The sequence below is a fragment of the Phaseolus vulgaris genome, chromosome 8 (genome assembly GCF_000499845.2).
Source record: "Phaseolus vulgaris cultivar G19833 chromosome 8, P. vulgaris v2.0, whole genome shotgun sequence".
Taxonomy (NCBI): Eukaryota; Viridiplantae; Streptophyta; class Magnoliopsida; order Fabales; family Fabaceae; genus Phaseolus; species Phaseolus vulgaris.
Genome location: NC_023752.2, coordinates 552,364 through 613,311, shown reverse-complemented (window position 1 = coordinate 613,311; position 60,948 = coordinate 552,364). Strand labels below are relative to the sequence as shown.

Genomic DNA, 60,948 nt, shown 5'->3' with positions numbered 1-60,948 from the left:
GATTAATTTTTTTGGGTGTGTACCGTTTATTTGAAATAAAATTAAAATAACTGAAATGATATTAATTAATATTTATTATCATTATTTTAAAAATTTATTAAATATTATTGTTATTTTAATATTTATATTATTAATATAGTTAATTTTTTTATTAATATATAAACTTTTTTACAATTTTAGTTATTTTTTTTATGATTTATTATATGTGCATGGAATAGTTAAAAAAATAGATACAAAATTAGATGTGATTAATTCATAGCAGATTTTATAAAACTATGGGACACATACGTAATTGCAGACATCCTTGGTTTTCTCTCTTCTCTCACTTATTTCTCTGCACTTGAGAGAAGAAGCTTGAACCTTCCATCCACCCACTCCTCCGCTATCTCATCCTTCTTCCTCCTTCATCCCCAGATCCAAACAGGTGCACCTTCATTTCCGTCCACAGGAACAGTACACCCCTGATCGAAACAGATTGACACCTTAAGTACAGTGAGTTCAACACTTAAGTGGCTCAATATTTGAGCTTATTCATTATCAAAATTAATGTGAGTATTTAGCAACAAACTACAAATTATCATTGCAATGAACACAGAAAAATCAAGTGCTTGGTCATACCTGCTGAGAAATTCTACTGATAAAATCAAGCTTTTATTAATCATTTTGATAGTTAAATTACAATTTTTTACCATTACATGCATTATTCTTAGGAGAAAAAAATAGTTATGATTATTTAAGATGGTAGCATACATTAGATCAGTATTTTATTTTGTTTTATAAAATAGGTTAAATATATATTCTTTTATTAAATTTTATTTTACTAAAGGTCATATTTAAATCATTCAAAAAAATTATTTCAAGTCTAAAAATCCAATCTATTTAAGTAAACATGAATAATGTTTTTTTAATATCATGAATATATTACATTTATTATAATATATTAAAATCATATACTGATTTATTCTTCTTAATTATTATGCACATCTTATTGAGACAAAAGATGATTTATAATTTTAATAGTCTTGATAAAAAAATATGATAGGATAAATAATATTTGTATGAGTTATTGGATTATAGTAAATACTTATACAAAGTTGGTTTCTAAATCCTTGTGATATATCATTTTAATCTTAATAAAAATTTATTTATTCATTTCCTATGATAAAAATATTATAATACTTACAGAGATTATTGTTAAGTCTTATTAACATAAATATAAATAAGTAACTGATATTATTATTTCTAATGTAGAGTAATAAGGGAGCAAAACTGTCAAAAACATCATATCCTCGCGTCCAGAGGTGTAACCATCAGTAGAGAAAAAAAACTCAGGTATATAAGAAACACTTAACATATTTTTGAGGTTCAGAACGCATTTCCTACACTGAGATTCACTACGCACAGTTCCTTGAGTTGATATATTTTCTCTGAGTTTTTTGGTGATTTTCTCTGAGTTTTTTGGGCGTCAGAGCGCGATCGGCCGCAGTGGCGCCACTTTGTTTTCTTCAGTTCTTGTGAGGAATTAAGACGTGAAGAGCAAAGGCTAACGTGGTGCGAAGCTGATCCAGAGAAAAGATCTTTGACGTGACAAGACTTTTGCACTCAAGTCAAGCGGCAGGATCATCAAGTCAACAGAAAAAATAAAGACTTTGAGCAACTTTTTAATCTTTATTACAATTATTATTATTTTTTTTTAAAATACTGTCATATTATGTAATAGTAAAAGGCTCCATTCCTAAATCATGTCTCGTCAGTTCTAGAGTTTACATTGTATTTTTAAAAAAAAAAATTATATATGAAACATGAAAATTGTCATAAATTTAATAAATATATTTTGAATTGAACATCTATACCTATACTGTGTTATCTTTTAATATTTTGTTAATAGTTTTTTTTATATATCTGAGTATTATTGTGAAAATATAACGTAAATAAGTCAAATTAACATTTATTTTTTTCACAAACCAAACTCTTATGCGTTTAAAATGCTCTTCATATATTGTAGAAGAATATATGTGCAAATTTTATAAATACAGTATTAGAATGATAAAAAGTTAAAAATTAAGTATAAATAATAAATTTTGTATATTATTGAAAATCATTGTATATTTTTCAAAAAACATGTTTTTTAAAATGTATAGAACCAATAGAAAACAAAATAGAGTTTTCTTTAACAACTGAAGAGTATTTTTTTGTCACCTACAATTTAAACACATTTTAAACATAAAAACAACATTTTCAACTACTTTTTTTTCTCATGCATTTCACCATTTTCAACTTACTTTTTTTGTCATGCATTTCACCATTTTATTTTCACAACAATGTTATATTTGATTCTAGAATTTCTTTTATATATTTGATTTCTTTTTATTCTTTTGATACTATTTGTTTCTATTTATTACAATATATTAACTCATATTGATAGAAAAAAACTATATATTAACTCATCCGATTTAGAAATGCAAACACCTATTGCATGGTGATCCTTTCTTTAGTCTCTAATCAATTGTCTGACTTCAATATAGTGAAAGAATTAAGGATTATAAATCATGAATTACTAATTAAAGCTAATAAACTATTTATAATTGAGTTTGAAAATTCCCTAGTTATGCAAACAACTCAGACATCTATCTTTTATAATATATATATATATATATATATATATAAATTTTTAAGTCTTGGACTATCTTTGAGATCTTATAAGAGTATATTATAAAATTAAAACATATACTAACCTATATAGGACAGACACTACATATATAACACAAACACGGACACGAATATAAAGATACGTAAAATCTCTAAAATGTAGGACACATGGACACAGATCTATATATTATATAATTATGAATTATATAAATTGACAATAAAGATTTATGTGCACAAGTATGTTTTAGATTATTTTTTGGAGCAGAAAGATATTTTTCATGACAGATTCACAATTATTTGTTTCTTATTTTTATAATCATAATAACAATTTATACAATAAAGTTTGAATTTTTAAAAAATTAATGTATTTTTTCTTTTTAAAATTGTATTAGAACCGTACTACAATTGTCATAAATCGAACAAATACTTTTTTAATTGGACACTTCACGGATACATGTTCTACAGGTGTCATACGAGTGTCGGTGTCTGACGTCATTTAAGAGGAATGTCCGAGCTTCATAAATACTAACTCATAGATTTTAATGTTGTAAATTTTAATAGATTAATCATTTATATTAAATCGTTTTTATTTTTATGGAATTTATTTATTTTTTATACTTGAATGACTAAACAAGATATTATTATATGTAATATTCTTTCGTATATGACTAGGAAATTTAAAATTAAAATAATACTTGTTAATCATATCTTGGAATTTAATTTTTCATTTTAAATGTAATTAAAATAAATTTAACAATATTTTGAAAAATAATAATAATCTTGTTAATTTTTTATACTTCAGTATAAAAATCATTAGATGAATAATAACATTTTATTTCAATTATTTAAATAACCATTTTAATTTAATATCATATATTATATTATTAATTTAAAAACATTGCAGAAAATATATTATAAAACCATAATTATTAATATTTTAGTGAAATACAATAAGAATTTACGTCAAAATTATATCAGTTATCGAGTTTTAAACTCACCTTAAAACACTTATTTAAAACTTAGATAAAATATTTGAGTATTACTTCTACACGTGAATGCCATATTTAAAAGTATGGAGAAATAATTTGAGAAATTGAAACTACAAAACGAAAATTAGTAATATATAGCAATAAAATAAGATTTAAGCCTGATATTTATATAAAAAAAAAGAATAAAAAGTATCCAAAATGAATAACACTTTCTACGTAATTATAGTTTAACATGTAAGATCACAAGTACTAATAATGGATATTATTTGATTAAACTTTAATATTATTTTGGAAATACAAGTGAGAGAACCTTTCATATTATAGTATGGTACAATTTTTTTTCCCTTTCAATCAGCACACATATTTTTCTTGTCAGCTGAAAGCACCCATTCTCTACTTAGCATCTTGCAACTTCTCTACTAAATAGTAGAAATGGTCCAAAGAATTAGTCATTCATTTTTTTTTCTTAGAAATGAATAAGTAAAATAAAATAATTTAGTGATTTTCCAACTTTTATACAAGATGTTCAAGCTTCACCTACATTAATAAGTCAAGAACAAAGAAACTATTACAATACAATATCTTTCAAGCTCCAATCTTAACAACGTCCGTAATCTTACGCAAAGGAACAGAAACTACAAGTTCCAAAAAACATATACGACCAATTCAACATAACCACAAACACACCTAATAAAAAAACATATAAATTCCTTACACCCAAATAAAACTAAAGAAAAACCAAAACAATAGAATGTTAATAACAAAACTTTTTTCCTTCATTAACTTTAGATCATCTCCAAAACCTGTAATAAATAGTTAATCGCTTATTGGCCTAAGACTAAGATTAGTAGTCATTTAATAATCATTTGTTTATCAACTGTACTATCGGATTGGCGAAAAGCTCTTAGTTTCTCGGAACTTATAAAAGACCTAAAAAGTCATTAATAGTATTATATCAAATTATTTGTAAAGTATGATTAAAGTGTAATTGGATCCTTTCTGAATTCTATGTGTGAATTCATAACGCTAAAGATACAACAAGAGAGACATTCAAGATACAAAGATAATAATCAATTAAACTTAAAATTTATAGATTGTATTCAGATTGACTTAACATTCAAAATATTTTTACAGATAATACTGATAAGAACTAAAGAACGCAAGGACTCTGAAATAAAGAGAAGTCGAGAAAGCCTAGAGAACGAGGGAGGAGGAGAAGAAGCACTCGTGGAGAGTAATCCAGCCTTGTATTATGATGTTATACCCTATCAAAAAAAATTCTGATGTTATATATGCTCAAATTAAGATCACAGTGTGTCAGCCATCAGAGTTATTTTTGTGACTCTTAAGAACTCGAATATTATATATATATATATATATATATATATATATATATATATATATATTATGCCCCAAAATATATGTTAAAAAGTTCAGAGTTTGACACTGATATGAGGACTGAGAGTGTAAACAAGCCAAGTAGCCCTCAGGAAGAAAAAGCAGGAAAAGAAAGTGAGTAGGATGCCTCAAATAGAAATTTTCACATTACTCTCTATAGTCTAATAGATCATAGAATGAAAAATCTTACCCAAAAAGAAAGAAGGAAAATAGAAAGAAAACCTGCTATATTTTGAAGTACATGCATGCAACTAGAGGGCAACACATATGGATTGTGTTTGATGATTCAGAGAGAACCAAATGCTTGATTATGATGATTTGAATTTGAATTTGCATTATAGCAGGTGCAACAGTGATAAAGGCTTCAGCAGGCCTCAAAAGTCCACTCCTCCATACTCCATATTTGATGACTGAAATATAGAGTAGTGGAAGCCTTTGAGGGTGCTAAAGACTTTCTCCTCTCAAAACATCTCATCTTCAACACTCAATTGCTACCTAATGAACCACAATAACCCATATATATAGCTATAGATGATGAACAGTGAACAGCACAATCTTCTCAAATGGACAATGGTTTCAGAATAAGACTTAATATTCTCTTTGTAACTTTTTTTATTACTGCTATATTGAATTCTAACTTCAAGTCTGTGTTAAAGGGGTTTCTTTAAAAGGGTAAGACTATTTTAATGTTTATTTTCTTATAAATGTTAATTCTCAGTGCAGGCTTGCAATATACTGTTTTAGATAAGATTATTTTTTTTACTGATGGAAAAGAATAAGAATTTTATGCATAATAGTCTAAAAGGAATTTTTATAACTGTGTTGGTGCTGGTTTTCAAAACAAGTTGTTTTATTTTATACTTCAATTATGAAAGCTTGAAAAAAAAGTAAAGGTGGTTAAGTAATAGAAATATGCCTCACTTTTATTAGAATGAAATATTATTAACACCAAAATGAACCTGCTGATCCATTTTCCAATATTCATCTATCTCATACGTGAACACTACAAGAAAATCATGAAATAAAAATCAATTTTTAGAGACAAAAAATAATTAGTTGATATAGTGATATTAGAGACCATTTTAGAGACTACAAATATTTTTGTTTCTAAATTAGTTTCTATTATTGTTAAATGGTTTCTAAATTGGTATCTAATTAGCTACCAAGATTTTTGCTACCAAATTTAGAATCTAAATATTTGGTAGTTAAATCAATTTACAAACTATTTAACAATAATAAAACTATAGAAATCAATTTTTTTTGTTTAGTTTCTAAAATTATATCTAATTTGGTCACTATATCAATTAATTATTTTTTGTCTCTAAAATTGATTTCTATTTCATGTTTTTCTTCTAGTGGAATTAGATTTAATTTTAATCATTAAAAGATTATTCTATTTTTATATTTTTATGATGATTGAAATAAAAATATTCAAAGATAACTCTATTGTTGTATATTAAAAAGATTATGAACCCAAATGTCATGCACTATTATCGTTTTGTTAAAAACCATTATTAAGAGAAACAAAGAAAAAAAATATAAGACTCTTTTTGTGAAGAAAAGACGTGTATAGCTGAAAGCTCACAAATTCTTGGTCATCATGAGTATACGTAGGTTTTCATTCTATTTATTAGTCATCAACGTGATTCATTCTATTTGTTAATAATGAAATAATATACGATTTGGTAAAGTTTTTATAACATATTTTAAACCACAAACACTTATAAACCCTAAATATAAATTTACGGAGAAAAGTTTGAGACATAAAAAATAATTGTGATTCTAATAGTACACGTGCCACAAATTATCCACAATATTCCATATTTTTGCATCTATAAATAATTATGTTCTATATCTTCCAAAGTATCTTGAACATTGATTATATTAATATTTAGAATTTAGAATCTTAAACATAGAAAGGTGGCTTATTCTTGGTGTGAAGAGCCAAAGCCAAATTACCCTAAAAAAAGTGAGATGCCAAAATTCACTCACATTTGGTTGACCCCTATTCAATTGGAATGTCAAATGCCTAAATTATTAGTGTAACCTTTTTCCCTTTAAATTAATATGCATGCATGCATTCAAAGACATTCCTTTTGCCTTTGCACTATCTTTAATTCTTCTAAAAGTGGAAACATAATATTTCACATCTTCTCCCTTAAAATGAATGGCTCAATTTGGCTACCTAAAACTCTAATATTCTTCTATCACTTTCTCTAAGATGTTTATTAATTATTTGGTGAATTATCATCAACAAGTGCACCAAAAAGCAACAACGTGAAAAACCTTTGTTTTTGTATACTTAAAGGAAATATCTCTTTCTATCTTTTCAAAACACTTAATCTCACAAATAATTTAAAATATTAAAAGAATTTTTTTATCTATAAAGAATGAATAAAATAAATCTTACAAAATCTATAAGGACACAAAATATCACATAGATCTTACAAGAGATCCCCCAAAACATTAATTAGTTGTACTATTAATAACATTCGCAAGCCAAACAATGGGAATGAACCAAGATCGTAAAGGTTATTTTCGTTGCAATGTACCACGCTATGACACCATAGAATTGGACTTGTTTTTTTCTCTATTTGTTGGCTTAGTTCACGATTCTCTGTATCAACAAAGTGGTAAAAATAGCAATGCAGGATACTGATAGAGAAGGAGTAAAGTGTTAGGTTTATGCCAAAAAAATCATGTCTTGTAGATGTTTATGTTTGTAATATTTTTCTAATGGATCAATTCAAGGGTTGCTTACAGTCTACAAGATTATATGAGAATATTGGTCTGGGTCTATCTATTTTGCAAATTGTCTTTGGTATTAATGATGGAAGGTTCTTGCTGTTTTTTCTCTTGAAAATTTTCTTTTTGCTACTACAAGAGCTCTCCTATTAGGATTATCTCATTTTATTGTGAGGTTTTTGTGCAGTAAGTTTTATAGAAGGGTTGATGTATCCCTGAAACATATTTTTTTATTTTTTATGTACGGATAAAAAAAATAACATCAGCAAATCTTTAAAATCTCTATACCAAACAATAGCTGAAAGAATCTATTGAAAGTTGACAGAAATAATTTTCTTTTAGTAGGGAATGAAATGAAAGTGGACTTTGGCTTGCACTATAGGATAAGTTAATCTCTATCCAACTACATTTTGCACTAAAAATACTTATTTAAACTCAAATATAACTCGACTAAAGCATTATTGCTTGAGATAATAGTAGTTTAATTTTAATTTGTTAACATTATATGTTAATTTGTACATTATGTATAAATATCAAAATATAAAAATATATAAAATTAAGGTTATGGTATGTATTTTAAAATAAATGGCATCAATATAAATAAATAAAAATTATAGCTATTTAATTAAGTAGGAGTCTTACTATTAGCACATATATATACTTATTTGAAAAAATATTGTGTCAAAACGATTTAAATTATAATTTAAATTCGTCTTTAAAATATAATAGTTGTAATTGATTTTTAAAATTTGAATTTCTCAAAATCATCTTCAAATCAATTAAGGTAATGTATGTTATGGTTGTTTTTGTGGAAGAGTGAACCTACATTTTCTCCCTCTTTTTCATATTCCTTTAAATCCTTTGATGTGGATTAGTTTTTATTCTTTTTTTATCTTTGATACACTTGTTTTATGTTATTATTAAATTAAAAGGAGGGTGTATATATGTATAATTATAAAGGAATCAAAGTGAAAAGGAAATTAATGTAAAGCATGTTTATCGCATATTGGTTTAAGAATCAAGAGATAGAGAGCATAACAGATTTTTTTTTGTATCGACAAGAAACAATAAATAAATAAGAATCACTTTAGGGATGATTCAATCATTATATATAACTCCAAACAAAAGGAATACCTCAAAACTCACTAAAAAACTACTATAAGAAATACCACGAAACCACCTACTCAAACTAACAATTGTTCTTGATAATAAACAAGCAAATCCTCGGATCAAGACACCAATTAGAAAAATAAAATAAAAAAATAGAATCACACTTGGAAGTTAACCAAGACCAAACCTTTAGTTGAACCAAGGAAAAAATCTCATAATGATCAATCACTCCTTCTTTAAAGATATACTTATTCCTATGTCTTCAGATCTCTCCAATAACTATTATATTATAACTGATTATACATAATATCTAGAATATCTGAAAATTAAATAATTATATTTTATTCTATTATAGGTACATTATTCTTTTTGTGAAAATCACTTATACTTTAATAGAAAGATTATTAGTTTTATTTAAAATCAATAATAGAAACCTAGAAAATAAGGAAAAAAGTTAGCTAGGATTTGATTCCATGCTAACAAATGAATTTGAATAAATCCAAAGTCAGTTGGAACCAGCACACAGTTAAGAAAATAATAGTTTGGCTGCTTATCTTGATTCTATTTTCCATTAATATTAATTGTAGTTTTTCATCGGTCCTTTAAGAGAGTGAAAAAACATTAAATAGTAAATGCATTACCCTATAGCGTCCAATAATTAATATTTAAACTCATTCTGAAATCAACATCTTCCCATAACAACCATTCATGAATAATGTTTTCAAACTGTTAAAAATATTACCATTTTTATATACAGAGAGAGAGAGAGTATATGTACGTACACACACTATATGAAGAAAGGATGTGAAAGCACTAATGGCAATAAATTTAAGTTTTCATTGTTATTAATTAACCACTCTATAACCTTTGTTGTCATTTTTAAATGTTTTCTATTTCTTTTTAATTGTTAGAGCCATGATGCATTTGTCAAATTCTCTAAACTGCAGATTTTGTGTATACAAGTACTTTTCAACCATATTACAAATCATTTTTCATTTATAAAAAAAAAACACTCACACCTTACACTTGTTACATCTAGTCTTACCTCAACACATAGTTTCTTTTCCTAATGATAATATCAAACATATTAGCGTGTGAGAATTACAATTTCATTACGACACTCAGGTTAACATATAACATTATGGTACGTTATGTCTTAACGTTGCCTTATAGAATTATTACAACATTATTTCGCCACTTCCTCTGCAATTTATGTTGTTGTGCCCTTTCTTGTTTTTTTTTTATCGAAAAAGTACCTCTTATAAAAGCTCACTTAATTGAAAACATACAAGCCACATGATCAATGCACACTACCAAATTTAGAAACTAAATAATTGGTAGTTAAAATTTAGAAACTATTTAACAATAATAGAAAATAATAGAAACTAATTTAGAAAATTTTTTTTTTTAGTTTCTAAAATGGTCTCTAATTTAGTTCCTATTGTAACTAATTATTTTGGTCTCTAAAAATTGGTTTCTATTTCATGATTTTCTTGTAGTGGCACAGAGTAAGTAAAACTAGCAGAAACAATTTTAAATATTACCCAATTGTGTTCCTTCCTTCTTGTCTTTCTTTTTGTTTTCCATCACTTGTGTAGCCAATTTCATTCTAATCATTTATTTTTCACCTTCACACATTAAACCAAACACCTTTCCAACCAAATTACCATGTTCAAACAAAACAAAACTAAATCATCACAAAACTACTTCTTTATACCATTATAAGTAATTAGGTTTTAAAAACCACCATATTTCTTTTTAATAGATTTCAAACAACTTATCGAGTATAGAAACAAGCTCAAATATTCAAACAATACCCCTTTTCATTTTCGTTAATCCAAAATCATGATTTCAATTACGCTATATATCTCGAGGCGTGTATACAAATACGTGATACAAGTACGTGCATGGATAATTCTCTAATCGTTCTCACCATGAATGCGTTATTCATCATTTTCAAGTGCCAGAAAATAATATTTTAAAGATGTATAGATTTTTATTGCTCAACAACACACACACCATGGAATATATATATAATAATTTCACAATAGTAACATACTCTTTCTTCGTTATAGTAATGAGACAAAACATAAATGTTAATAAGGAATATTAGGTACGTGGTGGTATTTTTAATCATATAAAACTAGATTACCTAGATGGAATTTTTTAATGAATAGGGTTGAAGAGATTTGAAGATTTGCAAAATCAGAGTATCTTTTGGATTACTTATGGGTAAAAAAGTTACATTGCTTTTGAGTAATTTAGAGACCACGTGTTTGCAAATTCAATGTAGACACAAAAATGATGCAAATAATAATGTTACATGTGTATACTAAGCCATCTACATCAGAATCCATTGTCTCATCATTAATAAAACTTGAATTCCAGATTATTGTTCTTTCAAATAATCAACTTTACTCTCAGTCGAATACAAAATACTGTATAAAAAGAGGAGTATATAATAGATTATAAAAGATATTTATGAGTAGTTTAATATCAATCTAATAACATATGATATAATAAGTTGAATAAAACTTGTTATAATGAATTATGATATCATGTTAAAAACTAAATTTATATTTAATTAATTCTTAAAAAATTGATTTCGAAAATAAAGTTTCCCTCCATTATATACCACAAATTTACTTTATCTTTAATATATTTCAGATATCTTACAAAAGTGTCTTTTTTAAAATAATTGGTGACTAGCAGAACTTTCATTTGAAATTTGTCATAAATATTTTGAAAAAAAATAATGAACGGTATATTTGTTTCATTTAACAATCCCGTTTTAACATATACATTTTTTTATCAGCAGTTTTAATTGATAAATAATTTCATTAAATATTACAAAAGAGAATTCAAACCTTCTATGGAAATAATTAAGGAAAGAAGAATAGAAAGAATCAGGAACAGGAATTAAGAGTTACCATAGATGGTATAAGTAGTTAATGAAAATAAAAATCTAAAACTTAAGATCTGTTTCTGTGAAATGCATGAAACTTCAACAACCATATCAGTTCAAATTTAAACCTATTAAGAAATAAACCTTAAACTTGACTCAATCTCATAAAATCAGTTTATAAGGTGAGGTTTATACGCACTTATATATTATAAAATGCTTTAATCTTTAGTCGATACGAGATATCTAACAGGTGTGATAAGATAAAAAAGAGAATAGTGGACGTGTGATAAGATGAAAAAGAGAAAAGAAGAAGGAAAATAAAGTTGTTTTTGGGAAGAAAAGAATGGAAAAGTATAATTTAGAAAGAAAGATGTAGAAAAAATATCCAAAAAAGAGAGTGAAATAGTAGTGGATGAGCTTCACATAAGAAAGTGAAGTTCATCATACGAAGTTTGAATTAATATTGGTTTTACCATGTTACACTTAGAAAGAAGCAGTCCTATAGGCTCCAATTCACAGTGTGCTGCAGAAATCAAATGTATGTTTTACATTACGATTGAAGAGAAAGAAAAAAAAAGAGTGAAATGCATTCCAAAGTTCTGAAGTTTGGACAAAGACTACCGATACTGGTTGCAGTATTGGAAGCCTTTGAACGAACTTGGAAACTTCGATTAGATATATGAGGTTGTGATGAGAAACCAGAGTTTGATTTCCTATATATAACACTCCAATTCCTTCTCCAACAACACAACATCTATTCCTCAAATCCAATTCTAGCTGTTTGGCCACACGTTTTTAGATTCCATGTTCTCCACTATTTTGTTTTCAATTCTTATCACCATGCAAAGTCCACTGCTATTCTGGTTTATATCACCATGCAAGTCCACTCCTATTCAACCACACTATATATGCCTATAACACATAATGGGAATGACAATCTTGAAAGGGGTTGTCACAAATTAGCATATAATCTTTTTCACATGTTTGAATTTTTTTCTGGTGAAATGTTATAATATATTGAAGATCTTATATTGACTAGATAACATTTCACAGGATACGTCTGAAAGCCTTAATTTATAAGTTGATTTTATAATATTGAGTTAGGTTTAAAGTTTACTTCTTAACATGTATCAGAGTTATTTAGAATCTATCATAATAACGAGAGTTTGTTGGACTTATCACGTCATTTGTTGTCAAATTATCCATTATATAGTCTCACACATAAATTGATAGTCTCGACATAAGAATGATGAGATTCTACATCGATTAAAAATAAAAACATTGTGTAGTATATAAATGGATGCAAATCTCATCTTATAAGTCACGATGTGATAAGATTGAGTTAAACTCAAAGTTCGTTTTTTAATATGATAAACTTAAAAAAAATATAGAAACTATTTCATAATTTATAATTCAATTTTAATTTGTATTTTAATAAAAATTATATAATAGTCATAACTAATATTTGAGTTATAAAAAAGTATAAGTGAATTTAAAGCGGTGTTGATGAAACACTTCATTCAACCCATCAAATTAAAATTATAGATATTAAAATTATAAATCAATTTTAATTCTATTTGAATTATAAAGTATGTTTGAGTTATAAAATAAAATTAAAAATGAGTTAAGAGAGATATTGGTGACAAGTTGGTCTTTGAAAGATAACAAATTATAAATAAATTTTAAAAGTGTATTTCTTAATATAAGTTAGTATTTGGTTATTAAATATTATAATATATGAACAATAAATAACTCCACTAAGTATCTTGTTGAAAGTATGACTCCTAGAATCCTAGGCGACCTATGAAGGACCAATTGTGTAAAATCTTTGGGCCAAGCCCACTTGCTCTTTCTTTTTCTTTTATTTTCCTTTTTATTTTTTTCTTGTTGATTCTTCTTTCTTCTTTTTAACGTTTTCTCTCTCAACCTTTTTATCTTTTTTACTTCAATTCTTGTCTCTTTTAAAATTAGATTCTATAATGCAGTAGCTAACATATCAAAGATAATTTTCCCTCCATCATATTTTATTCTTGTATAAGAATATTTTTGTTATAAAAATCTCTTAGTCCTACTAATGTTTGAGATTAGTTAATCTGAAAAAGTTATTTCCTCGAATAAATTTACATTGTTTGGTTACATTGAATTAGATTGCTAGAATTATAAAGAATTCTTAATCTTTTTTAGCCATTGCTTGAAGCAATTAAAAGGAACTTTCATATAAGGAAATTTGTCTTTATAATGTGATTCACTTGAATCTTTTTATGAAGTGAATAATTAATAAAATATAATATCTTATAAATTTAGGTTGAACTCAAGATTTAATTAAATTAAGAATTTATAAATATAGGTGAGTTGGTATGTAAATGTTAGGTTCAAAACAGAAATTTGAACATTATATTGTCCTTTGGAGAATAAATTGATATATTTATATGTAGGAGTAGAGTAAAATTCAATTTCGAGGTTTAATTTTGATAGAAAAATTAGATTTAATTGTATCAAATCAAGGTGAATTTGAAATAAGGGAATATATTACTTTTGAAATTTGTTCTTGAATATTTTATTAGAATGGTCAAATTAGATTATATTAGATATTGTATGTTATTTGTGTAATATATGTTCTTTTATACCTTCTAAACCTGTTAATAAATATGGAAGGGTTGAGTTTTTATTTTGGAGCAAAGTCTAGAGAATTTTGCAAAACTAATAGATGTACATAATTGATTTTCGGTAAGTGAAAATCAACTATGGAGTTAAGATTTATTCCAAACCTAAAAATAATTATGATAATTTTTTTAATTAAATTCACTTTTAGCGAATGAATTCTCTTTTCTGTTATATAAATTGTAAATTATTTGAATGTCGATGTATATGATGTTTATATATATAGAGAGAGCCAAAAAATATGATGTTTATATGTATAAATATAGGTTATATATGATATATTTGATTGAATGGATGGATTATATATGGAATTTAATTCTTTAAGTCATGTATTTATGGTGGTATGTTGATTTTGGTTATAAATTATATGCATTAAGTTTATATACCTATGTTTAATAGAGATGTTAATTTTAGTGATTGTTTAAATTATGAAGATTATACTTAAGATAGTAAAGAAGAGTTTATTGTATATTTTAAAGATATCATGTATCCAAATAGAGAAGAAGAAAAACCGATATTACAGTGAATATGATAACCTAACTAGTCTTCACAGAAACAAAATGAAGAAACAATAATTGTAAAGAGAAAAGATGGCAGGAGAAAGGTTTGGTGAGTTCCATGCACACAGATCGCACAACTTCAATGTGTTATCAACCAAATGCAGGTGTGGACGATGACCTGTTGTGTTGCCATTGCCATTATCTCTCTTGTCAAGGTGAATCAGATGGTCACCACACACTTTTCTTTTATCTGTAAAAAAAAAATAATAAATAAGAAATATTTCAAGAATACCTCAATTCTTATAAAATCCGATCCCGATCGAAAGACTCATTCTCTCCAACATATATCGACAATAATAAGATAAACAATTACAATCAAACCATAAAAGTCTCTCCCTCTACTCATCAACTACTTCCTAATAGTTTTTGACAGACTTCATAGAAACCAGAGACTCAAGACACCAATCATAATAGGAATGACGAGCACACAATCACTACTTTCATGGAACCAAAAGAAGTCAGTGTCTCAAAGAAGTTAATTTATGGTAGAGTATAATATCAACAGATATCAGTAATGGTTGGAGATCCTACATTGACTACAAATAAGAACATTAAACACATTTCATAGTTTTTTTTATGAGCACACATAAACCCTAAACCTTAAACCCATTTCATAATATATAAGTAGATGAATTTGTAAAATGAAGTTCAACTTTAAAGTCTATTTCATACTACGTATCAGAGTCATTTAGAGTCTGCCAATAAATTTATTGACCTTATTAGACTACCTATTATCGAAGCATCCATAAATATACGGGTCGGGATACTGTAATGAGTTGAGTTTTTGAATAGAGGGAGGAGATGCATGCATGGAAAATATGAAGAAAGCATAGAAAGGTTTGTTGTGTGGAAATGAATAGAAAGAATAGAGGCTTGAGATCCCCTGTCAGACGACCGCTACTCCATCTTTCTTCAATTTGAATCGATTTGAAAGAAAGAGTAGCGGAAGCCTTCGAGGGTTTCCAAAGACACTTTCTCCACAATACACTTCGTTGATGAAAACTTATAGGGTTTAGTGCCCTTATATAGCCACTCACACTTTCTCCCTTTGCCTCATGATAATTTTAAAAAACCAACAGAATAATAATATGGATCCAATCCCATGTCTAACACTACCATAAAAGAATTTCCAATTTTCCAGATAAGGTTCTTTGTTAAACCCAAAAAGAAGGAAAAAATTGTACACATATATACTGAATATTGTGAGGTTCTTCATGTGCATGATTGTTTGATTCGTGGAATTAAGTTCTAGCATGTTGACAAGGTTGGGAACAAAGAATCTAGAAAAGATGGAATCTATAAACTATATCAGAGATAATTGTGTCCACAACTTCCCAATTATCTTGTGCACCACCAGGATTAATTGTTTCCATCACTTCTCATCTTCATCAATCTAAAATGATATATTTAAACTAATCATAATTTCTCTTACCAACAACACTTGATAGGTAAAAATTACTTCTACCTTTTTTATAGGTTTAATTATAAAAAAATGGTTTTATGTTTTCAAGTATAATCTTAGCTATTGTTATTTATTACATTATAAATTTATAAATATCAGGTTAAATGGTTATTTTATCTGTATACACGACACTTGTATCACTATTTTCTAAGTATAATTAATTCTTTTCAAACTCCATCCATGATTTGTAAACACTATTTTGATAAAATAATAAATTATTTGATAATTTAGAGGACATTAACGACATCATCTATGGAAGTTGCACATAAATCAATTTGACTAGAGGTCCGGTTATGATGTTTATGAGGTTTCAACAATGTTCTTTATGAGAGTTTATCCATAGTTTTCTTTAAGAATTGTATATGAGATGAAAATGGTATTTTTTTTTATAAGTTTTTTTTAATCAACAAAATATAAATTAAATAAAATGGATATAAAACGAATGTTCAAACCTTTACAAAAGACAAAATGAGCAGCCTCAATCATTTACATTTCTGATAAAAAAATTAAATAAACTTTTAGTTGATTATCTTGTAATTTCAATAATTAAAGTTTTGTGCTTTGCTTTGTGAATTGTTTTTTGAACATATGTTATAATAATTCAATTTTGTCTATAATTAAGCTCTTATTTAATTTTCTGAAAAATTTATTGAACTTATGTCTTAAAAGATAAAATATTTAAAATTTTATGAGTAGACACATGAAGACAAGGAAGGTACTGAATAAATTAGTGAACGCATGTTTCATTGATAAGATTCGATTGTCTTTTTGGCTATAAATGTTTGGTCAATTCAATTGTTTAGATAATTGGATGAATGATATATTTATCAACTGATGAACAATTCAACTGTGAATCAACCTGCTTTCTTCTACTGTTTTATAATCTCTTCTATATTTTTGTGCACAACCATCTCAAATTTCCTTGGATCTTTATTGTTATTATTAACTTTTCTTGTTTGTAGATAGATTTTGAACACTCATTCAGTGATTTCACTATTGGATTCGTTGAAAATTACATCAGATCATCTAGGTACAATTATAATATCATCTCTCTAGTGTTAAACAATATAACATTGGTTAGATGGTTTACGTTGAATGGAATCATTTTAATTTGACAATAACGTCTATCAATATAAACTAATTTTAAATATTGAAGAAAATGATATACAGTACGATTAGTTATTATACAAGTTTTGCATATTAATATTGTACAGTGTAATTTTTTTTTATCAGTAATAACAAGAATATATAAATGTGAGTCACTTTAGGGGTGGATCAACCCTTATACATACAAAGTCCAACATCTGTCAGTAACCACCAAACCAATAAACAAATACATTGTCCATACTAACAACCCAAAATACATCAGGCAACCAAACGCATACAATTCAAAGGTTCCAACACCAACTGAAAAAGAGGACCGACGTAGATCGGGATTGTAAAATGTAATTAACCATAGGGTTACAAACTTAAGGATTACTCAGACATCATTTTAAATTTTTTTTTATCTGTTGTTTTTAAACTTTATGATAACCTTTATTTTTTTAATTATGCTTTTAACTTTTATCAAATCTCTCCTCCCATCTTTGCTTTTCATCCCTATTCTTTGTTTTTGTTATCCTCTTACAACATCAGATTGAATGTGCTTCCTTACTGTGCAGAACTGCCTTGGTTTGATGTCACAATCCAGTAAAATTTTCCCTGCCCTGCATTTCACGAGAGAAAACACTCTTCCAAACAAGCATGTTTTTCTACTCTTTCTTTTGTGCTATGAATGTTATTTTGAAATCACTTTTATGCATAATACAGATTTAAGGTATCAATCTCAATATGAGCGTGTGATATTACCATATCTAATGAGGATTAGTACCTCACTTTTATATAAAAGCTTGAGATTTTAGAATGTTGTATTGTTGTCTTCTACTCCAAGTATAAAAAAGCAACATACTTCAAAACTGATAATTGTAATGGTAAGGTCAACACGACCGAGACCTTGACTTGGTATCCGGTCTAGACCGACCGACATAACCAATAACCAAATTGATTAGTGATAAACAACTTTTGTTAATCTCTTTTTATTAGATCCATTAACTACAGCGGACCCACAATAATTATATAAATTACCACAGATCTTAAATTATCAGGTACGCAATCATTATATCCTAAATACTAAGTGTCGAGTACTGAAGTCTGACTTGAGCGTTGGAGTACCTTTTGAAGGTATCATCCGTGTCCGGAGCTAGCGAGGAGGAAGAGTGGAAGAGTGAGTGTGAGAGTTCAGTCGAGAAGAGGGAGTGAGGTGCAGACCAACCGATAAGTAGTTCAAATTGTTTCCAACCCCAGTTCGAAAAAAAAAGTGTAATTTTAAGAACTGGAACTCACTGTGGAGCTTATATTTATCTGCAATAATGAAGTTGTACAGGAACTACAATAAATCTGCAACAAAACATTATAAAAATTTGGCTATTGTGGATGTTTGTGAGCACAATAAAACATGAGCAGATGCCTTTGATGACCTTTCAAGCCTCCACTACTACTTGTTTCAGGATATTAAACCGACAGAAAGATGCAGTAGTGGAAGCCTTTGAGGTCAACAAAAATCATTCTGAATTGAAAGCTGCATGCATAGACCTAAGAAACTGCTTAATTTATTTCTCAGTCAACACACACCATATACCTTAATCACAATGACTACCTGTGTAGTCCATATTTATAGATAAAGACACATGATGAAAATGCATCCCAAAGAAAATTCTCTTACTCTCTTTGCTCTGGTTTGATTCGCCAAATTTAAGATATGGTTACTTTTTAGATAGAGAATAGTGGACTTTAATTTCTCAAGAACCTTCATAGTTTAAGATGACAGCTCAACTAAATTCCACTAAGGTGGAGATATACAGTGCTTGTTTACTTCTAATATAATAGAATGTTACCAAAAGGGAAATATACCATCATTTTCATGATTTGTTCTTATCTCCATGCAGTAGTTGTAGAATCAAATATACCTGATCCTTTAAATCAAAATTCATCTGCATGTTGATTATTTGATTTGGTTTGTGTAGAAGCTAGTCTGATTTAGTGTTCACAACTCGTGGAGAATATATTAAAGAATGACTTTAAAGATAAAAGGAATATTATACTAACACACACAAGTCAAAACTGATTGATGATAATTACAGAATGCCACCAATTAACTTTACAGATGATCCGTTTCATGCAATGATTTAACAATGGAACATTTGGTAGATAGAACACAGTGACAAGCCATGCATCCACATAATTGAAGACAAAATAACAAACCAGTATCACTACATGCAAAAGGGATTTTCAAACCCATATTAAGTTATTTCAAATATTTACTTTTTGTTCTTCCAATTCCATATTCCTCCTATAGTGACTTTTTTATCTTCTGCTTTTGATCTTTAGGGTTCAGCCGTCTTTTCGCCTTTCAATCTTTCCACTTCTACCGAATGATTGGAGGAACCTGCAAAGATACTTTGACGTTCAAGTTAGTCTGAGTAGAATCAGGTGTGAGAGTTGAAAAATTACGTGTGATGTTTGTTGTTTGTTGTCTCTGTTATTTATATCTTTTGGTTGGATACTCGTTGTTATAAGCTCGCTCATAGAACTCAAAAAGGATGCAATTATGTTTTACTCGTGTTTTATTTTGCAGATAAACTGACTTAATATTGACTAAATGACATTTTATAGTCTTATTTGGATTTAAGTAAACCGGAAGGACGGAGTAAACTGTATTTTTTTTATCACTAATAAATAATAAATTAAATATGAATCACTTTAGGAATGATCAAACCCTTATACAGATCATGTCAACCCTCACAAAATCAACTTTAGTATTACCCGACTAAAATACATCACTTAACCAACCTCATACAAACCAAATAATTAAGAAATCAGTTAGAGTAAGAAAAAAAAAAAAGTAACTTGGAGGTAGTAGACTTCTTATCCTAATTCTTTTAATCTAAAGATAAAGAGTAACTCCCTTTCTTTAATATACAAACAAGTTAGTTTTTTATTGATTCTGTAGTGGATTGTCAACAGATGTCAATTTATTTTCCTGTTGTAGGATCAAATATTGGAGCATCTTGGCTATGTTTCAACTTCCAAGGAAGCCAAGAGCCAAATACTGCAGGATGCTCTAATTTATATTGATTCCTATCATTCTTTAAGACACCACGTTTTAAAAAAACGAATCTGGTTTCCTCAAGTTTAAAATGTAAACTTTTTGCTATAAACATTATCGTTTTAACTATTTATATTATTATTCTATAATCTCCAAAATTTTAAAGTTTTCTTCAATTTAAACTAATTTTAAATATTGAAAAAAATGATATACAGTACTATTAGTTATTATACAAGTTGCATATTAGTATTGTACTGTGTAATTACTCTCGCTTCTCATTGAGTTTGAGGAATCTAGTGGGTATGAGTTCTCATTCTTGAGTGAGAGAGTTGTAAGGAAAGAAAGTGTTGATTGGAGTAGTGTTTTGAGTCTAATTTTTAGTGAAATTTGAAAGTACAGAAGATAGAGTGATTGATTATTTAAAAATGTTTATCTTGATCTAATTAAAAGTTTGGTTTTAGATAACAACTAAATCTGTTTCTACTCGTTTTATTTAATTTGAATGGTGTTTTGATTCTCTGATTTGTAAGTTTTCGATTAAGCGAGACTTTGTAAGATTTCTTTATCAGGTTAGGTTGTTTGTTTTTTAGTATTGTAAGGTTTAGGTTGAAAGGAGTGCGGTGAATATTGTCGTGTTATATCATGATTAAGGGTTGAATCACCTTTAAAGTGATTATTTTTTTTATTTACCGATAAAAAAAAAACAAGAAAGTGATAACATTGTTTATAATTATTGTTGCATCTAAATATTGTTTTTATTGTTGAATAAGGGAATTCAATGTAGATCCTATATAGAGAGAGTGTTCATGAAAATAAACCAGTAATTTCACTGTTTATGGTTCTGATTCGCCACGAATAATAATTATGAATGGCTAAGAATTTACTTTTAAGAATAAAAGTTCAGCCCAATTCCACCAATGCAAAGATTGTGGTTGTTTGCTTCTAACATGATGTTACCAAAGTGGCAATATGATATCTTCTGCATGAGTTATTCTTATCTGCAGTTGACAATGAATAGCTGAAAAAAGGTGTATTATTTGACTGTATAATTACCAATAATTTGCAATTTGGTGATTCAATTGGTTTATGCACAAATGCTAGCTTTCCACGAATTTATAAAGTGTAGATTAAAGAGTTGCTTTATGCAGAAAAGGAATATTATACACAGAACAAACTCATCCCACCAAAAAAAAGTCAAAACCAATCAAAAAAGTAATCACAATATGCCACTGAAACAGTAGTTCCATTCCATTTCGTGCAAAGATTATAGTACGGTTTGTCTACTTGACTTTAATGAAGTTCAAGTGATTATCTCTCTTTCACTATTCTCTTTTATCTTTTTTAGATTGTTTTTTCTCTTATTTAGATTTATAATTCGTGTGAAGATTTGGTTTAGAAAAAATCTATTTTCAAAAGGTTTATAAAGTGTTTAAAGATATAGATTGTATGAGAATTAGAGTGTTTGATAGTATAAGACCGTTTATCTTTATCAGAGTTTATGAACAAATCATCTGGTACATGAGTTTGACTTTTAATGTCATTTTTACTCCTAACTCAATTCAAATGCATATAACTTTGTACAATTTTAGCAAAAGTCCTTTCAGAAGTTAGTTATACAATCTTTGACAATTTAACTTAAAACTTAGAGTTTGTGTTGTAATATAATGTACTTTGTTAATGAATTTATGTTGTTGTTTGAACCACATAACTTTCTTTGTATGATTTTTGTTTATTTTTTGGTTTATTTTTTGTCCGATATTTGCGATTTCTTCTGTTATCGTCTAGCATTTGTGTGTGGTAGACGGTCCAATAAATTTATATTTATTCCCTTCCAATAATTTTATTAATATTATTAAATTTATTATTATTATTGTTATGGTTAATAAAAAAATATGAATAGTAATATTATAATTAACAATAATAATAATATTCATGTCATGCATCAATTAATCAACATCGATAACAAAGTTTAAAAACATTGTTATTTTTTAATGCTCATGTAGAAGTGACAAATTGGTATTTTTACTTTAATTTGTTAGACAAACTATGCAAAAGATGTTTGTGGAAGTTATAATTGAATTCATCAAACCTAACACTCAAACCAACTACCAAGCCTCAACCAGCCCTATATTGTTTAGAAAATTTCTTCCTGCACCTCCATATAGAAAACAAAATAACAATTTTATTTTTATAATTTTTATATTCTAAATTTTAGAGATTGAAATGTATTTTTTGAATTCAAAAATAAATTTTAAATTATAAAATTTGAAATACAAACCAACTTCTAGAGTTCGGAATGTATTTTTTGAGTTAAAAGATACATTCCAAACTCTAGAATTCGTTAGAGTTTGGGATATATTTTCAAACCCAAAAAATACATTCTAAATTTTGGAATACAATTTTGTATTAAAAATTTTAGAATTTAGAATATATAATAAATTATACAATTTGGAAATGAGAAAAAACAAATCCTACACTTTTTGTAGAAGGATATGTTTGGAAGTTAAAGATTTATGGAGGTGGAGGAAGAAATTGCTTATGCTTTGTTACTACCAAAGCCCAATATAAAACAACTAGAGTCCAATCCAATATATTAGCCCACAACTTAGTGGAGTTCTCCTCATTCAAAGTCCATATATCTATCCACCCAAAGAAAATGGTTGTTTCTTCCTGCACCTCTATACCTTCTTGTGTCAACCCCATAAGTTCTTGTATTCAAAAAATACATTTTTTTAATATTCTGGATTATATAATCCATAAGTCTTTTTCTAGATCCATAATTAAATTTCGGATTATGTAATTCAGAAACCTTTTGCGATTAGCTTCCGGAATATGTAATCTGGAAGCCTTTTTTTTCATGTGTGATTAGCCTCCGGGTTACATAATCCATAGGCTTATTTCAAAATCCAAAAAAGAGTTCCAAATTTTATAAATCTAAAAAACACTTTCAAATCCAAAAACATCTTCCAGATTATGTATGTAAGTGACACAAAAAATGATAAAATAGTATTTTCACATTTAGTTCGGGTCTCGGGAGAAGGAGAAGGTACGTAGGAAGAAAGAGTCAAAGAAAAGTGAGAAGGATGTTTGCATCAAATTATGATTTTATATTTTTTATGAATATAACTTACAGAAATATTATGATCAAAATAATTTATTTTTAGATATATTTAAAAACATATGTTTGGTGCTGAGTATTTCAAGAGTATATCTTAGGTTCTTTCGATAACTTTATGACCTATCAAAATTTTGTAACTTACAATGTTTGTTTATCACATATATAGTCAAATTGGAATAATCGTTCACTGTTTTGTTTTTGTTTAAAAAAGGAATGACATAGAATGCTTCCTTTTTTTTTAACAACCACGTGTAATATATATATATATATATATATATATATATTTAACAGCCATTTACAATATTGATATATCGTTATCACTACACCTCATCTTGTTATTATTATCCCTACCCACTTATAATAAATTTTTGTTTTTAAGAGTCTGACAGAGCATGGTATAGATTTTAAATATTTATATTTAATTTCTCTAAAAAATATATATAAATATTTTAATTTATAAAGAGTTTTTCTTAAAAAATATTATTAAAGGGTGATATATATATATATATATATATATATATATATATATATATATATAGTGACCGACCCATTAGTTAGACAATCGTGCCCTAATTTAAATATGTAGTAATTTGACGTGTTCAAATAAATATTTTAAATTGTAAAGTAGTTGTGAATGACTTTCATTCAAATCTTTAAACTGCTTTTCAACTATGTAAAGTTTTAATTTTCAATTTCCCAAGTTCTAAGATGAATGTTGTCAACCCTCTCTGATGCAGAACGGAAAATAATAAAGAGAAAAGTTTTCTTGACACCATAATAAAAAAAAAATATATCTAACATTATTTATAATAATATAATGATATTTTAAAATTTTAAAAAAATATTAATTTATTAAAGTGTAAAGTGAAAGTTTTTACTAATACCCAACAATAAATAAATAAGTAAACAAAAGATTATTTTATCAAAAGAAATGAGAAAACATTTTTTATATAATATTATGGTTTAGTTATACTTTTTTATTCTGCAATTATATTAAAAATGTTATATTTGGTCATAGTGTCTCTTCAAAAAGTCAATGGAACTCCTTATATTATAAAAGTGACTCAACTATGTCATTTTTGTTAAATTGGTGTTAACATTGTTAAGAATTTTGTTTGTAGCTAATTGTTTACAGTGTAGAATTAGAAAAAATCATTTTGTTTTCCTTGACTTAAACTTCAAAATTAGGGTTTTTATTATAGTATTTCAAATTGATTATGTCACAATTTCATACTCCTTGCATTATGGTTTTACATAAAGCTACTCAAAATGCAAATAGTCAAAGAGGCTTTAGGAATAAGATTATATTTTGATTATTAGTTTTTTTTATCAATAAAAAATAAATTTAATAAAAATATCAACATTGTGTGTTTATTAATTAGTGTGAAAAACAAATACATGATCATTTCTTTGATCCTTGTTTATTTGTTTATTTGTTTTATTTGTTTTATCTGGGTGAACCTTTTTCATCTATGTAAATATATGTTTTATTTCCTTAATTATGACAACTTTTTATTTCTTTGTCAATAACGAAGCTTCATTAAGAACCTAATTGACCACTAATAATTAGTTTCAATCTTTTTTTTTTCACTAGATTTAAACTTCATACCTTACTTTAAATGACTGAATCATGTACCACTTATTGCTATCTAGATGTATTTTAGTATTTTTTTTATTCTTTGCATGAAATTATAGCAATTTGGCTTAAAATTGTTATTTGTTTTACGAGTTTATTTTTTTTTCCATAGAGAATATTTTATCCTCTCCACAAAAACATTATAGAATTATTCTATTGAGATGAATTCTAACATGTATTCCATGCTCTTATTTGGTCCACATGAGCACTGCACAAAACTTTTTTGCCCTCCACCCACATCACTTTCATCTCTGAGTTATTTATGAGTAGCTCTTCAATCCATTTCTCTAATTCATGTTCTCTTATGTGTAAGTAATAACAACTATTAAGAAAATAAATTTTAAATTAATTTAATCTTATAAAATTTGTGTTTATTTATATATTATATTGATTGGATGTTACAACAGATTCGAAGTCCAACAACTGTAAAAAAAAAATCAATTGAGACCATTACACTAAGCAGAAGATTTACAATTCTAATCAAAGACCAAACATTAAGTAATACATTCTTAATCATAGATTAAATCTTTAATCAGGCTCACTAACAAATGACCCACGATAATTATATAAATAAACGCAAATTCAACAAACCAAGTATGTCATCATCTAATACTAATTGCACCGTATACCGAGTGTCGAAGTTTTATTTGGAGTTTAGGATTTAGGGTTTCGATTAAACCTTTAATTAGGTTCATTAATAAAGGACCCATGATAATTATATAAATAAACGCAGATTCAAAAAATCAGGTACGTCATCATCTAATACTAATTGCAGCGTATACTGAGTGTTGAAGTCTTACTTGAGCGACAAAGTATTTTTTTTGCAGGTAACATTCAAATCCAGAGATCACAGAGACGAGGAGTAGAGAGGTGAGATATGTAAAAAGAATACATTTGAAAAGTAGGAGAAAAAAGTCGACCGACCAATCGAGAAAAAAAGGTAATAGTTCTCTTGGTTCCAACTAGTTCAATATCATATATTATAAAATATTTGTTTCTTTTTCGATTCTCCAACTACTACTATAATATTTTTCATAAATTTTTGTAAATTAATTAACAATATTTAAGTTTATTTTAATAACAGTAAAAAAATAAAATGAGAAAGTTTAAGAAACATTGTTTTGTGAATGGAAGATGGGCTGGTTTTGTCGGCGAGAGTAAAGACCGGTTCTGGAGTGCAATCGATTCGTGGGACCCACTCGATGGTGATAGGTATTTCTGTTACGTTACAAACACACTGCACCGACCCACCCAACGTCGTCGTTTCTCTTGTACCTGAGGTTCGTTTTGTCATTTTCAATTTGTCATCGACACGTGTACGTCGTGTTTCTTGCTACTGCTTCGCTTGCTTCCTCGTAAAAAATGTGCACCTTTCTTTCACCTACGAAACTTCACACACCACCACAAAAATTCTTTCTGATATAAATATTAAAAAATATAACTTCTTTTTCTTTATTTCTTATATTACCTTTTTATTTATTTATTTCAAACATATTATATTTCCATTTTCTGTATATTATAAGGTATTTCTCGTGATTCAAGAAATTAATCATATCATAACACGCCTTAATTAAAATTAATTTATTCTTTACCAAGTAGAAAGTTTATCTTCAATTTTAAGATTTGTATATAGATATATAAGAATGCTAAAATTTGTATATATTTAGCCATGCTGGATTTGTTTTTCTCACACATGTGATTCTTAGTTCAGTTTTAAAAATTGCATTTATATTTAAACATATTTGATAATATTTGTGCATGATTGGTAGAGATCTCATGTACCTACCAACACAGCCTGATATTGTTAAGAGAATATTATTTCATAAGCATTGGTTTATAGTTTAATCTTAAATCTGTGTATGAAATTATTTAAGCCCATAATTATTTATTTTCACAGTAAAAATAAAATGACACTCATTCCCTTAAATTATTTACATCTCAAAACTCATATATATATATATATAAAATATGATTATGACTTATCCCTTTCATAATATAATTTAATATTATAATAATAATAAACATAAATATAATAAATAATAATTTTAAAAATAATTATTTAGTCACTGTGGGATCAATGATCAATCTCGTAACTAGGGGATAATGGTAGATCTCATTGTTAGAATTAAGGATGTTGGGAGTTATGAGTGTTAGATATACGAGATAACAGTGTTAATGGATAATAAGTGTTAATGAATAATAAAGACTAAAAAAATAGGAAAAAAAATTAGCATAAAAAGAGAAGATGATCTATATATTTTCATTCGAAATCTATTAATTGTAATAATAATAATAATAACAATATTACTTCTTCATTTCAAAATAATAATTTTTTTAATTTTAAGCTTTTTGTTAGGATGATATATTAACACCATCAACACAGTAAAATTATATACCTTACATAATAATAAATTAATTTTTTAATCATTTTCATTTTATTTTTTAATTAAAAATATTATTATATTATTATAAAGAGGTGTGAATTATATATTAATTATTTTAGGTGGTGTAAAGAAACAGTTTTCCTTTTGTCAGTAACATCTCTTACATATAATTAAAGTCAACTAATGAGTATGTGTCTTTTCATTTTTGTTTATTTATGTTTGTTTTGTCACTAGAGAAATTTAATTGTCTCATACCAAAAAATTATGATTTCTAAAAACAATTAAAGTTTGTATAAATTTGTCTTCTACAAAACACGTACATTCAATATGATTTTTCCATGTTAACAACAAATGAATAGCAGTAATAATAAAAAAAAACAGTCATAGTAATAAATAATAACAATATATTAAATACAATATCAATAGATGATAATTTATTATCTTTAATAAAATAATATAAAAAAAAACACTTTTATGTTATTATTATTATTCTCCATCACACGATTCTAACTTTGATTCTATTTTGAGGTGATTCTTTGGTATTAAACAATTTGATATTTTAAACTTGTTTTTGAGTTGTTGATTTTGACATTCACTTCCACTGTTTCTTTTACAAAGAGAAGGGTAAAGGAAAAGTGGAAGTGAATTAGAGTTTTGACAGAAGAAGCTTTGTTACAGAATTGGAAGGAATAAGAAGAAGGATCATAAATTGTCGTGGTGTGTGAAATTTCTTGTTCTTTTGAGGCATCTGAGAAAGCAAGAAAGAGAGTAACAAAAGGTAAACAGAAACCGACTCAACAAGAAGAAGAGGAAGAAGAAGATAAGATCAGAGAGAACAACACTTGATACAAAAGAAAGTGCAAAATTTGCATCAGAAAAGGACACACCCCACACCTTCCCTTTCCTCCGCTTGCGCCATCTTCTCTCTAACTCTCACGCTTCAAATACCAGCAATGCCTCTGCCTCTGCCTCAATCTCAATTCCCATTCTCTTCTCTTCTCTGAAACTCTCTTCACCATCTTCACAGCAATGGAGGACTCTCCCTGTCATCTTCAGAGACTCCATTGCTCCGTCAAAAACTACGATTGGGGTCTCCCTGGTCGCGTCTCCGAGGTTGCCAGACTCCACGCTCTCAATTCCGGCTCCCGATTCCGCGCGGAGGACCCTTACGCCGAGCTTTGGATAGGTACCCACGATTCAAGTCCCTCGTTCTTGGCCTCCAATGGGGTCTCGCTCAAGTCCTGGATTTCCGACAACCCAGATGTGCTCGGGGAACAGGTTCTTCTCAAATGGGGTGCTGATCTCCCTTTCTTGTTCAAGGTATGTCTCACCGATCCCTCCTTCGTAATTGTGACTGGTGTGCAAGTGGGTGTTTCTGTTTTGGCGCAAGATTGAATCTTTTCAGCGTTTTACGTTTGTTAGGTGCTGTCTGTGGGGAAGGCTTTGTCTATTCAGGCTCACCCTGATAAGGAGTTGGCTAGAATTCTGCATAAGTTGCACCCTGATTTGTATAAAGATGGGAATCACAAACCGGAGATGGCTCTTGCAATAACTAATTTTGAGGCTCTTTGTGGATTCATCACTCTCAAGGTACCACTCCTTTCTTTTGATTGTTATTATTATTACTAGGTTAAGTTGTTCATTTATTCTCTGTAATTGTAAGTTCAATGACTCTAAATCTTCCTCTTCAACCCCCCACCGTTCCACCACTCTAGTTCCTTTGAATGATAAATTTTATATTTTCAACATATTGTTTACTTTTTCATTTAGTATTCTCTTTATCAAGTAGTTGAAAAATTTACACGAGGGTTAGCAGGAGAATATAGCATTACTCTTTTAAGTTTTTGTTTTTGCATAAGAAAAGTTAAATTCTGACACAGATATGAGCTAATTTTGGCTCTTGCAGAGGTCCCCAGAGAAAACTAAATGAATAAATTACTTTTTTTTATCATATTTTAGTTCTTGGTATGAATTTTATTAGAATATCTGGTTTGATTTTTAATGGACCGTTAAAAAAATACTTTTTTTTATGTCAGTGCTGTGTTTTCCAATTCTAAATGGATGTTTTGAGTTTGATCTGAGCCTTATATTATATTGCAGAAAACTGGATAGGGTCTGCATGGATTTTCTGTCCTTAATATTGTTATTGATTGTAAAAACAGTAGAATTTTTTAATGCGTTCGTTTAGAGTTTGATGTGTTAAAAGCCACTTTTTTTAAAAGTTAAAATATACAGTGTTCATGGACTTTGGGTGATTGGATAAGAACTGCCCATCTGTTAGGTACAATCCCTGTGATGTGACTGAATGTTCCTTTTTCTGCTAACCTTACTTTCGTTATTATGTCAATTACGTTTCCACCTCTTCACAGGCTTCTTTCTGATGCAATGCAACCTGTGATAGCCAACCAAACCAAACAATTAATAGAGAGCAACATGTAAAAAAAATCAAATGATGACCGTTTGAATGAATAAAGTATGAAAGTGATAGGTATAGGACAGATAGTGGAAGTTTGATTTTCGTTTTATTATAGATCTGTTACTGTGAAACTGCCAAACCGCAACTATGTTACTTTAATTTAAGGTTTCCACGGGATTGGGTTTGGTGTGGGGGATCTGGCAGTTTTGTTGTTATTTTCTTTTGCTTTACACGAGTTATGTGATGAGTATTCACTTGTTAACTTTTGAGTTCACCAACCGCTGCTGCCATGTGTAATTCTTTAAGGTGGAAAATGAATTCAGCATTTTTGTAAATTGCATAACTCAAGCCTTAGAAAGTGTATTTGTTTGATCATGCAAGATGGATGCAATTACCAAGTTATACTTGAAAACCAAACATCTAACTTGAATATTTTTTGTAGTTTGAGAATTACCAAATTGTACTAGAAAACCAAAAATCTCAACCGAGGAATATTTTTTTGTAGTTTGACACGAATGAGATTCTGTATTTTTAATCATGTCAATAATTATGGGGAAAAAATTCCTTGAGTGGTTCTTGTAGATCAGTGATTTTTTTTCCCCTAGTTTTTCTTTAAACTTATTCTCTTATGTTCTGTCTTTATAGGGGTTAGAACATGTGCGATATGCCAGGACATTATTTACTTGTTTGCTTTGATGAATTTTTTAGCAAATGAGCAATCTGCCTGTTTCTGTTTAGGAGCTCAAGGGTGTGCTTCATTCTATTCCTGAAATTGTGGAACTAATTGGTGCTACAAATACAAACCTGGTCTTACAAACTAATGATCATGATGGTGAAGAGAAGGTGAAATCTGTTTTGAAGGCAGTGTTCACCGATCTCATGTCAGCTAGTAAAGAGAGAGTAACTGATGCAGTAAACAGATTGAAAACTCGTCTGCTTAAGGAGAACGAGGTTTGTTCGATACATGCGCTATTTGATTTAAGAGTTTAGCATATGCGCTTATCTATCCTTCTGGTTTTTACGTGTCAGGAAATATTGCAATTTAAGTCTGTTCTAACGATCATATAATCTCATGGTCAAAAGTAATGAATACAATAGAAACTACTTATTCTGCAACCACATGTTGTCTCTATTTCTGATCCTCTCTGTTATGTACTAGATAGAGGATACTGTTGTAGCTTTTCTATTCACAAGACTTCACCTTCTTGTTACATCATCAATCCAATAATTATTTTCTTTTCTTTCTTTTGTTGAATTATTGTGCCAACATAGTTGATACCATATTACTATGTTTTTCTGTCAGGTGAGGCAGTTGACAGATAAAGAGCAGCTGGTGCTGCGGTTGGAAGGGCAATACCCATCTGATGTTGGTGTCATAGCAGCCTTCTTTCTCAACCTTGTAAAACTCAATCCCGGTGAAGCTTTGTTCCTGGGGGCAAACGAACCACACGCATACTTATCTGGGGAGTGCGTTGAATGCATGGCAACTTCTGACAATGTTGTGCGAGCTGGCCTAACTCCCAAACTCCGAGATGTCCAGACCCTTTGTTCTATGCTCACTTACAAACAGGTAAATGATGCATCAGGGCTGTTGCTAGATCTTTTCATTCAGATATTCAGTTTACTTGAAGTAATTTACTGTTCCCTTTCACTTAGCTTAGGCACTTCTCATTTTTCTTCTTCTTTGAATCTCATCCTGGCTATGGATTGATCTATATTGGTTACTTTTATGTTTCTTTTTATCCTTGGTCTTCACCGTGCCACATGGATTGCTTGGTTGATTATTGTCTGTGAAGTATAGACTCAACATGAGCATGCATACAAGTAGTCATGCATATATAGTTGAAGACTGAAACACATTTTGAGGGAAGATGTTGGTTTGAAATGATCACTCGGTAGGTGGCATGAATACACTAGATTCTATGTTTGAGGCCATTTTTTCTCTATTTTCTTACAGGGTTCTCCTGAGATCTTGCATGGAGTTTCTCTTAATCCATATGTAAATAAATACACCCCACCATTTGAGGAATTTGAGATTGATCGTTGTATTCTTCCTCAAGGGGAAACAGTAGTGTTTCCAGCAGTTCCAGGTCCTTCCATATTTTTGGTGACTGTTGGGGAAGGAAATATGAACACAGGATCACCCGAAGGGCACGTAGTGACCGAAGGTAATGTTCTTTTTGCAGCCGCTAACACTGAGATTAGTGTTACTAGCGCATCCGAGTTGCATCTGTACAGAACAGCGGTAAATAGCAAAGTTTTTCAGGCTTCTTAACCTTCAGCACAAGGGGGTGAAATAATGCAATTATGTGCTGCGTGGAATAGAAACAGTTTAGTGTACATGCAAGAGTAAAAAAAATCTCAATTGAGTCTTAGGGAGAAAAGTTCATTATAGAGAAGTGGGTTGTCCATTGTCATTCGTTTGTTGTTCATAATAATGCTTGTTAAAAGCTTCCTTTCCAATGATGTATTCCTATTTTATCATTTTATATCAATAAACGAAGTGCCTACAAGTATTTTTTTTTTTTGTATTACTGCTTTGAATATGCTTTCTTATAATAGAATATCTTTGCATATTTGGATTTTTTTTTACAATTAAGACAACTCACAATAAAGAAAGGGTTAATGGTGTCTGAAATATTTTCACCACAGCCATCTGAAGGACTATGATATGATGTGCTCCATTTGCATTTCAATTCGATGGCAAGTTAGTGAGAGAGTCTATACTAAAAAGAAAAATGATAGTTTGACAATTCTTGAAGTTGTATACAACTCTTGATATGATAAGTTTAGAAATAAATATATATAATAAGAAGTAAATTTGTAATTAAATGATATGAACAAATATTAAAATAATAGTATTGATAATTATAATACAGTTGTATAAAATATTGAGGTTATCAATATATCATTATAAAAAAAAAACAAGTGAGGAAGCTCATAAAAGTGCAAATATTTATAGATTGGAGATTAGAACACCTTCAACATTATTACATCATTTCTAATTCTTTGGAGGAAGACAAATATTTGCATGCTCCGAGCAAAATGAGAAAAATGAAGTAGATGGTTTCCTTTACTATCTCTTGTTTCTTACTTCTCCAGACCATTCAGCCACAAAAGAATAACTTCAGCACCTCTCTCCCACGCAACATCCAACATCATGTCATGAGCAACTGCTTCAACGCATACTGGTGACACACCATAAAACTTTGCTGTTTCTCTAAGTCCCTCTGCATCCTATGATATAACCAACGAAAAAAGCATTAACTGACAAAGTTAAATTAATGTTGCAGAATTATTGGTAGAGAAGATAACTGGCAATGATATTTCAATGAATTAGACAGTATCATTGGAGGAGGAAGAAGCACGTAGTTACTTGAATTAACTTTTAGACAAAAAATTACCACAATGAAGTCATCCTTTGCACCCAACACAAGAACTTCAAAAGGGCAGTTTGGCACAGAAGGAACTGGAAGAGATGCATTCAGCTTTCTCAAATCAAACATCGGCATCCTCGAACTTACTTTCATTAGCTCTTGATATCTGAAATATTAGAACACGGCAAAATGGCTTCGGGACTTTAAAACCAACAAAAATAATTGAGGGTATCACGGTCACATTGTTGAAAATCACCATTTTGGTGCCATATCTCTCACTCTGTTAAATATTATTAACAGGAATGCATTCCGCAATATGTTGATCATGAGTTGAAGTAACTATTATTATTAAAATGCATGAAACTGGTTCAAGCACAAGCACATTATTATTAACGCATCACTCAGAAAGCATATATGCCTAAATGCCATGAATAAAAAAGAAAAAATAAATAAATTTAGAACTAAGTTTGTGGTTGAAGTGTGGAATAAAAATTTCACTTTGTGGCAAGCTAGTGTTGAGTTGCTGACTAGATCTTAATAACAACAAGCACATGCCTAAACATCAAAATCATAGCCAATTTGCCAAGGTATGTTAAGCATATTTTTTAGAAGAAATTCCTTGCTTTATCTCCTGCCTCTGCCCTGTTAATAAGCTCGGGTCAGAACTACCAATGTTTTGGTACATGACAGAACATGTTGTTCATTAAATCATTACCACAATCTCGTAAGTAGTAACAAGCCATGGATATATCACTAAGCATCACCTTTCCACTTGAAATTGCAATGGAAATGCTCATGGAGGAATGATTCCAGGAAATCAAACCTTTTAACAACATGATCCTCCATAGTGGCTGAGAAAAATGTCTCCTTACAAAGGGGAAGAGAGGTCTGAAAAGCTTTTGCTGCCAAGCTGCGAGTCACCTGCCAGGTGGTGTATGCATATCAGAAGATAAACACTGGAAAAATAACATTCTTCAGAAAATTAAGTTCAAATACCTTGAAGGCAGTAATTGGCTTGGTTAAGATATATCGCCAGACTATCCCACTAATAAATTAAGGAAGAAATATCAACCAGTGCAGTCACAGTTAAAAGGTTCATCTTTCTCTCTTAAATAATATCAATAACATAATTGAGAGTTTAGTTACCTATTACCAGAAGGAGGTACAGAGCAAACAAGGCCAGCTCCTTTAAGCTTTGGGAACAAATCTTCTATTTGCAGAATCAAGGCCAAATAAATTAGCATAATGAACCAAAAACAAAAAACTATCAGAAGAGAATAGAGAGTTTTGATACACACACGCATATATATGCAGGGAGGGGAGGGAAGACAGACCAAATGATACCATAACAGGCATCTAATCCACACACCTGCAGCCCAGTACACATTGTACAAGTTGCATTCTCCTTCAACTACACATGTATAGCTACCCTTAGGAGTGTTAATTCACAGATTGAAATGGATTTTGACAGACAAAATCATCTCACCCAATCCCAATCTATTAGTTTGATTCAAAATTTAAGTCTGATCCAATCTAATGCAATTGTTTGGTTAGAGGATAGTAAATAAATCCTATTTTATCACACTTTTTTTTATAAAAAATTTACTCTTTTAAAACTATCCATCTAGAATAGAATCCTAAAATATTGAACATGTTTATTTGGAAAAAATCACTACAGTGTTCTCATCAGGTGCAAATAATTCTAAACAATTAAAGTACCAGCCTAAATTCAGAATCACCTAATTTAACCATTTTCAACAAGTTAACAAATAAGCCAGGGTGAGAAAGCACCTTTGAGATTGTCATTTCCTAAATTGGAAATATAATATTGAATAATAAGTCCTCCAAATGAATGTCCAACCAACACAGGGGGAGATCTTATATTTCGACAGATAAAATCTGCAACATCTCTTGCGTGTGTCTACTGCAAAACATGGTACAAACAGGAAACTATAAGAGTATATGATCATAATCTATTATGAAATCTGCCCAAATTATCAAACAAAATTTGAAGGTTAATAGATAAAGAGTTTAAGCCATCAATTTCATCGGAAAAGTATTATTCTTTCTCATAAAAGAACTAATTAAGTAGCCCCAGTAGTACAAAATAAGCAACCATGTTAAGTAGTTTTCTAAGTATTAAGAAAATCCTTCACATGAATTATTGTACTTTAGCTAAATTCATCAACTTAAGGACTAAATTGATAGATATTCAATACTTTGAAAATTACTTAAATAGTTGGATTACGTTAAAAACTACTTATGAGACAAAGTAATATTTAAGAGTCTAAATTGGTGGTTTATCCTATTAACAAATCTCCACTAGAAAAGAAAGAGGTACACACCTGAAGTGTACCAGCAACGGAATCGGCAGGTGCATCACTTTCACCCTATCCAATGAGAAATCAAATCACCACCAAAAGATAACATATTTGAAAGTGCATGTATATAAAAATACCATTACAGCTAAAAAAACTCAATGTCTTGACACTGAAACTACCAACATAGATAACATACTTCACTAAATTTTGGTAATTTTTTTGAAATGTCAGTTACCCTTTTGAGAATGTACCTGTCCTAGCAAGCTAACAGCATAGCAATCGTAGCCAGAAGACGAAAAGAAGGGCAACCAGTGTTCAGCCCAACACCAAGCAGCATGATAACTTCCATGAACAAAAACCAAAGGAGGGTATTCAACATTCTTGTTGATTTCTGCACCCTTTTGCACAATCACCTCCATGCTTAGACCAGAGGGGAGCTCGTGGAAGTTACGACTCTGCCCTTGCTTCAGATCATATTGTACACCCATCTTCTTCTCTCTGCTCAGAACCGCAACAGTCTTCAAATTGGAACGGTTCATGAAAATTGTATGCGACCCAGAAACACAAACAGCCATTGCCACTCTTCTTTTTCTTCAAAGCTTCGGTCTTTGGTGCCAACAAGATAAGGGTCACTCCACAGCAACTGCAACACCAAGCTCTTACTCTCGGTTTTCTGCTTCAGCTTCTCGCTTGTTCAATGTTTTTAACTCAACAAAATACACAAAGGAAATAAATAAAGCATTAAATTATTAATTTGAAAATAAAAACTAAAAGACATTTTAAATAATTGTTATTTCGTTTGGTTTTTTCTTTGAAAAACTTTACATTATAATAAATACAAAATTTACAGAGTATAGGGAATAAAAAATTTGGATTTTGAGTTGTGCAATTCGAATTACAAATTTTTCATTCCAAATTATGAAATCTAAAATAATAAAAAATTGCAAATATAAGATTAAGATTCTTTAATCCGGAAAGTATCTTACACATTTTAAAGTTAAAAAAAATGTCAATAAGGTATGATAATAGTTTTGGTATTTTTGGGAGTAGGGGTGCAGGAAAAAAAATTATAAGGTACAAAGAGAATTTGGCTGATCCATGATATCATATAACTCAGGGCCGATTTCAATTGAAGTGGGCCCAGACACAAGGTTTGGTCCAAAATTAAATTGAACACCACAAAAAGGGTTGTTATTCCACTGAGCAGCCACCAAAGCTCTGGTGAAGGTAAAATCCCTTTTGCTTTTGTTTCATATTTTCTCAATTTTCTTTATAATTGAGTCTTTCTTTTGTTTGAATCTTAATATTGTTTACTTCACCATCTTCTATTCATTCAGCTAAATCTCTCACTCTGCTTGGTTCTGTATGTGAAAACTTGCAAGGTGTTATTTTTATTTGAAGATATACTGTTTGACGAAATGTCTGTGTTGGGTTATTATACTCATTCTGGTCTCTGTTAGTTTTGATATTCGGATTTCTGCTGAATCTTGAACTTTGTATGCTTATAGACGTAGGTTGAGCTGAAGTTGTCTTTTGGGGTTCTATTTAATACGTAAATGGTTCCTTGGACTTTAATTCCCCAGCTTATGCCTAGTGTGACAACATGATTGTGGATTCGGAACCTCATCCTTGGAATTTCCCTTTCTTCAAATTATTTTGGGCTTCATATTTTGTTTTCTTATTCTTGTGTTTCAGAACAAATCCAAATGCAAAACCCAAATTTATAGTCATGTAATACTTTTCCTCAACTGAAATGCTTGCAATATTTATACATTCATATAAACCTTCCATTATCCAGTTTGTTATTCTTGTTTACTTTGTAGTTCTGTTGTCTATGATCTGTATCAGTTTCTAACCCTCTTTTTTATTCTTTGATTGTTCAGAAGACATAGATGGAGACACAATCTTGTGATGCTAAGTCCCACATAAAGGCTACATTTCGTCTTGGCTCAGAATCATATTCTGTTGAGCCAAAAAAAGGTTCTTTATCAGAGCAATTGGTTTCACTGAAAGAGGAAAGCATGACAATATTGAAGGATTTCATTACAAAGCATAATGTTCCTCATGATGTACCAGATGAGTCATTAGAAGTTTCTTCAGACGATGATGATATTGATGCTGATGATATTCCTGAGAAGCCTCAAGCTAAATCCAAGAAAACCAAGTTGACTTAGCTTTTGTCGTATGGTTTGATCGATCTGAATCATTTGTTGTATGTAATGTATGCTTTAACACTTAGTCATTTTGTTGAATACTTACGAAGCAGTTTTTGGAAACAGACTAAAACACGTACCGACTTTTAGCTTTATGCAAGTAAAATTGTGTTTCACTGTTCATATGTTTTCAGTTATTCTTTTCTGTCTGTACGGTTCTTTTTGCAACCTTAAACGGTTTTAACTAACGACCTGGGAGATGTATTATCTACACACATAAAGTAATGTGAAAGAAAGGATTAACAAAATATATATGTATGTATGTATGTATGTATTATTATTATCTAAGAATTCCAGATAGATACAGATGCTAAACCTTCACGATGTTTCTGTTTATCAAATGTCATAAACATAACAAATTTGACCTTAAAAAAGGGACTTATGATGATATTTTTATTTCAGAAGTCATGATGCTCATCTCTGGAGAATAAAGCACTAATTAAGACAACATCCACAAATGTTTTTCAATGCCTTATTCTGTGTTATGCTGTTAGTACCATATCTTAACGGATTTTACGCAAGTTTCTTGAACTCAATTTGCTAAAGATTTCGTAGCATCATAGGCTCTAAACCTTGGATAGATGCCCAGAGTGATGTGAATTAAAAGAGAGAATTTGTTGAAAGTTTATTTTGCAGCTTAAAGGAAGAAGTATGACACACTCAGCTAAGGTAATAATAGACTATGGCACCCTCCAGATAGATCAAATACCTGATTGTGTTTTATTTAAAAAGGACACCAAAATTACTGTAAACATTATCTTTGTCCCAACTCATCTAAAATTGATTTCCCTAAATATAAATTTCAGTGTTAAGGATTCTGTCCCATTTGTAGATGAAACATCTCCTAAAACCATTGGAGAGCCAAGCACCAACTTCTTGCCATCAACCATACTATTCATTGGATAGGGAGACTCATTTTTCAAACTACATAAACACTCATTTTCTTTTAAACAGATTATTACCTAACTATCAGTGAAAGCAAGAGATATTTCATATATTTTTATTTTTGTTTCCATAAAGTTTTTCTTCTGTCAATTCATTTTATCTTTCTTTTCAAATTCAAATATTTTAAAGGTTGTTAATTACAGTCCATATAAACATATCAAAGGTGCAGTCAAGTTTTTTTTCTCTGCACAATTAGACTGTTATATTCAAACTCAATTTTAATTTTCAGTTTTTAAGAAGTAACCCTCTTTTTTATAAAATGATAGTTACTCCATATTTAATTCTATTCTTTTTCCATAAATCTCAATTGCCTATTCATTGCAAGGCCGTTTGGACCACCTTGTGACAGATATAAGGTGCCTAGAAAATTCATGAGTCCAATTCAAGACATGAGTTGGTCACATTTTTATTGAAATGAAATGAAATCCTCGTTGCTTTGGTATAAGCAGGTGTCCTCTATACACCATGACCCTCTTTTGTGGCAGGTTTGGTCATGGCTTTGGTGATGACATGAGTAAGAATCCCAATGGGGCAAAAGAACAAGCAAAAAGAAACCGAATGCCGAGTTTCAATCTGATTCTTCAGTCCATCTTGAAAGACATGTCTGAATTCATAACCAGAAATAGCATTAGACAAATAAGCAAAGAATGAGAAACCAAGAGAAAGATAAAATGCACGACCTTGCAGCAAAAAGATCAACAACCAACAGGTGAATCCAGGCAGAGGCCAAAGTCATCTCACTGGAGAACATTCTTGCTATACCAGGCAGCTGCATCAAGTATTTACAGTTATCAGTTTGATAGAAGAACTCTTTTGGGAAGAAAACTTTCATTGCTCAATGCATTCACACACACCTCTGGTAGCAAGTATTTACTTGCAAAAATCAATCGAACTGTCTCAGGGGTCCAAGAAAGGTACAATAAATATGCATAAAGAATCCCAAGCACTACATATGGTAGACTACTGTCCATTGACTTCTTGGTCTGCATTTTTGCACTTAAGATGAATCAGAAAAGACATGAAGTATGAAATCAGAAACCCAATAAAAGTTTACCGGAAAGAAGAATATCCAAATTCCCCACAAAGATTATTTACTACTACAGAAAAAGGGTCCAAGTTTACTTTTGGTGGGGAGAGGGACATAATTATATATATATGTAAATGATTTTTGCATGTTTAACTAAACAGACATGTAATAAAGCAAACATGTTGCCAATAAATCGGGTCATAAATTTTCTCTAATGCAGTTAGAAACATACTAGAACAGAATTTGGAGCTAGAACCATAAGTGTGTAAAATGGAAGCACGGCCACAGTTCCAGCTGTAAATGCAGTGCTTGCAAGTTGAGATCCTATGAAGCCTGAAAAATAAAGGTATTAAAGTGAGTATCAGGAAAAAATATACTGACGAAAGAATTACTCATTGCAATTGCTTTTACAGTAAAATAGTAAAATATCAACCTTTAAAAGCAAAACTTTAAACCCAACCAGAATGAATGTAATGATCGTAAGAAATTTATACTACATTTGTTAGTCAATTTCCCCCTTCCTGGGGTAACGAGAGAAAGGTAAATAAGGTAACTCCTTTGTTGTGGAATCAAGACACAAACTACACAAAAGAAACTTGCAAGATTGGAGCAGGTATAGCTAAATAGCTTCTGTGAAACCTGATGCCTTGCATACCTTTCCAAGAAATTGAAAATCTGCTTCAAGAGCAGAACTAATAGCAAGATCTAAATTTTAATCAGAGCATAATCAACTGCCAAGCATGTTAGAACAAGCTGTTCAGATTCGATATTATTGAGTTTTCTGCCCAAACAAAATGACTTCTTTGAGGCTATCAAATTCAAAGTTAGATTATGCTACAAAATAACAAAAAACTAGAAACCCCAACAGCACAGATAGCTGAAATCGACATCCTCGTGAAAATGTGGAAGACTAAAGCAGAAGGAACAACTTAAAATCAATAACTGGTTCCTAAAAATTTCAAAAAATAAAGCCGAGCAACTTAGTTAAGGTTAAACTAAGAACAACACAGGGTGAAGTCATGCAGACAATGTATAGATATTTATAGATCTCAGTAGTTTCAATGTGCGTGTATGTCATACAGTAATTTAAGTTATAGATATACTGACACAAGAAGTAAGCTAATTTGTGCTCTTTTTTGAGATGAACAATAGTAATTCAGTAATAAGACGAATCCAACAGTTTTTAATAAGAACCAAAATATATGAATGAAGAAACAGCTTGCACCGATGATATTTATATAAATCAGAATGCAGTGAAATTTTCCAGGGTCAAAATGAGCAACTTTAGAGCAAAGAGGCCTATTACAAAACCTCCAATTTCACCTGTAAGTTGCTTAGAGACACGGAAAAGTGCCACCACATGCAAATTCAAAATACCAGAGACTTCAATTGGTTCTTAAATGAGTTTGAATAGAGAAGATTTAGTGTGAGAGGATTACATGAAGCTTGCATTCGACCCCTTTTTGGATAAGGAAGCAATCCTGTAGCATTTGGTTTCACAACAATTTTGGATCCTCCTATGAAACTCCAATCTCCACTTAAGTTGACCCTTGGTAAATTTCCCTGCAACCTTCCACTCCCTGCAATGTGACTGTTACAAAGTTCAGCCTCATTACTTCTGAAAGAGAAGCCAAAATTTTGCCCCTTCCCAACAGAACCACAAGGTTTTATAGCCTGCCAAAATGAAAGAATTAGAATACCAATCATAAGCATAGTTAATTATCAAGCCCAGAAAATACACCTTATGCTATCCATAAATACGAATAAATCATATTGAACTTTTTTTTGAGTGGAAATAACCAAGTTGTGCAGATTATTTTTTGAATGACAGTTCAACACACAAGAACTCTTTGAACAAACCCATAGAACTGAATGAATTTAGGGTTTTGAAGACAAACAAACTGTTTTTTTAACTCTACTATACCAACAAGCACCTAGTATAGAACCATGCAAAGCAAAACAAACAAACAACCTTGTTATATCTAAAAAAGAAAATTCACAAATGCCCGATTCGTTAGTAAAGCTTAGGTGGTTCAAATCTACGCAAAATGATCACTTTAAGTCTAATATTCAAAGTTTAAAACTTTGGAGTTCAAACGTAGGGAATAAAACTCCAATCTAAAGGGTATGGGGGAATGAGCAGAAGTCCAGAAAAAATAGCTGATAGAGAAAAAGTATGGAATGAGCAAAAAGGTGAAAGAAAAAGTGCATGTGAAATTAGAAAGCAGTAGCAGCAATAGGAAATAAAAGAGAAAGTGTACCTTGAGTGTCAATGGGGAATGGGAAAGGCAAGAAGAGAAAGACATGATTGAAGGAAAAGCAAAAGGGCCAATAAGTGATTCTGCAACAGTGGCCACTTCTTCATATACAACAGTAGTGTGAATGAAGAGTGACCAGATTTGGTAGAAAGAAGAGAAAACTCAGTGGGGCATTGGAGAAAAGTGAGGAACTCAAATAGTTGGAATTGTATGGAAGAGAAGAAGTAAAGGCACTGGAAGTTAACAAAAATTAGTACTGCAATGTTTTTTTTTTCTTATTTCTTTTAACAAGGAAACAAATTTTATCTTAAACACTCTAACATGTTTCTTAAGAAAGTTCACAGATATAATTATATCTGATACTGATATTAGTATGAAAATAGATATAAATATGAAATTTAAAAGAATTTTCTTAAAATAGTCCTCATGTTTGGTTGATAGAATTTTATTTTTTCTTTATTTTAAAATTTGAGGTATAATATACCTATTTTATTAGATTAAGTTATTTATTGCATTAAAGCCATGATTAAATGTATTTAAAGTAAAATCATTTATGGATGAACAAATTATAATTAATTAATATTATTATGTGTTTCATATTCTCCCTCTTCAATACAATTATTCACATTATCTTTAATACGAGTATGATGATCTTTAATTATGGTATGATGCCGTTTATGGAAAAATAATTACTTCAAACTAAGTTTAGTGTAATGCATAACTTTAATTGATATAGACAAATCAATATTAAGTTAATATTTGCCTAAATTTTTAAATTAAGTTTTCAATTTTTTTTATCTAAAATCATACTAATTGATATTTTAACATAATTAAAAAATAGTATAAAAGTGTTGTTTGTCCTTGCACTGTTATGATAAGGAGTAATGTGGATTGAAAATTTGGAGTGACAGTGACGTTCAATCCAAACTTGATTCTCTTTTTTTCTAAAATTGAATAATTTATTTGGTTCTAAATATATATATATATATATTATTGATTTTAAGACAGTTTTTAAGTTTAAATAAATTAAGGCAATGTTTTTAAATAAAAAGATATTTTGAATTTCTTTTAATAGTTAATTATTTTTTTCTTAGTTGTCAGATCATATTTTCAGTATAAACATAACTGTTAATTAATCGAAATTCAAATTTATAATAGCGATTGAATTGCTTTAATAATGGTGAAATTGATGAATAATTAATTTGTAATCAATACTATTTATTTCACTATTTATTGTCAACTTTCAATCATCCCTAGAGTTCAATTATTTTATAAACTAATAAAAACCATCTTTTAATACTTTAAATAAATAAAACTAAACAAAATAGTTCCATATCATAATAACGGTTGATTCATAATAACATCGAATTTTAATTTTTCATAATTTATGCTTAATATGATAGTATTTTTAACAAGTATAATGTATTTTATTTTTTAATATATTTATTTAATATATATATATATATATATATATATATAATTTGAAAAAAAAATGTCACGACTTTCTCAATAATTATTATTATAAAATATGAAAAATAAAAATTATTCTTAATAAAGATAATAGGTATAATAAGACCTCATATGTGTTTCTAAACAAAATCATATCTATATACGAAGAAGATTTCAATAATTTGATTACATTTGATCAAAATTTTGTTCAATAGAGTAAATTAATCAATAATATTTATTGTAGCATAATGAAAATATTATACCACAAAACTTGAATATATATATATACACACACAGAGTCATTCCTACTGATTTGTTAATCATAAATATTACGAAATCATAATAAACCACTAATAAAAAAATCTTTTACAGTTTTAAAGTATAATTACTAAGTATATAAATTAATTTCAAAAGATTTAAAAAAAATATTTATTTGGAGAAAAATCCTTTTTATATATCTACAATTAAAATGGTAATATTTTTATTTTAATATATATGATTTGGTTTAAAACCTTTAATACATTGATTCCAAAAAAAATAAAAAATAAAAAACATTCTACATTATAATATTTTTTATTTTCTCAATATACTAACTATATAATATAGTTGTGGATATAGTTTTTAAAGAACTATTATATTTATTACAATAACACATAAAATAGAGATTTAAATTTCAACTTCATAATAGTTGTTTGATATATCTCTATCTATCTAATATTTAACTTATCAATTCATTATTTAAATTTTTTAACAATAACAATTACACTATAATATTTTTATATTAATGTTATTTTAAAATTTATTTTCTGTATTTTTAATTTATTTCTATCCCTATCATACAATTAATGATATATTATGTGAAATTCCTCGAATTATATTTATATTATATATTTCAAAATAAGACTAAAAAAACGAAAATATTTATAAACTCTAACTTAGTTTTCTTAATGTATGTTATAACCCTTTGTTCTATACATTTAAAACAAATAATCATCATAACATATAATAACATAGTTATATATAAGAAAACTAATACTTAATTCTCTATCACGTACAAAACTAAACTTAGAAATAGTAAATATCATGCATTTTTTTTCAGAAATATTATGTGTATTGAGATAAAGTTTCTAATAACAATGAACACAGTGTTAGAGCACATGGTTCATCATTTTTATATCCTTCTGAGAAGGTCAGAATAAAAGTGAAAGCACGTGCCACGTTCCCAAAATCTTCATGCATTAACATATAAACAAAGTGAAGCAAAATCTCATATATCACCACACTTTCTTTCTTCTTTACGCAAAATCCGGGTGTGGCCACACCTTCATCATAACATCACATTTCCTTTACATGAAAATTGAAGTGAATTAGGTTTCAAGAGTTCTTAGTTTGATTTCTATCATTTCACAAATAATATTTACCCTACAACTTTGCACCAGATTACGATTATAACAGGAAAAAAATTATTAAAACTTTTACATCAGTAGTGCAAATAATACATATTAGGTCAAAAACATATTACGATTCGACCAGTGTACAACAATTATCAATTAACCAACTTAATATGTCATTGTAGAATGTATTATTTTACTGTGAGGTCATGAAACATAGGGATATTTTACTCGTTGGTGTCAGTTAGGTGATGTGTGGACTTTTATTGCTTTCGATGGTGTTTTCGAATTAATAGGTTTCGTATTACGTTAATTTGAACTTGTTCAATCTGTTCAATTATGATCTTATAATTAGATCCAATTGTTGTTTTTGTTTCTGCATTCTTATTTATCCACTAGATGAGTCTAATTGATTCTTTACTCTTAGTACTTAGTTTGATGTAACACTTATTTTTTGATTATTTTTTTTTCAAAAAATTCATAATTGGACAATGCTCACTTAAAAGAAAAGATTGAATAATTTTCACATTTATAAATAAAATATCTTTTTACTAAAATGGTTGGGTAGATTTAAGGGAAAAAGTCAAAGGGTTGTGAGTGGGTGAGGTGGAATGCAACTTGAAAGTTTGAGGGTTATGATAAGATAGCACACAACACCACCAAACCAAACCAAACCAATTATCTCACTCTTTGTCTCAAAAAAACACAACTTCGCCACCTTCTTTAACCTTTCACTTTTGTTCCTCTGTTCATGTTTTCAATGTCAGAATCATTACCATATAATATTTTTTTATCACTCTTTCTTTTTCTTTTTTCTTTTATTTATTTTCTATACAAACACTTCATCATTCATTGTATTAGAGTTTAGACACTTGATCTAGCTTTTGCATCAGTTCTAAGTACATTAACCAAACCACGTGTTTTGTTTATGCTTTTGTTATATTAATATAATACAATTTTAAGAAAATAAATAATTTTGTAAAAACGTTTTTAAATAAATTATATGCTATTCCTTTTCAGATAAAAAATCATATAATTATTTTTTAATGTAAAGGTTATACAGTTATCTATTTTTGTTAAATAAAGATTTTATTTATTATATTAAAATATGATGGTATAATTAAAAATTTCCTTTTTTATGTATTTTATCCTTTTTAGTATATCAAATCTCGAAAATCCAACTTCATTTTTATCACCATTCCAATACTTACCATTACAATCACTTAAAAAAAATTTCATCCCAATTTTCAGACACTAAAAATAATCCGTTAGTGATTAAATTAAAAACTATTTTATAACTAAAAAAAAATTAATTTTTATTATTGTTAAATAATTTTAAAATTGGTGTCTAATTAACAACTAAGGTTTTTGCTACCAATTAATTAAAAAAAAAATTAAAAACTAAATAAAACTAATCTCTTATAAATATATTGATAAATTTATGCATTAAAAATAAAATTAATCAGTTTAAATAGAAAAAACTGTTTCTGTTTTCAAATTTACAGAAACAAAACTTCAATTTTCTTATCAATATTCAATTGATTAAATTAGGTAAAAGAATAAAAATAATATATTTTCTATATTATAATTTTTTGAATAAAAAAATGGTCTATAAGATCTTGTTTGTTTCTAAGCACTGAAAGAGTTAAAAAAAGAAAGACAAACAAAAGTGTAAAAATTGAGAATTGAAAAAAGTAAACAATCAAATTTGCGAATATATTTTTTAAATTTTATTTTACAAATTACTTTCTATATATATATATATATAAGTTATTATACTGATCAATCAAATCATTTAGTATATTTTCACTCATTTGTACTTTTTTTTTTCTTTTAAAATGTAAAGAACCTTATTTTTCACTCTTTTCTTTCATTTCCTTATTTTCCAGTTGTTAAAATCCACTCTTTCACTCTCTTTTCTCTGATTTCCTTATTTTCCAGTTGTTAAAATCCACTCATTAGTCTAAAAATACATCAAAATCCAAAAATACACTCTAAGTATTTAATGTAATTATATACTTACAAATTTTATATAAGAAAAAACAATTGATTCTGACATTTGGTAACACGTGATAGTATTGTAATAGAGTTTGTAATTTTAAATTAAAAAGAAACCTAAGAACACAGTGTTTAATAATAATTTCAACATAACGACATCGTTTAAGGTTGTTTCTCTATGAGACTAGCTTCTTGCTTTGCGTTAAATAGGATTGTGCTGTGCACAATTTCTCCTTCCTCTCGCCCTCCCAGCTTCGTTGATTTCTTAGTTCAGAGGATACCCTCAAAGGTCTCTCTCTCTTTCTCTCTTGTGCAAGTTTACTGTACTTTGATTTGTTCATTTTTTTTTTTTTGATTTGTAGCATTTTGTTCATTACCCCATCTGAAGATCTGTTTTCTATTTTCTGTATTACCCCTTTTTAATTTTGTGACTGCTATCTGTTTGTAAGATGGTGATAGTGATTATAGCTGTTTAACATAAGCCCAAGTTTGTTTTTTTATGTACCTTACTTATCCTGACTTTTCTTGATCTACACATAACAAAGATAAGGCAAACAGTTAACATTTTTCATGGTTTGCTCTCAGATCTGGTGTTGATTTGTGCACTGGTTCCACCTCATTGTTTGGGTTGTAGATAATTGGGGAAGAGTGAAATGGGTGGTGAAATTTCTTTTGAAGTTTAGATTTTTAATTTTTCTATTTTCCATTTTGATGCATTTAATTGATCTGGCCAAATGGATCTGTTGGTACTTGCAAGTGGGATGTGTGCTCTCATTTTCTTTTGTAAATAATTGAGATTTCAGTGAATAAAACAAAATTCCAGCTTCTGTTTACATTCACTGATTATATTGTTTTTGCTTTGTTTAGGTGTTCTAGTGTGGAAGCTAGCAAATTTTTAGGATGAATTGTTATAATATTCATCAGAATGCCTTCTCAGCACGTGAAGAGATGAGAGGCTCTCTTCCCATTGCTAATCAGAATGGCCCTGTCTTTTGCCCTAAGCCACGCAGAGCTGGAGTTTTAATGAACTTGCCTATTCTACCAGTGAAATGGCATTTAGGGTAAGTTTTAGGGTTGATTGTTTGCCTTCTGAATCTATTATTGTACTTTCTATTGTGATGAAGACCTGATCTGTTTGTGTTTTGATGTTTATTAGCCAACAAACTGAGGGGTCTGATTCAAAAGCTGGGGCAGAACTACTTGACATTGTTCTCAAGAGGGTAAGAGACGACTCTGTTACAAGTTATTTAGCTTACCTTTTAACCAAGGAGAATAAAGCATGGTCAAATGCATATAAATTTTATCTTCAAATTTGTTTTTGTTTCTTAAGAATGTATGGTATATGGATCTTTTAATTTGATATTAATATGTTTATTTTTATCTGGGAATGAGTGTGGTATTTTGAAAATTCTCAAAGTTGCTTCTTTAGATCACCACTTTTAATTAGATGATTTTTAGCTTAAAGATATGTATTTTTCAAGCTTTAACAAAGTTTTATGAAACTGTCTTCAGATCCAATTGCGTTGCGGCTACAACATATCAAGTTTTTTTTTCTTGTCTCTGCAACATTAATTGGCTATGTTAGTCTGCAGTATTATATATTGTGGCAAAACCTGCAACATTAATTGGCTGTTTTAGTCTGCAGTATTATATATTCTGACAAAACCGTGCAACATTAATTGGCTGTATTAGTCTGCAATATTATATATTGTTGATTACAACTGCAATTTAATACCTTGTTTTTTTAGTTATTATTGATGGAATGAAACTGCTGATAATTGTAATGGCCATTGTTTTGCTGCAACTGATGTTGTCTGCCTTTGATCTTTGATTGATTAATTTTAACTTTGCCTTCAATAGGAGAGTTCTGGCCAGGATTTTTCCAATCAGATACCTTCCTCTCCTCCATATTTTTGTTGTTCTCCTCCAGTTCGGGCTGCAAATCCATTGATCCAAGATGCTCGCTTTGGGGATGAAGAGAACACTCTTGTATCATCAATTTCATCACCTTCTGGTTTGCCATCTCCATCTTCAGCATCTCGCAAAGGAGGATGTGCTAGGATGAAGTTTGGACTTAAACCGGCTGCAGTTAGAGTAGAAGGATTTGATTGCCTCAGCAGGGATTGTCAGAATTCTGGCATCCCTGCTGTTGCTTAAACTCCATTCATAGAAGTGTATATAGAAGAAACCCAGTTGCATCACTTATAAAACGTGACTTAACTAGAGAATTTTGAATGATTCGGAGGGAAGTAAGAAATTGAGTTAGTTGTGTATATAGCACATGGTTATTTGTATGGTGAGGTGAGTCCCTCTCATTGTGATTATCCCTAGCAAGTTTAGGAAGCTGCAGAAATAGCAAACCTTCTGTTTTGGAGGTTTGATGTGTAGAGAGAGCATGTCTTTTTGTAATATTAGGTGGTTGTATCTGAGTGTCTTTTTAAAAATTTTAGGCTATCACCACAATTGTGTTCTGTATAGAAATTGGTGATTTTGGTTATGGTTGCTGTAAATATATTTAGGTAATTTGCACGTATGTTTATTATATGAAGTTATTCAATTGTATTTTCTGTTCCAAAATGCAGCTATACCAATGTTCATCTTGTCTGAATAAGGTTGGTGAAGTATGACAGCAAGCACCAACTACTTGGTAGATTATTATGGAAAACATTTTCTCTTTACCCCATCCTCCCACTGTTTGTGACACCATATGGGAACCATTGATTGGTACAAAGTCCTTTTGGGATTGGGGAGGAACTTTTAATATGATTGGTATACTCTCTTATCATTCTCTCTCTTCCTTCTAGGCTTACCTATCAGATGATAAATCTACAACTGTTTCTTCCTGTATCTCCATATGTTTTTATGTCACTCCATAAGTTTTTATTCCAAAAATATCCTTTTTTATTATATTCATAAGTTTTTGTATTTCAAAAATATCTTTTTTTTATTATTCTGGATCATATGTCACTCTATAAGTTTTTTATTCTAAAAATATCCTTTTCTTTATTATTCTGGATCACATAATCTGGAAGTATTTTTTTAGATTTGTAATTAGTTTTCAGATTATGTAATCTGGACCTTTTGTGATTAGTTTTTAGATTACATAATTCACAAGTATTTTCTATACATGACATTAGTTTTTAGATTATGTAATTCGGAATTTTTTTTTTTAATGTGCGATTAGCTTATGAATTACATAATTTAGAAGTATTTTTTGAATGAGATTAGTTTCTCAGTAATCTAGAAGTTTTTTTTAAATGTGTGATGTAATCCAAAAGTTTTTTTTTTTTAAATGTGTGATGTAATCCAGAAGTTTTTTTTTTTAAATTTGTGATGTAATCCATAAGTTTTTTTTTAAATGTGTGATGTAATCCAGAAGTTTTTTTAAATGTGTGATGTAATCCAGAAGTTTTTTTTTTTAAATGTGTGATGTAATCTAAAAGTTTTTTTTTAAATGTGTGATTAGCTTTTGGATTACATAATCCGGAAGTCTCTTCGGGATATGAGATTAACTTCCGAGTTATGTATCTGGATTACATAATTCATAAGTTTATCTCAAATATAAAAAAGACTTCCAAATTTTATACATCTAAAGAATACTTTTAGATTTGAAAACATCATCTAGATTATATACGAGGGTAACACAAAAAGGCAAAAAAAGTATTTTCACATTTATTATGTGAGTGACACAAGAAGTTATCGAGGTGTAGGAAGAAGTCTAAATATACCTATGGTTGTTCTTATGAAAGTGCAATGAATTCATAATGATGTTGAAATAAAACTTATAAAGGAAATTTTAACTGTTTACCACCTTAACTGAATTATGAATATTTGCATGTTTGATTGATTATCAGCATGCATCAATACACACTCTTAATTTTATTTTATTTTATTTATATTTGATGTTGTCATGTGAGTTATTTGTTTAGCCTCAACCGTTGTCAACTTTCTAATAAAAATGAATTTGAAAAATAATTATCCAAAAGTTTGCATTAAAGTTCTATTTAGATTAACCTAATAGAGCTTTTTTAAAATTTTATTACAATGCCATCAAAACAAAAAAAATTACGTGTGAGCTAAAATTATTAACTTTGATAATAATTTCTAAGGTGATTTTAATTTATTGATAATGTAACATTTATCAATATATAAAACTTAAAGACTTTATAATAAACTTTGTGTGGAATTCTAAGTTAGTGACTTTATAATAAACTTTATCACTGCCTTGTTAGGAAAGCAATGTGGGAGGTTAATTATCCCATGTTTTAAAAAAAAACTTTGAAAGGTAAACTAATGAAGGATTTAGTCATTTTAAGAGACATATCATCAACATCTCCTTCCCAAAGGCACCTAGAGAAATACTAATTGGAAAAGGATAAACTTTTCCTAGTTTGATTAATATCCCATTTTGTTTTGTTAATAAAGATTAATTTTTTATTTGGTTTAGAGAGGGTATAAAAATGTAAAAAAAAAGGAGTGAAAAGTTGATTTTTTGGATTTAGAGAAAAAAAATTGAAGTTGATTTTTTTTATAGTTGATTTGATTTATGTAATAATTTTTTATATTGATATATTTAGAAAATAATTTGTAAATAATTGTTTTAAAAATAATTTGAGATAAATTTAATTTAGTGTTAAAATATACTTTTCAAGTTAAAATAAAAAGTTATTATAAAACTTTAATGCATAAAAATACTATATTTAACAAATAAAATATATTAAAATAAATTCATTTATGAAATCTCGAAATTTAATTATTTTATTTATTTATTTTAATATTTTATTTTTTGATTTTATTGTAATACAAATATAACTATGAATAAAACATTAAATTATTTTAGCTTATTATAATATAATATACATATAAATAAAGTATTAATAATTTAATTATTTAAAAATATTGATGAATAAACATAAATGATTCATTTTTTAAAATAATCAATTATATTTTAATATAATTAATTATATTTGTAAATATTTGAGTATTTTTTGTATATAATTGATTATAAAAAACATAACTAATTCTATATTATTTTATTTCTTTTATAAATTTGCAGAGAAAATTATTTAAAATTGACTTTTTTCTTTTGTTTTTTTTAAGCTTTAGTTATCCATGTATATCTATAAACAATATCTCTTTAGAAACATATACTATTCAGAAATATGGAAAATATGTTGACTTCATAACCAACCCACTATAAATTAAGAATCAAGTTCTCAATAAATGAATAAATTATATGGGTGTAACTTACCTCATTTTCCATCTATATAATTAATTTACTTTTTTAATGATCTAATCCTTAAATTATAAGTTATTTTGAGTGAACTATTCATTTTTTATTATCCAATAAACTATCAAATTCAATGTTTAAAAGTATAAATAGGTTATCTTAGGGTATGCTATAGCCTTTAAATACTAGAATTCATATTTACAATTTGCATTTGCATGCAACCAAAAAGTACAATAATATTAAAGAATGTGTACATATATAGAAAAAAATAAAGTTTTGATAAGTTAATTTTATTAATATTTAAATGTCAAATGTTTTAATTATGTTAGGTATTTGAAGAAATTCTCTATTCATTTAGCAAGTTGATTATTTTAGTACTTTTTTTAAAAAAAATTATATGTTTTCATGAATTTTTGTGCCAAAAAGGTGTGGGAATTTATTAGGTAGAATCCGTGAAAAATATCTTTGAGAAATGATATTTTCCACACAATAAGTTTGTAAAAAAATCACTAGTACTGTGATATTTGTTCACAAAAATAATCTGAAGTTATTCACAGAAAATAAAATTCGTGGAAAAGGTTTTCTAAGAGAATATTATTCACAAAATTTTTATTATAAAAAATTCGTGAAAAATATAATATTTTTCATGAATTTAAAGTGTTTCCCACGAATTTTGTTCATAAAAAAAATGATTTTTCTTGTATTATTATTATTATTATTATTAAATTGAACCTGACTTTATTGAAAATTATATAGTGTGTGTATAACTTAGTAATGTTTTTTCTCTTAATTTTTTTTATCTAATATATAAATCTATAATTTTAAGGTTTAAATTGACATACGCGATTATTGATTTAAAAACAGTTGGTAATAAGATTTCTAAATAGCACATAACTTTAGTTTTAAATAAACTAACAAGATTAATTATTTATGCAGGTTAAAATAATTAATATTTAAAAATATAAATAATTACGCAACTCTAATATATAATAAAAACTTTTATAAATACTGATACTTACATCAAATATTTATAAAAAATATATATTTTTTCAAATAATAGTCTAACATGAACTAACCATAGTAAACTAGTTCATAAATTACTATCCAACAACTTGACGTATTTCTACCTTTATGTATAAGTTATTTATTTTCTTCCTTATTAAATGAATTAGAAAAAGAACATTTCAGATGAACTTTATTTATTTTATTTATCAATTTATTATTTTAATTGTTTATTTTATCAAATGAAAGAATAATAAGGTGAGTTTTCTTTTGTTAATGAGGTATTTTTGGTGTCATCTAGACATTTTTCAAATAAAAAATATTAAATTATATGTTAACATATTAATAGTTTTTATTTATCAGAGTTAACATATTAATAGTTAATGCATTTATTACACAAGTTAAATTACTTAGTACTATAAAAAAAAATTAGATAGTATAAATCAACTATTCTTTAATTCATTAACTAATATATCAATATTTATTAAATACTTATTAGTTTCGTGTTTACTAATTAGTTAATTAACTATAAATTAATATTTATTAAATAAATATTTAATCAATCAATCAATTAATATACGATTAATTAAACAATTTATGTATTATCATTTTTAATTAAATAACTATTACATTAATATTTATCAATTAAAAAATACATTTTTATTATTTATTAGTTAAATAATAAATAGATTAATATTTATTAGTAAATAGTCAATAGATTATTATTTACAAAATTAATACATTAATATTTATTCATAAAATAATTCATACATTAATATATTATTAATTATTTAGCATTAGAAGTTGGTTAATTTTGAGAATTCATTAGCAACAATATAAGTTGTTTTCTTGAGAAATATCTCTAAGATGTTTCTACATGAAAACAATTGGTGAAATCATTGTATAATCTCTTGGTTTTATATTTTTACAATTCATCACAATTGGTAATATCTTTCGTAATCTGATTTTTTTTTCCATTACAACTATGGTGTTTTGATGTAGTTTTAATGATTTTTTTTTTAAATGTTGTATTTCGAGTGATTGCAATATTCTATATGCCTTTTTATCAATTAATAAAAAAACTAATTTTTTTTATTGGTTGCTAAACCCATATACTAAAACAAATTCAATATGATAAAATATCACATAAACAAACCAAGATATTTAAAGACCATTTAATAAAAGAATTTGTTAAATATTTAAAGACTATTCAATAAAAGAGAAATTGTTAAAAAATTGATTCTTATTTGTATTATTTTTATTGAAATTATAGAGTTATTGAATCCTTAGACTTTGAAAAGTCTATGTAAGACATCATCAGAAACATACTACGTTCACAATTTTGTCATGTGATAAACAAGATTTTATATAAGAAAAAAGTCCAATTATAACTTTATGTTCATGTCAGCATGACTCTTCATCTTCATAAAAAATATATTTAGTTTTAATTTTTTTAATCAGTTATATTTAACTCTAATAAACTATGAATTTTTTATTTAATATTTTTATTATTCCTATTAATATTATTATTCATATTTTTTTAGTCTTAATAATAATAACAATATTAATGATATTAATAACAATATTAATAACAATATTAATGGTATTAACAAAAATAACAATATTAATGATAATAATATTAATTAAATTTAAATAGTAATAATATTAAATAAATGATTAATAGTTTATTAAAGTTAAATATAAATAATTAAAAAAATGAAATTAAATATATTTCAGTGATCAAAGTCATTGACCGTCCTATGATGTCTTATATAATGTTTTTATACGTTAAGAATTCAATAACTTTATAATTTAAGTGAGGAACCAAATCTAATTTCTCATCGAAATTTAGTTATTAAAAACATACTTAACTTTTTGAATAATACTTCACACCCTATAAAGCGCAACCTTCTTTTACTCTTGTCCCAAGAACAGTGTACACAAAATAAGATGGAAGACATTAGAGAAGTTGTTAAGGACCACTGTATCTTTAACCCAAGGAATTGTCCTACTCCTATGGTGGTGGGGTTTAGGGTTTAGTTTAGATACTTATCCCAAATGGAAAATACTATGTTTTCTTCTATGCCTTTGGTTACTCACTCTGGTTTGTCATTTCTTCTTATTTGTGATGTACTTCTTCAATATCTAGATAGTATCTGCTACTGGCCGGACAACCTTGATCGTTGTTTCTCTCCTTCCTTCTTGTATTCATTTCTTCGGTCGGAAGTGTATCTGTAAAAAAGTTCTCCCACTATCAAGTAAGTGATTTGTTTGAATGTGGTCAATATATTGATAAAACTTTCACGATTATTGTATAATCATGCTTATTTACCGTGTTTGTAATGAACGACTATTTTGCTTATAGACCATATTAATGAATACTATTATTTAAATTATATTACCTAATTGTTACATATTTTCTTAATTTACCTTGATACATTAACTTTATGCGGTCGAATGATCTCAGGACGATATCTGGGTAAAGTAGTTCCTGGGATCTTGACTAGTACAATAAGCAAAGTGGCAAGTTTTAGACTATGTACTGGCTTTTGATAATGAGTTGGTGGGTTTAATCCAAAGAAGTCAATGGTTGAAGAAAACTTTGAACTAGGCTAGTATATAAAGGACAGAAATTAGGCTTTTATGGACAAGTTGGATTGGAGCATGTGTGCATGCAGTATATATGAATGTATTTGTGTTTTCCTTGAAACCAAATTAGCAGAGAGAGGCAAGAGTAAAGATGAGTGGTAGATGGAAAGTAATGGAAGAGTGGAAGCCCAGCTTTCTGATGGTGTTGGTGCAGCTTGGATATGCTGCAACAAGTGTCCTTGTAAAGCTCGCCACCAAAGATGGAATGAGCGTCCAAGTTCTCACTGCCTACCGTCTCATCTTCGGAGCTGCTTTCTCTTTTTCACTTGCTCTTATCTTCGAAAGGTGCATTCACATTCTTTTCTTCATACTTTAGTTCGGTTGGAGATTTCACATCAATTAGAGATTAAAATATTTCATTCTTTATAAGTGGATGAAAATTTCACTTTATAAGCTGGTTTTATGAAACTGAGTTGGACTTAAAGTCTACTTCTTAACATGTTCTTTCAACCATCTTTTATTACAACAGAAAGAATCGGCCAAAGTTGACATGGAGGGTGCTTTGGATGTCCTTCTTATGCGGCCTATTTGGGTATGTGTTAATTTTTCACTATCTAGCATGGATACTGATACGGATATGACAAAGATACGAATATGGAAATATGTATAATATCTAAAATGTATGTTTCAGGTTTTTTTAGCAGAAATATGTTTTTTATGGCTGACTCAAAAGAATTTGTTTCTTATTTTTATAATCATAATAAAAATTTATACAATAAATTTGATTTTTTAAAAAATTAACATATTTCACCTTTTTAAAACTGTGTTATAACTATGCTAAAATTATCAAAAATTTATTTTTAAATTAGATACTTCACTAATACATATGTCGTGTCTTACGAGTATCTGTGTCCAACACGCAATTTATAGGTGTGTCTGATAGATTCTTTAGTCTTCATCACGTACCTTGTTGATGATAATATATATAAACAGGGGGAGTCTATTCCAAAACCTTTTCTTGGTTGCATTGACTTTGGTATCAGCAACATATGCATATGCTACCTTTAACATGGTTCCTGGCGTCACTTTTATTCTTTCCGTTTTGTGTGGGTACGTTATTCTCATCATTCTCATCACTCACCTTCATCTGCTATATATATACCTGTGTTTCTGATCACTAATTGCAAAAGTATTACATGTTGTAGCTACGAAAAGTTAAATTTGCGAAGTGCAGGAGGAAAGAGTAAGGTGTTGGGAACGATACTAGGAATTATCGGGATAATGCTGTTGTCATTTTTGAAAGTAACAAAGATTAATGTATGGAACCTTCCCATTAATCTTCTGCATGAAGATCACACACCATCGCATGCTCACTCTAAAACCGAATGGCTAGGTATTCTCAGTGGTATTGGAAGTTGCTTCAGTTTTTCAACATGGCTCATCATTCAGGTAAACTTTCCCACTGCTTTTGGGTGCATATGCATTGATTCCACCAAAATGATTTTTTTTAATTAGTAAAGAATAAATAAAATAAAATGAAACACTTCAGAAGAGGTATCCGAATTCTTGTACAGATACTTCAAAGGTGTTACAACCCTTTATAGACATTTCAAGAGTGTCTCAACCGTTATACAGAAAATAATCAAAGTCAACCTGCTCAACATCTGACCTACAAACATTTTTCAAACTCTACAAACTACCAAACCAATCCTCAATTATATACCCTATTAAAAGAGATCATTATCTACTCTATCATGATCATAATCAGTCTTAATCATAAAAATACACACAACATTTTCTAATACAACCAAAAGTCTATAAAGGTATTTACAAATCAAATTTCCTTACCCACAAACAAATCTCACAAAAATCACTCAAAATTGAACCAACTTCAAAATCTAAAGAAACTTTATCTGCCTACTAACCTGTCAGAAATACATGTTCATAACCTCAATAACTATATACCATAAGGAAAATTAAGTCATGTTAACTAGAAAGGGATTATTTTGAAAGTATTTATCATGATTTATGCAACAGGTTAAGGTGAGTAAGCAATATCCAATGCATCACTCAGGTTCAGCGTTGCTGAACTTGATGGGTGCAATACAAGCCACGGTTCTTGCCTTTTGTGTTGAGAAAGATTGGAGGCAATGGAAGCTGGGTTTGAATATTAGGCTTGTGGCAGCACTTTTCACGGTATGTTAATTTCGTAATTAGTGTTCCATGCTGAACTAAAAGAGTTTTAAATGATGATAAAGTGTGTGTATCTGAGATTTGTGTTGTACTGATAATGAATTAAGAAGCTAAAATATTGTGGGAATGGCAGGGAATTGTGACTTCTGGATTTGTTATTATTGCGACTGCATGGTGTGTGCGAAAGAGAGGTCCATTGTATGCATCTGTATTCAACCCTCTATGCCTTGTGCTCGTTGCAATTGCCTGTTCCCTGTTATTACAAGAGCAGCTATACCTAGGAAGGTATATACACTATTACTTTATTACTTTATTTTTAATAGGAAAATGATAGGTTGATAACTTTTGGAGTTGTATACAACCCTTGATGTGATAAATTTAGAAATAAATATATATAATAAAGGGTAAATTTGTAATTAAATGATATAAAAAAATATTAAAATAATAGTATTGAAAGTTGTAATGTGGTTGTATAAAATATTGGGGTTGTCCATATATCATTGTCCTTTTTAATAATATAATGAAATTTTATCCCACCTGATTAGGATATTCCATTTTTTTATAAATGAATACAAATTTCATCTTATAAGTCAGTTTTATGAGTTTGAGTTAGACTTATAACACACTTCTTAACACTTAATCATAAAAATATAATTTATTATTAAAATGGGTAACTCCTACTTTGACACAACTTTAGTTTAGATACACTAAACTCGAATCACCTTAATAAGACTTTGTTAAAATTTGTCACATTAACAAGATTTACCAATTTTATTAATTTTTTAAAATCACTACAAGAAAATCATTAAATATCAACCAATTCTAGAGACTAATTTATAATATAAGTAATTAGTAGATAAAACTTTAGTAGTTAATGATTAAACTTTATAAATTTGTATTAATAATAGAAACTACTTTACATACCAATAATTTTTTTAGTTTATAAAATGATCCCTAACTAGTTAATATATGGTCCCTAACTAGTTAATATAGTAACTAATTATTTTAATCTCTAAAATTAGTTTTTATTTTATAATTTTTTTATAGTGAATTTGACCTGTTTTAATAATTAAAAGATAAAATTTTACCATTACCTACCAGTAATTTGGTATCAATGAAAGTGTACTAAGTTCTTTTACACCTTGGCAAGAATTTAGAATATCATCCACTTAATTAATTACTGTGGTCCTTAACTAGCTAGTAATTTGTTAATTGTTATGAATGAAAGTGTACTGAGTTTTAGAATATGATGGAGTTAATTAATTAGTATCTTCCTTAACTGGTTTTGTTTGAAAAACATGGATGTGCAGTGTAATTGGAGCAGTGCTGATTGTGTGTGGGTTGTACATGGTGTTGTGGGGCAAGAGCAAAGAAATGAAACCTGTAACTCCACTTGTGTCAACAGAAGATTGCTGAGTCACTAAACCCTAAATCCTAAATCCTAAATATAAAAACTTACTTGTTTCAGAGTTAGTGTACTGAACTGATAAGAACTGAAACACAATAGTGGAAAAAAAGAAAAAAAAAAAAGAGGCATTTAGTTATATTTTCAATCTCTCTGTATTTTAGTTTTCGTCTCTTTCAATTTTCTTTATTGTTTACTTTAATTGTTTGCTCTAACATTTATTTATGATAAAAAGGTATCAAATGTTTAAATAAAAATAACAATCGAATACAGGAGATGCTGTAGTAAAAGTTACTTTTTATTAGTTTTATTTTAATACTTTATTTTCTTTCACTGTTAATTTTGTGCATTCTTATCAGCTATTTATTCTATTTTCATTAATTACTGAATAAGAATTATTTTAATGATTAAAAAATAATTTGGGCCAAAATCATACATATTTTTTTTTTATTAAAGCTCTTATTTGTTAAGCAAAAAACAATAAAATTCTTTAAAAGGAGGAAGATTTTAATAATTGCAAAATTATTAAAATAATTTGGCCCAAAGTCATAGTACGATCAAGATAACATATTTTTATTAAAGCTCAGATAGTTTACTTTGTTTTTAAGATGATAATTTATTTTATTGATCATTAAAAGATTAATGTAAATTCAATAAACAATATAATATACTAAGACAATAATTCAAAAACTCAAACATTCAGTTTTTTTTTTCTATGAAGAGTTTCTTTTCAAGATCAAGGCAAGAAAAACATTATTTGAGGAAAGATTCGGTAATAAAAAAGCAAAAGGACTTAAAACAGTTTTTAATCACTATAAACTAAAATTGAAAAAAAAGAAAGACTCTCATGTAATTATAAAAAAAATGTAATAATCATGATAACAAAATAGAATAAATGAATTGAAATAATATTAATATTAAAATAAAGAGTGGGATTTTGGTATTAGAAAAAGTAAATTGGACAAATAGGTTGGTGAGCCCATGATGAGGTTGGGCCATTATATAAAAAGTAAAATGGACAAACAGAATCTAAGTTGTATGAAAATGAGTAGAAGGAGTGTTTGTGCAAAATTTGGAAGAGTGAAGAGTTGGGTATTGGGAGAGGTGAATGGACATTTATAGAATAGTGGGAATTTGAGCTAAGGTTGGTGTGTTGGTTAAAAGTTGGGTTATTTGTTTATGTTGAAATTTGGACAATACCCTTTATTATGGTGCAAAGTGTCCTACAATTTTATACCCACACACTCACTACTTATCTTTCTTTTCCTTCATTGGGGCCATATATTGATGGATGACTCTTTTTGCCCATTTTTGTACATGTTGCTACCATTATGACTTCCCTCCTTCCTTCTTTACAATCTTTCACCAATAAT

At 28.5% G+C, this 60,948-nt stretch overlaps 6 protein-coding genes and 3 long non-coding RNA genes across 12 annotated transcripts; 5 read left to right on the top strand and 4 right to left on the bottom strand.

Moving 5' to 3' along the window:
* Positions 1-409: 409 nt before the first annotated feature.
* LOC137826046 (uncharacterized) lies at positions 410-1,605 on the top strand. Its single transcript, XR_011083397.1, has 3 exons — positions 410-548; positions 1,252-1,332; positions 1,470-1,605. It is a non-coding gene; the product is annotated as an uncharacterized lncRNA (long non-coding RNA).
* A 3,097-nt stretch (positions 1,606-4,702) lies between these two features.
* Positions 4,703-5,526, bottom strand: LOC137825790 (uncharacterized). The gene is made up of 2 exons (XR_011083350.1): positions 5,259-5,526; positions 4,703-4,903 (listed from the first exon to the last, which is right to left on the bottom strand). It is a non-coding gene; the product is annotated as an uncharacterized lncRNA (long non-coding RNA).
* Positions 5,527-14,898: 9,372 nt separating this feature from the next.
* On the bottom strand, positions 14,899-16,014 carry LOC137826063 (uncharacterized). Its single transcript, XR_011083398.1, has 2 exons — positions 15,746-16,014; positions 14,899-15,207 (listed from the first exon to the last, which is right to left on the bottom strand). It is a non-coding gene; the product is annotated as an uncharacterized lncRNA (long non-coding RNA).
* Positions 16,015-28,303: 12,289 nt separating this feature from the next.
* LOC137827294 (mannose-6-phosphate isomerase 1-like) lies at positions 28,304-32,693 on the top strand. The gene is made up of 5 exons (XM_068633582.1): positions 28,304-29,081; positions 29,184-29,351; positions 30,916-31,128; positions 31,481-31,747; positions 32,135-32,693. Exons 1-5 carry the CDS (start codon positions 28,791-28,793, stop codon positions 32,450-32,452), a joined length of 1,257 nt encoding a protein of 418 aa, XP_068489683.1. The 5' UTR covers positions 28,304-28,790; the 3' UTR covers positions 32,453-32,693.
* Positions 32,694-33,112: 419 nt separating this feature from the next.
* LOC137827295 (uncharacterized) lies at positions 33,113-36,587 on the bottom strand. Of its 2 annotated transcripts, none has more exons than XM_068633583.1 (8): positions 36,127-36,587; positions 35,900-35,944; positions 35,346-35,475; positions 34,701-34,764; positions 34,551-34,599; positions 34,378-34,475; positions 33,582-33,720; positions 33,113-33,414 (listed from the first exon to the last, which is right to left on the bottom strand). In XM_068633583.1, the coding sequence occupies exons 1-8, from the start codon at positions 36,448-36,450 to the stop codon at positions 33,268-33,270; spliced, it is 996 nt and encodes a 331-aa protein (XP_068489684.1). In that variant the 5' UTR covers positions 36,451-36,587; the 3' UTR covers positions 33,113-33,267. The 2 variants fall into 2 exon arrangements, with proteins under 2 accessions (XP_068489684.1, XP_068489685.1); XM_068633584.1 differs by having other exon boundaries at positions 34,701-34,761.
* A 401-nt stretch (positions 36,588-36,988) lies between these two features.
* Positions 36,989-38,211, top strand: LOC137826500 (uncharacterized). Of its 2 annotated transcripts, none has more exons than XM_068632477.1 (2): positions 36,989-37,102; positions 37,759-38,211. In XM_068632477.1, exon 2 carries the CDS (start codon positions 37,768-37,770, stop codon positions 38,047-38,049), a length of 282 nt encoding a protein of 93 aa, XP_068488578.1. In that variant the 5' UTR covers positions 36,989-37,102; positions 37,759-37,767; the 3' UTR covers positions 38,050-38,211. The 2 variants fall into 2 exon arrangements, with proteins under 2 accessions (XP_068488578.1, XP_068488579.1); XM_068632478.1 differs by lacking the exon at positions 36,989-37,102 and adding an exon at positions 37,120-37,257.
* A 1,070-nt stretch (positions 38,212-39,281) lies between these two features.
* Positions 39,282-42,555, bottom strand: LOC137827296 (protein ABA DEFICIENT 4, chloroplastic). Its single transcript, XM_068633585.1, has 6 exons — positions 42,322-42,555; positions 41,500-41,734; positions 40,293-40,393; positions 39,888-40,016; positions 39,714-39,802; positions 39,282-39,637 (listed from the first exon to the last, which is right to left on the bottom strand). Exons 1-6 carry the CDS (start codon positions 42,364-42,366, stop codon positions 39,490-39,492), a joined length of 747 nt encoding a protein of 248 aa, XP_068489686.1. The 5' UTR covers positions 42,367-42,555; the 3' UTR covers positions 39,282-39,489.
* Positions 42,556-47,287: 4,732 nt separating this feature from the next.
* Positions 47,288-49,733, top strand: LOC137826072 (uncharacterized). 2 transcript variants are annotated; one of them, XM_068631913.1, is made up of 4 exons: positions 47,288-47,445; positions 48,024-48,217; positions 48,313-48,376; positions 49,017-49,733. In XM_068631913.1, exons 2-4 carry the CDS (start codon positions 48,057-48,059, stop codon positions 49,311-49,313), a joined length of 522 nt encoding a protein of 173 aa, XP_068488014.1. In that variant the 5' UTR covers positions 47,288-47,445; positions 48,024-48,056; the 3' UTR covers positions 49,314-49,733. The 2 variants fall into 2 exon arrangements, with proteins under 2 accessions (XP_068488014.1, XP_068488015.1); XM_068631914.1 differs by having other exon boundaries at positions 47,323-47,445; positions 47,742-48,217.
* Positions 49,734-56,128: 6,395 nt separating this feature from the next.
* Positions 56,129-59,641, top strand: LOC137826467 (WAT1-related protein At1g25270-like). The gene is made up of 7 exons (XM_068632436.1): positions 56,129-56,322; positions 56,507-56,569; positions 56,971-57,087; positions 57,183-57,426; positions 58,015-58,173; positions 58,304-58,455; positions 59,481-59,641. Exons 1-7 carry the CDS (start codon positions 56,129-56,131, stop codon positions 59,584-59,586), a joined length of 1,035 nt encoding a protein of 344 aa, XP_068488537.1. The 3' UTR covers positions 59,587-59,641.
* Positions 59,642-60,948: the final 1,307 nt, after the last annotated feature.

Bases quoted from the DNA above. Each gene is read 5' to 3' on its own strand.
- LOC137827296 (XM_068633585.1), bottom strand. From the start codon at position 42,366: ATGTCTTTCTCTTCTTGCCTTTCCCATTCCCCATTGACACTCAAG. The intron at 40,394-41,499 runs GTAATCCTCTCA...TTTATTTTTCAG, and splicing joins GGGTCGAATGCAAGCTTCAT to GCTTCATAGGATCTCAACTT. The intron at 39,803-39,887 runs GTGTGTGTGAAT...TACTTGATGCAG, and splicing joins GTAAATACTTGCTACCAGAG to CTGCCTGGTATAGCAAGAAT.
- LOC137827294 (XM_068633582.1), top strand. From the start codon at position 28,791: ATGGAGGACTCTCCCTGTCATCTTCAGAGACTCCATTGCTCCGTCAAA. The intron at 29,082-29,183 runs GTATGTCTCACC...TACGTTTGTTAG, and splicing joins ATCTCCCTTTCTTGTTCAAG to GTGCTGTCTGTGGGGAAGGC. The intron at 29,352-30,915 runs GTACCACTCCTT...GTTTCTGTTTAG, and splicing joins GTGGATTCATCACTCTCAAG to GAGCTCAAGGGTGTGCTTCA.
- LOC137826467 (XM_068632436.1), top strand. From the start codon at position 56,129: ATGAGTGGTAGATGGAAAGTAATGGAAGAGTGGAAGCCCAGCTTTCTG. The intron at 57,088-57,182 runs GTACGTTATTCT...TACATGTTGTAG, and splicing joins ATTCTTTCCGTTTTGTGTGG to CTACGAAAAGTTAAATTTGC. The intron at 58,456-59,480 runs GTATATACACTA...ATGGATGTGCAG, and splicing joins GAGCAGCTATACCTAGGAAG to TGTAATTGGAGCAGTGCTGA.
- LOC137826500 (XM_068632477.1), top strand. From the start codon at position 37,768: ATGGAGACACAATCTTGTGATGCTAAGTCCCACATAAAGGCTACATTT.
- LOC137827295 (XM_068633583.1), bottom strand. From the start codon at position 36,450: ATGGCTGTTTGTGTTTCTGGGTCGCATACAATTTTCATGAACCGTTCC. The intron at 35,945-36,126 runs GTACATTCTCAA...CTCATTGGATAG, and splicing joins CTGTTAGCTTGCTAGGACAG to GGTGAAAGTGATGCACCTGC. The intron at 34,476-34,550 runs GTATTTGAACTT...ACCACCTGGCAG, and splicing joins AGCCAATTACTGCCTTCAAG to GTGACTCGCAGCTTGGCAGC.
- LOC137826072 (XM_068631913.1), top strand. From the start codon at position 48,057: ATGAATTGTTATAATATTCATCAGAATGCCTTCTCAGCACGTGAAGAG. The intron at 48,218-48,312 runs GTAAGTTTTAGG...GATGTTTATTAG, and splicing joins CCAGTGAAATGGCATTTAGG to CCAACAAACTGAGGGGTCTG. The intron at 48,377-49,016 runs GTAAGAGACGAC...TGCCTTCAATAG, and splicing joins TTGACATTGTTCTCAAGAGG to GAGAGTTCTGGCCAGGATTT.